Source organism: Astatotilapia calliptera, chromosome 11 (genome assembly GCF_964374335.1).
Source record: "Astatotilapia calliptera chromosome 11, fAstCal68.1, whole genome shotgun sequence".
NCBI classification, from domain to species: Eukaryota; Metazoa; Chordata; class Actinopteri; order Cichliformes; family Cichlidae; genus Astatotilapia; species Astatotilapia calliptera.
Window position 1 is genome coordinate 2,414,617 of NC_137432.1, and position 72,089 is coordinate 2,486,705.

The 72,089-nt window shown below is 43.7% G+C and overlaps 1 protein-coding gene across 3 annotated transcripts; it reads left to right on the forward strand.

Annotated features, from left to right (window-relative positions):
• The first annotated feature begins 26,704 nt into the window (after positions 1-26,704).
• LOC113031927 (uncharacterized) lies at positions 26,705-53,623 on the forward strand. Of its 3 annotated transcripts, none has more exons than XM_080307717.1 (5): positions 26,705-26,906; positions 27,720-27,849; positions 28,561-28,649; positions 40,168-40,446; positions 52,306-53,623. In XM_080307717.1, exons 3-5 carry the CDS (start codon positions 28,562-28,564, stop codon positions 53,514-53,516), a joined length of 1,578 nt encoding a protein of 525 aa, XP_080163843.1. In that variant the 5' UTR covers positions 26,705-26,906; positions 27,720-27,849; position 28,561; the 3' UTR covers positions 53,517-53,623. The 3 variants fall into 3 exon arrangements, with proteins under 3 accessions (XP_080163843.1, XP_080163844.1, XP_026040260.1); XM_080307718.1 differs by lacking the exon at positions 26,705-26,906 and adding an exon at positions 27,159-27,311; XM_026184475.2 differs by lacking the exons at positions 26,705-26,906; positions 27,720-27,849; positions 28,561-28,649 and adding an exon at positions 39,131-39,542.
• The last annotated feature ends 18,466 nt before the right edge of the window (positions 53,624-72,089 follow it).

Sequence of the window (72,089 nt, forward strand, 5' to 3'; positions counted from 1 at the left end):
GCTGTGGCAATGCTTGCACACACATGTGATTATGCGCAGAGGTACACCCTACCAGCCAACCTCAGATCTACACGCAGGCACACATGAATGCACATACATTTGCACACATCCAGAGATAAACTCCCCCTCAGAAACCAAATTCCAAGAAATCGAGCCGTGGCAATGCTTGCACACACATGTTATTATGCGCAGAGGTACACCCTACCAGCCAACCTCAGATCTCCACGCAGGCACACATGAATGCACATACATTTGCACACATCCAGAGATAAACTCCCCAAGAGAAACCAAATTCCAAGAAATCGAGCCGTGGCAATGTTTGCTCACACATGTGATTATGCGCAGAGGTCCACCCTACCAGCCGACCTCAGGTCTCAACGCAGGCACACATGAATGCACATATATTTGCACACATCCAGAGATAAACTCACCCCAAAGAAACCAAATTCCAAGAAATCGAGCCGTGGCAATGTTTGCACACACATGTGATTATGCGCAGAGGTACACCCTGCCAGCCAACCTCAGATCTACACGCAGGCACACATGAATGCACATACATTTGCACACATCCAGAGATAAACTCACCCCAAAGAATCCAAATTACAAAAAATCGAGCCGTGGCAATGCTTGCACACACATGTGATTATGCGCAGAGGTCCACCGTACCAGCCAACCTCAGATCTCAACGCAGGAACACATGAATGCACATACATTTGCACACATCCAGAGATAAACTCCCCAAGAGAAACCAAATTCCAAGAAATCGAGCCGTGGCAATGTTTCCACACACATGTGATTATGCACAGAGGTCCACCCTACCAGCCGACCTCAGGTCTCAAAGCAGGAACACATGAATGCACATATATTTGCACACATCCAGAGATAAACTCACCCCAAAGAAACCAAATTCCAAGAAATCGAGCCGTGGCAATGTTTGCACACACATGTGATTATGCGCAGAGGTACACCCTGCCAGCCAACCTCAGATCTACACGCAGGCACACATGAATGCACATACATTTGCACACATCCAGAGATAAACTCACCCCAAAGAATCCAAATTCCAAAAAATCGAGCCGTGGCAATGCTTGCACACACATGTGATTATGCGCAGAGGTCCACCGTACCAGCCAACCTCAGATCTCAACGCAGGAACACATGAATGCACATACATTTGCACACATCCAGAGATAGACTCCCCTTCAGAAACCAAATTCCAAGAAATCCAGCCGTGGCAATGCTTGCACACACATGTGATTATGCGCAGAGGTCCACCCTACCAGCCAACCTCAGATCTCAACGCAGGAACACATGAATGCACATACATTTGCACACATCCAGAGATAAACTCCCCAAGAGAAACCAAATTCCAAAAAATCGAGCCGTGGCAATGCTTGCACACACATGTGATTATGCGCAGAGGTACACCCTGCCAGCCAACCTCAGATCTACACGCAAGCACACATGAATGCACATACATTTGCACACATCCAGAGATAAACTCCCCAACAGAAACCAAATTGCAAGAAATCCAGCCGTGGCAATGCTTGCACACACATGTGATTATGCGCAGATGTCCACCCTACCAGCCGACCTCAGATCTCAGCGCAGGAACACATGAATGCACATACATTTGCACACATCCAGAGATAAACTCCCCCAGAGAAACCAAATTCCAAAAAAATCGATCCGTGGCAATGCTTGCACACACATGTGATTATGCGCAGAGGTCCACCCGACGAGCCAACCTCAGATCTCCACGCAAGCACACATGAATGCACATACATTTGCACACATCCAGAGATAAACTCCCCTTCAGAAACCAAATTCCAAGAAATCGAGCCGTGGCAATGCTTGCACACACATGTGATTATGCGCAGAGGTCCACCCTACCAGCCAACCTCAGATCTCCACGCAAGCACACATGAATGCACATACATTTGCACACATCCAGAGATAAACTCCCCAACAGAAACCAAATTCCAAGAAATCGAGCCGTGGCAATGCTTGCACACACATGTGATTATGCGCGGAGGTCCACCCTACCAGCCAACCTCAGAGCTCAACGCAAGCACAGATGAATGCACATACATTTGCACACATCCAGAGATAAACTCCCCCTCAGAAACCAAATTTGAAGAAATCCAGCTGTGGCAATGCTTGCACACACATGTGATTATGCGCAGAGGTCCACCCTACCAGCCGACCTCAGGTCTCAACGCAGGCACACATGAATGCACATACATTTGCACACATCCAGAGATAAACTCACCCCAAAGAAACCAAATTCCAAGAAATCGAGCCGTGGCAATGTTTGCACACACATGTGATTATGCGCAGAGGTACACCCTGCCAGCCAACCTCAGATCTACACGCAGGCACACATGAATGCACATACATTTGCACACATCCAGAGATAAATTCACCCCAAAGAATCCAAATTCCAAAAAATCGAGCCGTGGCAATGCTTGCACACACATGTGATTATGCGCAGAGGTCCACCCTACCAGCCAACCTCAGATCTCAACGCAGGAACACATGAATGCACATACATTTGCACACATCCAGAGATAAACTCCCCCTCAGAAACCAAATTCCAAGAAATCGAGCCGTGGCAATGCTTGCACACACATGTTATTATACGCAGAGGTACACCCTACCAGCCAACCTCAGATCTCCACGCAGGCACACATGAATGCACATATATTTGCACACATCCAGAGATAAACTCCCCCTCAGAAACCAAATTTCAAAAAATCCAGCCGTGAGAATGCTTGCACACACATGTTATTATACGCAGAGGTACACCCTACCAGCCAACCTCAGATCTCAGCGCAGGAACACATGAATGCACATACATTTGCACACATCCAGAGATAAACTCCCCAAGAGAAACCAAATTCCAAGAAATCGAGCCGTGGCAATGCTTGCACACACATGTGATTATGCGCAGAGGTCCACCCTACCAGCCAACCTCAGATCTCCACGCAAGCACACATGAATGCACATACATTTGCACACATCCAGAGATAAACTCCCCCTCAGAAACCAAATTTCAAGAAATCGAGCCGTGGCAATGCTTGCACACACATGTGATTATGCGCAGAGGTCCACCCTACCAGCCAACCTCAGATCTCCACGCAGGCACACATGAATGCACATACATTTGCACACATCCAGAGATAAACTCACCCCAAAGAAACCAAATTCCAAGAAATCGAGCTGTGGCAATGCTTGCACACACATGTGATTATGCGCAGAGGTCCACCCTACCAGCCAACCTCAGATCTCCACGCAAGCACAGATGAATGCACATACATTTGCACACATCCAGAGATAAACTCCCCCTCAGAAACCAAATTTCAAGAAATCGAGCCGTGGCAATGCTTGCACACACATGTGATTATGCGCAGAGGTCCACCCTTCCAGCCAACCTCAGATCTCAGCGCAGGAACACATGAATGCACATACATTTGCACACATCCAGAGATAAACTCCCCAACAGAAACCAAATTCCAAGAAATCGAGCTGTGGCAATGCTTGCACACACATGTGATTATGCGCAGAGGTCCACCCTTCCAGCCAACCTCAGATCTCAGCGCAGGAACACATGAATGCACATATATTTGCACACATCCAGAGATAAACTCCCCTTCAGTAAGCAAATTGCAAGAAATCCAGCCGTGGCAATGCTTGCACACACATGTGATTATGCGCAGAGGTACACCCTACCAGCCAACCTCAGATCTACACGCAGGAACACATGAATGCACATATATTTGCACACATTCAGAGATAAACTCCCCCTCAGAAACCAAATTCCAAGAAATCGAGCCGTGGCAATGCTTGCACACACATGTGATTATGCGCAGAGGTCCACCCTACCAGCCAACCTCAGATCTCCACGCAAGCACACATGAATGCACATACATTTGCACACATCCAGAGATAAACTCCCCTTCAGAAACCAAATTGCAAGAAATCCAGCATTGGCAATGCTTGCACACACATGTGATTATGCGCAGAGGTCCACCCTACCAGCCAACCTCAGATCTCCACGCAAGCACACATGAATGCACATACATTTGCACACATCCAGAGATAAACTCCCCTTCAGAAACCAAATTCCAAGAAATCGAGCCGTGGCAATGCTTGCACACACATGTGATTATGCGCAGAGGTACACCCTACCAGCCAACCTCAGATCTACACGCAGGCACACATGAATGCACATACATTTGCACACATCCAGAGATAAACTCCCCAACAGAAACCAAATTCCAAGAAATCGAGCTGTGGCAATGCTTGCACACACATGTGATTATGCGCAGAGGTCCACCCTTCCAGCCAACCTCAGATCTCAGCGCAGGAACACATGAATGCACATATATTTGCACACATCCAGAGATAAACTCCCCTTCAGTAAGCAAATTGCAAGAAATCCAGCCGTGGCAATGCTTGCACACACATGTGATTATGCGCAGAGGTACACCCTACCAGCCAACCTCAGATCTACACGCAGGAACACATGAATGCACATATATTTGCACACATTCAGAGATAAACTCCCCCTCAGAAACCAAATTCCAAGAAATCGAGCCGTGGCAATGCTTGCACACACATGTGATTATGCGCAGAGGTCCACCCTACCAGCCAACCTCAGATCTCCACGCAAGCACACATGAATGCACATACATTTGCACACATCCAGAGATAAACTCCCCCTCAGAAACCAAATTTCAAGAAATCGAGCAGTGGCAATCCTTGCACACACATGTGATTATGCGCAGAGGTCCACCCTACCAGCCAACCTCAGATCTCAGCGCAGCAACACATGAATGCACATACATTTGCACACATCCAGAGATAAACTCACGCCAAAGAAACCAAATTCCAAGAAATCGAGCCGTGGCAATGCTTGCACACACATGTGATTATGCGCAGAGGTACACCCTACCAGCCAACCTCAGATCTACACGCAGGAACACATGAATGCACATATATTTGCACACATCCAGAAATAAACTCCCCTTCAGAAACCAAATTGCAAGAAATTCAGCCGTGGCAATGCTTGCACACACATGTGATTATGCGCAGAGGTCCACCCTACCAGCCAACCTCAGATCTCCACGCAAGCACACATGAATGCACATACATTTGCACACATCCAGAGATAAACTCCCCTTCAGAAACCAAATTACAAGAAATTGAGCCGTGGCAATGCTTGCACACACATGTGATTATGCGCAGAGGTCCACCCTACCAGCCAACCTCAGATCTCAACGCAGGAACACATGAATGCACATACATTTGCACACATACAGAGATAAACTCCCCCAAAGAAACCAAATTCCAAGAAATCGAGCCGTGGCAATGTTTGCACACACATGTGATTATGCGCAGAGGTACACCCTACCAGCCAACCTCAGATCTACACGCAGGCACACATGAATGCACATACATTTGCACACATCCAGAGATAAACTCCCCCTCAGAAACCAAATTCCAAGAAATCGAGCTGTGGCAATGCTTGCACACACATGTGATTATGCGCAGAGGTCCACCCTACCAGCCAACCTCATATCTCCACGCAAGCACAGATGAATGCACATATATTTGCACACATCCAGAGATAAACTCCCCTTCAGAAACCAAATTGCAAGAAATCCAGCCGTGGCAATGCTTGCACACACATGTGATTATGCGCAGAGGTACACCCTACCAGTCAACCTCAGATCTACACGCAGGAACACATGAATGCACATATATTTGCACACATCCAGAAATAAAAAACTCCCCTTCAGAAACCAAATTGCAAGAAATCCAGCCGTGGCAATGCTTGCACACACATGTGATTATGCGCAGAGGTACACCCTACCAGCCAACCTCAGATCTACACGCAGGAACACATGAATGCACATATATTTGCAAACATTCAGAGATAAACTCCCCCTCAGAAACCAAATTCCAAGAAATCGAGCAGTGGCAATCCTTGCACACACATGTGATTATGCGCAGAGGTCCACCCTACCAGCCAACCTCAGATCTCAGCGCAGCAACACATGAATGCACATACATTTGCACACATCCAGAGATAAACTCCCCCTCAGAAACCAAATTTCAAAAAATCCAGCCGTGAGAATGCTTGCACACACATGTTATTATACGCAGAGGTACACCCTACCAGCCAACCTCAGATCTCAGCGCAGGAACACATGAATGCACATACATTTGCACACATCCAGAGATAAACTCCCCAAGAGAAACCAAATTCCAAGAAATCGAGCCGTGGCAATGCTTGCACACACATGTGATTATGCGCAGAGGTCCACCCTACCAGCCAACCTCAGATCTCCACGCAAGCACACATGAATGCACATACATTTGCACACATCCAGATATAAACTCCCCAACAGAAACCAAATTCCAAGAAATCGAGCCGTGGCAATGCTTGCACACACATGTGATTATGCGCAGAGGTCCACCCTACCAGCCAACCTCAGAGCTCAACGCAAGCACACATGAATGCACATACATTTGCACACATCCAGAGATAAACTCCCCAACAGAAACCAAATTCCAAGAAATCGAGCCGTGGCAATGCTTGCACACACATGTGATTATGCGCAGAGGTCCACCCTACCAGCCGATCTCAGATCTCCGCGCAAGCACAGATGAATGCACATACATTTGCACACATCCAGAGATAAACTCCCCCTCAAAAACCAAATTCCAAGAAATCGAGCCGTGGCAATGTTTGCACACACATGTGATTATGCGCAGAGGTACACCCTACCAGCCAACCTCAGATCTACACGCAGGCACACATGAATGCACATACATTTGCACACATCCAGAGATAAACTCCCCAAGAGAAACCAAATTCCAAGAAATCGAGCCGTGGCAATGCTTGCACACACATGTTATTATGCGCAGAGGTACACCCTACCAGCCAACCTCAGATCTCCACGCAGGCACACATGAATGCACATACATTTGCACACATCCAGAGATAAACTCCACAAGAGAAACCAAATTCCAAGAAATCGAGCCGTGGCAATGTTTGCACACACATGTGATTATGCGCAGAGGTCCACCCTACCAGCCAACCTCAGATCTCCACGCAGGCACACATGAATGCACATACATTTGCACACATCCAGAGATAAACTCCCCAAGAGAAACCAAATTCCAAGAAATCGAGCCGTGGCAATGTTTGCTCACACATGTGATTATGCGCAGAGTTCCACCCTACCAGCCGACCTCAGGTCTCAACGCAGGCACACATGAATGCACATATATTTGCACACATCCAGAGATAAACTCACCCCAAAGAAACCAAATTCCAAGAAATCGAGCCGTGGCAATGTTTGCACACACATGTGATTATGCGCAGAGGTACACCCTGCCAGCCAACCTCAGATCTACACGCAGGCACACATGAATGCACATACATTTGCACACATCCAGAGATAAACTCACCCCAAAGAATCCAAATTCCAAAAAATCGAGCCGTGGCAATGCTTGCACACACATGTGATTATGCGCAGAGGTCCACCGTACCAGCCAACCTCAGATCTCAACGCAGGAACACATGAATGCACATACATTTGCACACATCCAGAGATAAACTCCCCCTCAGAAACCAAATTCCAAGAAATCGAGCCGTGGCAATGCTTGCACACACATGTTATTATACGCAGAGGTACACCCTACCAGCCAACCTCAGATCTCCACGCAGGCACACATGAATGCACATATATTTGCACACATCCAGAGATAAACTCCCCCTCAGAAACCAAATTTCAAAAAATCCAGCCGTGAGAATGCTTGCACACACATGTTATTATACGCAGAGGTACACCCTACCAGCCAACCTCAGATCTCAGCGCAGGAACACATGAATGCACATACATTTGCACACATCCAGAGATAAACTCCCCAAGAGAAACCAAATTCCAAGAAATCGAGCCGTGGCAATGCTTGCACACACATGTGATTATGCGCAGAGGTCCACCCTACCAGCCAACCTCAGATCTCCACGCAAGCACACATGAATGCACATACATTTGCACACATCCAGAGATAAACTCCCCCTCAGAAACCAAATTTCAAGAAATCGAGCCGTGGCAATGCTTGCACACACATGTGATTATGCGCAGAGGTCCACCCTACCAGCCAACCTCAGATCTCCACGCAGGCACACATGAATGCACATACATTTGCACACATCCAGAGATAAACTCACCCCAAAGAAACCAAATTCCAAGAAATCGAGCTGTGGCAATGCTTGCACACACATGTGATTATGCGCAGAGGTCCACCCTACCAGCCAACCTCAGATCTCCACGCAAGCACACATGAATGCACATACATTTGCACACATCCAGAGATAAACTCCCCCTCAGAAACCAAATTTCAAGAAATCGAGCCGTGGCAATGCTTGCACACACATGTGATTATGCGCAGAGGTCCACCCTTCCAGCCAACCTCAGATCTCAGCGCAGGAACACATGAATGCACATACATTTGCACACATCCAGAGATAAACTCCCCAACAGAAACCAAATTCCAAGAAATCGAGCTGTGGCAATGCTTGCACACACATGTGATTATGCGCAGAGGTCCACCCTTCCAGCCAACCTCAGATCTCAGCGCAGGAACACATGAATGCACATATATTTGCACACATCCAGAGATAAACTCCCCTTCAGTAAGCAAATTGCAAGAAATCCAGCCGTGGCAATGCTTGCACACACATGTGATTATGCGCAGAGGTACACCCTACCAGCCAACCTCAGATCTACACGCAGGAACACATGAATGCACATATATTTGCACACATTCAGAGATAAACTCCCCCTCAGAAACCAAATTCCAAGAAATCGAGCCGTGGCAATGCTTGCACACACATGTGATTATGCGCAGAGGTCCACCCTACCAGCCAACCTCAGATCTCCACGCAAGCACACATGAATGCACATACATTTGCACACATCCAGAGATAAACTCCCCTTCAGAAACCAAATTGCAAGAAATCCAGCATTGGCAATGCTTGCACACACATGTGATTATGCGCAGAGGTCCACCCTACCAGCCAACCTCAGATCTCCACGCAAGCACACATGAATGCACATACATTTGCACACATCCAGAGATAAACTCCCCTTCAGAAACCAAATTCCAAGAAATCGAGCCGTGGCAATGCTTGCACACACATGTGATTATGCGCAGAGGTACACCCTACCAGCCAACCTCAGATCTACACGCAGGCACACATGAATGCACATACATTTGCACACATCCAGAGATAAACTCCCCAACAGAAACCAAATTCCAAGAAATCGAGCTGTGGCAATGCTTGCACACACATGTGATTATGCGCAGAGGTCCACCCTTCCAGCCAACCTCAGATCTCAGCGCAGGAACACATGAATGCACATATATTTGCACACATCCAGAGATAAACTCCCCTTCAGTAAGCAAATTGCAAGAAATCCAGCCGTGGCAATGCTTGCACACACATGTGATTATGCGCAGAGGTACACCCTACCAGCCAACCTCAGATCTACACGCAGGAACACATGAATGCACATATATTTGCACACATTCAGAGATAAACTCCCCCTCAGAAACCAAATTCCAAGAAATCGAGCCGTGGCAATGCTTGCACACACATGTGATTATGCGCAGAGGTCCACCCTACCAGCCAACCTCAGATCTCCACGCAAGCACACATGAATGCACATACATTTGCACACATCCAGAGATAAACTCCCCCTCAGAAACCAAATTTCAAGAAATCGAGCAGTGGCAATCCTTGCACACACATGTGATTATGCGCAGAGGTCCACCCTACCAGCCAACCTCAGATCTCAGCGCAGCAACACATGAATGCACATACATTTGCACACATCCAGAGATAAACTCACGCCAAAGAAACCAAATTCCAAGAAATCGAGCCGTGGCAATGCTTGCACACACATGTGATTATGCGCAGAGGTACACCCTACCAGCCAACCTCAGATCTACACGCAGGAACACATGAATGCACATATATTTGCACACATCCAGAAATAAACTCCCCTTCAGAAACCAAATTGCAAGAAATTCAGCCGTGGCAATGCTTGCACACACATGTGATTATGCGCAGAGGTCCACCCTACCAGCCAACCTCAGATCTCCACGCAAGCACACATGAATGCACATACATTTGCACACATCCAGAGATAAACTCCCCTTCAGAAAACCAAATTACAAGAAATTGAGCCGTGGCAATGCTTGCACACACATGTGATTATGCGCAGAGGTCCACCCTACCAGCCAACCTCAGATCTCAACGCAGGAACACATGAATGCACATACATTTGCACACATACAGAGATAAACTCCCCCAAAGAAACCAAATTCCAAGAAATCGAGCCGTGGCAATGTTTGCACACACATGTGATTATGCGCAGAGGTACACCCTACCAGCCAACCTCAGATCTACACGCAGGCACACATGAATGCACATACATTTGCACACATCCAGAGATAAACTCCCCCTCAGAAACCAAATTCCAAGAAATCGAGCTGTGGCAATGCTTGCACACACATGTGATTATGCGCAGAGGTCCACCCTACCAGCCAACCTCATATCTCCACGCAAGCACAGATGAATGCACATACATTTGCACACATCCAGAGATAAACTCCCCCTCAGAAACCAAATTCCAAGAAATCGAGCCGTGGCAATGTTTGCACACACATGTGATTATGCGCCGAGGTCCACCCTTCCAGCCAACCTCAGATCTCAGCGCAGGAACACATGAATGCACATATATTTGCACACATCCAGAGATAAACTCCCCTTCAGAAACCAAATTGCAAGAAATCCAGCCGTGGCAATGCTTGCACACACATGTGATTATGCGCAGAGGTACACCCTACCAGTCAACCTCAGATCTACACGCAGGAACACATGAATGCACATATATTTGCACACATCCAGAAATAAAAAACTCCCCTTCAGAAACCAAATTGCAAGAAATCCAGCCGTGGCAATGCTTGCACACACATGTGATTATGCGCAGAGGTACACCCTACCAGCCAACCTCAGATCTACACGCAGGAACACATGAATGCACATATATTTGCAAACATTCAGAGATAAACTCCCCCTCAGAAACCAAATTCCAAGAAATCGAGCAGTGGCAATCCTTGCACACACATGTGATTATGCGCAGAGGTCCACCCTACCAGCCAACCTCAGATCTCAGCGCAGCAACACATGAATGCACATACATTTGCACACATCCAGAGATAAACTTACCCCAAAGAAACCAAATTTCAAGAAATCGAGCCGTGGCAATGCTTGCACACACATGTGATTATGCGCAGAGGTACACCCTACCAGCCAACCTCAGATCTACACGCAGGAACACATGAATGCACATATATTTGCACACATCCAGAGATAAACTCCCCTTCAGAAACCAAATTGCAAGAAATCCAGCCGTGGCAATGCTTGCACACACATGTGATTATGCGCAGAGGTCCACCCTACCAGCCAACCTCAGATCTCCACGCAAGCACACATGAATGCACATACATTTGCACACATTCACAGATAAACTCCCCCTCAGAAACCAAATTCCAAGAAATCGAGCAGTGGCAATGCTTGCACACACATGTGATTATGCGCAGAGGTACACCCTACCAGCCAACCTCAGATCTCCACGCAAGCACAGATGAATGCACATACATTTGCACACATCCAGAGATAAACTCCCCCTCAGAAACCAAATTTCAAGAAATCGAGCCGTGGCAATGCTTGCACACACATGTGATTATGCGCAGAGGTCCACCCTACCAGCCAACCTCAGATCTCAGCGCAGGAACACATGAATGCACATATATTTGCACACATCCAGAGATAAACTCCCCTTCAGAAACCAAATTACAAGAAATTGAGCCGTGGCAATGCTTGCACACACATGTGATTATGCGCAGAGGTCCACCCTACCAGCCAACCTCAGATCTCCACGCAAGCACACATGAATGCACATACATTTGCACACATCCAGAAATAAACTCCCCCTCAGAAACCAAATTTCAAGAAATCGAGCCGTGGCAATGCTTGCACACACATGTGATTATGCGCCGAGGTCCACCCTTCCAGCCAACCTCAGATCTCAGCGCAGGAACACATGAATGCACATATATTTGCACACATCCAGAGATAAACTCCCCTTCAGAAACCAAATTGCAAGAAATCCAGCCGTGGCAATGCTTGCACACACATGTGATTATGCGCAGAGGTACACCCTACCAGCCAACCTCAGATCTACACGCAGGCACACATGAATGCACATACATTTGCACACATCCAGAGATAAACTCACCCCAAAGAAACCAAATTCCAAGAAATCGAGCTGTGGCAATGTTTGCACACACATGTGATTATGCGCAGAGGTACACCCTACCAGCCAACCTCAGATCTACACGCAGGCACACATGAATGCACATACATTTGCACACATCCAGAGATAAACTCCCCCTCAGAAACCAAATCCCAAGAAATCGAGCTGTGGCAATGCTTGCACACACATGTGATTATGCGCAGAGGTCCACCCTACCAGCCAACCTCAGATCTCCACGCAGGAACACATGAATGCACATACATTTGCACACATCCAGAGATAAACTCACCCCAAAGAATCCAAATTCCAAGAAATCGAGCCGTGGCAATGCTTGCACATACATGTGATTATGCGCAGAGGTCCACCCTACCAGCCGACCTCAGAGCTCAACGCAAGAACACATGAATGCACATACATTTGCACACATCCAGAGATAAACTCCCCAACAGAAACCAAATTCCAAGAAATCGAGCTGTGGCAATGCTTGCACACACATGTGATTATGCGCAGAGGTCCACCCTTCCAGCCAACCTCAGATCTCAACGCAGGAACACATGAATGCACATATATTTGCACACATCCAGAGATAAACTCCCCCTCAGAAACCAAATTCCAAGAAATTGAGCCGTGGCAATGCTTGCACACACATGTGATTATGCGCAGAGGTCCACCCTACCAGCCAACCTCAGAACTCCACGCAGGAACACATGAATGCACATACATTTGCACACATCCAGAGATAAACTCACCCCAAAGAATCCAAATTCCAAGAAATCGAGCCGTGGCAATGCTTGCACATACATGTGATTATGCGCAGAGGTCCACCCTACCAGCCGACCTCAGAGCTCAACGCAAGAACACATGAATGCACATACATTTGCACACATCCAGAGATAAACTCACCCCAAAGAAACCAAATTCCAAGAAATCGAGCCGTGGCAATGTTTGCACACACATGTGATTATGCGCAGAGGTACACCCTACCAGCCAACCTCAGATCTACACGCAGGCACACATGAATGCACATACATTTGCACACATCCAGAGATAAACTCCCCAACAGAAACCAAATTCCAAGAAATCGAGCTGTGGCAATGCTTGCACACACATGTGATTATGCGCAGAGGTCCACCCTTCCAGCCAACCTCAGATCTCAGCGCAGGAACACATGAATGCACATATATTTGCACACATCCAGAGATAAACTCCCCTTCAGAAAGCAAATTGCAAGAAATCCAGCCGTGGCAATGCTTGCACACACATGTGATTATGCGCAGAGGTACACCCTACCAGCCAACCTCAGATCTACACGCAGGAACACATGAATGCACATATATTTGCAAACATTCAGAGATAAACTCCCCCTCAGAAACCAAATTCCAAGAAATCGAGCAGTGGCAATCCTTGCACACACATGTGATTATGCGCAGAGGTCCACCCTACCAGCCAACCTCAGATCTCAGCGCAGCAACACATGAATGCACATACATTTGCACACATCCAGAGATAAACTTACCCCAAAGAAACCAAATTTCAAGAAATCGAGCCGTGGCAATGCTTGCACACACATGTGATTATGCGCAGAGGTACACCCTACCAGCCAACCTCAGATCTACACGCAGGAACACATGAATGCACATATATTTGCACACATCCAGAGATAAACTCCCCTTCAGAAACCAAATTGCAAGAAATCCAGCCGTGGCAATGCTTGCACACACATGTGATTATGCGCAGAGGTCCACCCTACCAGCCAACCTCAGATCTCCACGCAAGCACACATGAATGCACATACATTTGCACACATCCACAGATAAACTCCCCCTCAGAAACCAAATTCCAAGAAATCGAGCAGTGGCAATGCTTGCACACACATGTGATTATGCGCAGAGGTACACCCTACCAGCCAACCTCAGATCTCCATGCAAGCACAGATGAATGCACATACATTTGCACACATCCAGAGATAAACTCCCCCTCAGAAACCAAATTTCAAGAAATCGAGCCGTGGCAATGCTTGCACACACATGTGATTATGCGCAGAGGTCCACCCTACCAGCCAACCTCAGATCTCAGCGCAGGAACACATGAATGCACATATATTTGCACACATCCAGAGATAAACTCCCCTTCAGAAACCAAATTACAAGAAATTGAGCCGTGGCAATGCTTGCACACACATGTGATTATGCGCAGAGGTCCACCCTACCAGCCAACCTCAGATCTCCACGCAAGCACAGATGAATGCACATACATTTGCACACATCCAGAAATAAACTCCCCCTCAGAAACCAAATTTCAAGAAATCGAGCCGTGGCAATGCTTGCACACACATGTGATTATGCGCAGAGGTCCACCCTACCAGCCAACCTCAGATCTACACGCAGGCACACATGAATGCACATACATTTGCACACATCCAGAGATAAACTCACCCCAAAGAAACCAAATTCCAAGAAATCGAGCTGTGGCAATGTTTGCACACACATGTGATTATGCGCAGAGGTACACCCTACCAGCCAACCTCAGATCTACACGCAGGCACACATGAATGCACATACATTTGCACACATCCAGAGATAAACTCCCCCTCAGAAACCAAATTCCAAGAAATCGAGCTGTGGCAATGCTTGCACACACATGTGATTATGCGCAGAGGTCCACCCTACCAGCCAACCTCAGATCTCCACGCAAGCACAGATGAATGCACATACATTTGCACACATCCAGAGATAAACTCCCCTTCAGAAAGCAAATTGCAAGAAATCCAGCCGTGGCAATGCTTGCACACACATGTGATTATGCGCAGAGGTACACCCTACCAGCCAACCTCAGATCTACACGCAGGAACACATGAATGCACATATATTTGCAAACATTCAGAGATAAACTCCCCCTCAGAAACCAAATTCCAAGAAATCGAGCAGTGGCAATCCTTGCACACACATGTGATTATGCGCAGAGGTCCACCCTACCAGCCAACCTCAGATCTCAGCGCAGCAACACATGAATGCACATACATTTGCACACATCCAGAGATAAACTTACCCCAAAGAAACCAAATTCCAAGAAATCGAGCCGTGGCAATGCTTGCACACACATGTGATTATGCGCAGAGGTACACCCTACCAGCCAACCTCAGATCTACACGCAGGAACACATGAATGCACATATATTTGCACACATCCAGAAATAAACTCCCCTTCAGAAACCAAATTGCAAGAAATCCAGCCGTGGCAATGCTTGCACACACATGTGATTATGCGCAGAGGTACACCCTACCAGCCAACCTCAGATCTCCACGCAAGCACAGATGAATGCACATACATTTGCACACATCCAGAGATAAACTCCCCCTCAGAAACCAAATTTCAAGAAATCGAGCCGTGGCAATGCTTGCACACACATGTGATTATGCGCAGAGGTCCACCCTACCAGCCAACCTCAGATCTCAGCGCAGGAACACATGAATGCACATATATTTGCACACATCCAGAGATAAACTCCCCTTCAGAAACCAAATTACAAGAAATTGAGCCGTGGCAATGCTTGCACACACATGTGATTATGCGCAGAGGTCCACCCTACCAGCCAACCTCAGATCTCCACGCAAGCACAGATGAATGCACATACATTTGCACACATCCAGAAATAAACTCCCCCTCAGAAACCAAATTTCAAGAAATCGAGCCGTGGCAATGCTTGCACACACATGTGATTATGCGCCGAGGTCCACCCTTCCAGCCAACCTCAGATCTCAGCGCAGGAACACATGAATGCACATATATTTGCACACATCCAGAGATAAACTCCCCTTCAGAAACCAAATTGCAAGAAATCCAGCCGTGGCAATGCTTGCACACACATGTGATTATGCGCAGAGGTACACCCTACCAGCCAACCTCAGATCTACACGCAGGAACACATGAATGCACATATATTTGCACACATCCAGAGATAAACTCAACCTCAGAAACCAAATTCCAAGATATCCAGAAATGGAAATGTTTGCACACACATGTAATTATGCGCAGAGGTCCACCCTACCAGCCAATCTCAGATCTCAACGCAGGAACACATGAATGCACATACATTTGCACACATCCAGAGATAAACTCCCCCTCAGAAACCAAATTCCAAGAAATCGAGCTGTGGCAATGCTTGCACACACATGTGATTATGCGCAGAGGTCCACCCTACCAGCCAACCTCAGATCTCAGCGCAGGAACACATGAATGCACATACATTTGCACACATCCAGAGATAAACTCACCCCAAAGAAACCAAATTCCAAGAAATCGAGCCGTGGCAATGCTTGCACACACATGTGATTATGCGCAGAGGTACACCCTACCAGCCAACCTCAGATCTACACGCAGGAACACATGAATGCACATATATTTGCACACATCCAGAAATAAACTCCCCTTCAGAAACCAAATTGCAAGAAATCCAGCCGTGGCAATGCTTGCACATACATGTGATTATGCGCAGAGGTCCACCCTACCAGCCAACCTCAGAGCTCAACGCAAGAACACATGAATGCACATACATTTGCACACATTCAGAGATAAACTCCCCCTCAGAAACCAAATTCCAAGATATCCAGAAATGGAAATGTTTGCACACACATGTGATTATGCGCAGAGGTCCACCCTACCAGCCAACCTCAGATCTCCACGCAAGCACAGATGAATGCACATACATTTGCACACATCCAGAGATAAACTCCCCAACAAAAACCAAATTCCAAGAAATCCAGCCGTGGCAATGCTTGCACACACATGTGATTATGCGCAGAGGTCCACCCTACCAGCCAACCTCAGATCTACACGCAGGAACACATGAATGCACATATATTTGCACACATCCAGAAATAAACTCCCCTTCAGAAACCAAATTGCAAGAAATCGAGCCGTGGCAATGCTTGCACACACATGTGATTATGCGCAGAGGTACACCCTACCAGCCAACCTCAGATCTCAACGCAGGAACACATGAATGCACATATAGTTGCACACATCCAGAAATAAACTCCCCTTCAGAAACCAAATTCGAAGAAATCCAGCCGTGGCAATGCTTGCACACACATGTGATTATGCGCAGAGGTCCACCCTACCAGTCAACCTCAGATCTCAACGCAGGAACACATGAATGCACATACATTTGCACACATCCAGAGATAAACTCACCCCAAACTAAACCAAATTCCAAGAAATCGAGCCGTGGCAATGTTTGCACACACATGTGATTATGCGCAGAGGTACACCCTACCAGCCAACCTCACATCTCAACGCAGGAACACATGAATGCACATACATTTGCACACATTCAGAGATAAACTCCCCAACAGAAACCAAATTCCAAGATATCCAGAAATGGAAATGTTTGCACACACATGTGATTATGCGCAGAGGTCCACCCTACCAGCCAACCTCAGATCTCAACGCAGGAACACATGAATGCACATACATTTGCACACATCCAGAGATAAACTCACCCCAAAGAAACCAAATTGCAAGAAATCGAGCCGTGGCAATGTTTGCACACACATGTGATTATGCGCAGAGGTCCACCCTACCAGCCAACCTCAGATCTACACGCAGGCACACATGAATGCACATACATTTGCACACATCCAGAGATAAACCCCCCTTCAGAAACCAAATTCCAAGAAATCGAACCGTGGCAATGCTTGCACACACATGTGATTATGCGCAGAGGTCCACCCTACCAGCCAACCTCAGATCTACACGCAGGCACACATGAATGCACATACATTTGCACACATCCAGAGATAAACCCCCCTTCAGAAACCAAATTCCAAGATATCCAGCCGTGGCAATGTTTGCACACACATGTGATTATGCGCAGAGGTACACCCTACCAGCCAACCTCAGATCTCAGCGCAGGAACACATGAATGCACATATATTTGCACACATCCAGAGATAAACTCACCCCAAAGAAACCAAATTCCAAGAAATCGAGCCGTGGCAATGCTTGCACACACATGTGATTATGCGCAGAGGTCCACCCTACCAGCCAACCTCAGATCTCCACGCAAGCACACATGAATGCACATACATTTGCACACATCCAGAGATAAACTCAGCCCAAAGAATCAAAATTCCAAGAAATCGAGCCGTGGCAATGCTTGCACATACATGTGATTATGCGCAGAGGTCCACCCTTCCAGCCAACCTCAGAGCTCAACGCAGGAACACATGAATGCACATACATTTGCACACATTCAGAGATAAACTCCCCAACAGAAACCAAATTCCAAGAAATCCAGCCGTGGCAATGCTTGCACACACATGTGATTATGCGCAGAGGTACACCCTACCAGCCAACCTCAGATCTCCACGCAGGAACACATGAATGCACATATATTTGCACACATCCAGAAATAAACTCCCCTTCAGAAACCAAATTGCAAGAAATCGAGCAGTGGCAATGCTTGCACACACATGTGATTATGCGCAGAGGTACACCCTACCAGTCAACCTCAGATCTCAACGCAGGAACACATGAATGCACATACATTTGCACACATCCAGAAATAAACTCCCCTTCAGAAACCAAATTGCAAGAAATCGAACCGTGGCAATGCTTGCACACACATGTGATTATGCGCAGAGGTACACCCTACCAGTCAACCTCAGATCTCAACGCAGGAACACATGAATGCACATACATTTGCACACATCCAGAGATAAACTCACCCCAAACTAAACCAAATTCCAAGAAATCGAGCCGTGGCAATGTTTGCACACACATGTGATTATGCGCAGAGGTACACCCTACCAGCCAACCTCAGATCTCCACGCAAGCACAGATGAATGCACAAACATTTGCACACATCCAGAAATAAACTCCCCCTCAGAAACCAAATTCCAAGACATCCAGCCGTGGCAATGCTTGCATACACATGTGATTATGCGCAGAGGTCCACCCTACCAGCCAACCTCAGATCTCAACGCAGGAACACATGAATGCACATACATTTGCACACATTCAGAGATAAACTCCCCAACAGAAACCAAATTCCAAGATATCCAGAAATGGAAATGTTTGCACACACATGTGATTATGCGCAGAGGTCCACCCTACCAGCCAACCTCAGATCTCAACGCAGGAACACATGAATGCACATACATTTGCACACATCCAGAGATAAACTCACCCCAAAGGAACCAAATTGCAAGAAATCGAGCCGTGGCAATGTTTGCACACACATGTGATTATGCGCAGAGGTCCACCCTACCAGCCAACCTCAGATCTACACGCAGGCACACATGAATGCACATACATTTGCACACATCCAGAGATAAACCCCCCTTCAGAAACCAAATTCCAAGAAATCGAACCGTGGCAATGCTTGCACACACATGTGATTATGCGCAGAGGTCCACCCTACCAGCCCACCTCAGATCTCCACGCAAGCACAGATGAATGCACATACATTTGCACACATCCAGAGATAAACTCCCCCTCAGAAACCAAATTTCAAGAAATCGAGCTGTGGCAATTCTTGAACATACATGTGATTATGCGCAGAGGTCCACCCTACCAGCCAACCTCAGATCTCCACGCAGGAACACATGAATGCACATACATTTGCACACATCCAGAGATAAACTCCCCTTCAGAAACCAAATTCCAAGAAATCGAGCCGTGGCAATGCTTGCACACACATGTGATTATGCGCAGAGGTACACCCTACCAGCCAACCTCAGATCTCCACGCAGGAACACATGAATGCACATATATTTGCACACATTCAGAGATAAACTCCCCCTCAGAAACCAAATTCCAAGATATCCAGAAATGGAAATGTTTGCACACACATGTAATTATGCGCAGAGGTCCACCCTACCAGCCAATCTAAGATCTCAACGCAGGAACACATGAATGCACATACATTTGCACACATCCAGAGATAAACTCCCCCTCAGAAACCAAATTCCAAGAAATCGAGCAGTGGCAATGCTTGCACACACATGTGATTATGCGCAGAGGTACACCCTACCAGCCAACCTCAGATCTCCACGCAAGCACACATGAATGCACATACATTTGCACACATCCAGAGATAAACTCCCCTTCAGAAACCAAATTTCAAGAAATCGAGCAGTGGCAATGCTTGCACACACATGTGATTATGCGCAGAGGTCCACCCTACCAGCCAACCTCAGATCTCAGCGCAGGAACACATGAATGCACATACATTTGCACACATCCAGAGATAAACTCCCCCTCAGAAACCAAATTCCAAGAAATCGAGCTGTGGCAATGCTTGCACACACATGTGATTATGCGCAGAGGTCCACCCTACCAGCGAACCTTAGATCTCAACGCAGGAACACATGAATGCACATATATTTGCACACATCCAGAGATAAACTCCCCCTCAGAAACCAAATTCCAAGAAATCCAGCCGTGGCAATGCTTGCACATACATGTGATTATGCGCAGAGGTACACCCTACCAGCCAACCTCAGATCTCCACGCAAGCACAGATGAATGCACAAACATTTGCACACATTCAGAGATAAACTCACCCCAAAGAATCCAAATTCCAAGAAATCGAGCTGTGGCAATGCTTGCACATACATGTGATTATGCACAGAGGTCCACCCTACCAGCGAACCTTAGATCTCAACGCAGGAACACATGAATGCACATATATTTGCACACATCCAGAGATAAACTCCCCCTCAGAAACCAAATTGCAAGAAATCCAGCCGTGGCAATGCTTGCACACACATGTGATTATGCGCAGAGGTACACCCTACCAGCCAACCTCAGATCTACACGCAGGAACACATGAATGCACATATATTTGCACACATTCAGAGATAAACTCCCCCTCAGAAACCAAATTCCAAGATATCCAGAAATGGAAATGTTTGCACACACATGTAATTATGCGCAGAGGTCCACCCTACCAGCCAATCTAAGATCTCAACGCAGGAACACATGAATGCACATACATTTGCACACATCCAGAGATAAACTCCCCCTCAGAAACCAAATTCCAAGAAATCGAGCAGTGGCAATGCTTGCACACACATGTGATTATGCGCAGAGGTCCACCCTACCAGCCAACCTCAGATCTCCACGCAAGCACAGATGAATGCACAAACATTTGCACACATCCAGAGATAAACTCCCCCTCAGAAACCAAATTCCAAGAAATCGAGCTGTGGCAATGCTTGCATACACATGTGATTATGCGCAGAGGTCCACCCTACCAGCCAACCTCAGATCTCAACGCAGGAACACATGAATGCACATACATTTGCACACATCCAGAAATAAACTCCCCTTCAGAAACCAAATTGCAAGAAATCGAGCTGTGGCAATGCTTGCACACACATGTGATTATGCACAGAGGTCCACCCTACCAGCCAACCTCAGATCTCAACGCAGGAACACATGAATGCACATACATTTGCACACATCCAGAGATAAACTCACCCCAAAGAAACCAAATTCCAAGAAATCGAGCTGTGGCAATGTTTGCACACACATGTGATTATGCGCAGAGGTACACCCTACCAGCCAACCTCAGATCTACACGCAGGCACACATGAATGCACATACATTTGCACACATCCAGAGATAAACTCCCCCTCAGAAACCAAATTCCAAGAAATCCAGAAAGGGAAATGTTTGCACACACATGTGATTATGCGCAGAGGTCCACCCTACCAGCCAACCTCAGATCTCCACGCAGGCACACATGAATGCACATACATTTGCACACATCCAGAGATAAACTCCCCCAGAGAAACCAAATTCCAAGAAATCCAACCGTGGCAATGCTTGCACACACATGTGATTATGCGCAGAGGTCCACCCTAAGAGCCAACCTCAGATCTACACGTAGGCACACATGAATGCACATACATTTGCACACATCCAGAGATAAACTCCCCCTCAGAAACCAAATTCCAAGAAATCCAGAAAGGGAAATGTTTGCACACACATGTGATTATGCGCAGAGGTCCACCATACCAGCCAACCTCAGATCTCAACGCAGGAACACATGAATGCACATACATTTGCACACATCCAGAGATAAACTCACCCCAAAGGAACCAAATTCCAAGAAATCGAGCCGTGGCAATGTTTGCACACACATGTGATTATGCGCAGAGGTCCACCCTACCAGCCAACCTCAGATCTACACGCAGGCACACATGAATGCACATACATTTGCACACATCCAGAGATAAACTCCCCCAGAGAAACCAAATTCCAAGAAATCCAACCGTGGCAATGCTTGCACACACATGTGATTATGCGCAGAGGTCCACCCTAAGAGCCAACCTCAGATCTACACGCAGGCACACATGAATGCACATACATTTGCACACATCCAGAAATAAACTCCCCCTCAGAAACCAAATTCCAAGAAATCGAGCCGTGGCAATGTTTGCACACACATGTGATTATGCGCAGAGGTCCACCCTACCAGCCAACCTCAGATCTACACGCAGGCACACATGAATGCACATACATTTGCACACATCCAGAGATAAACTCCCCCAGAGAAACCAAATTCCAAGAAATCCAACCGTGGCAATGCTTGCACACACATGTGATTATGCGCAGAGGTACACCCTAAGAGCCAACCTCAGATCTACACGGAGGCACACATGAATGCACATACATTTGCACACATCCAGAGATAAACTCACCCCAAAGAATCCAAATTCCAAGAAATCGAGCCGTGGCAATGCTTGCACATACATGTGATTATGCGTAGAGGTCCACCCTAAGAGCCAACCTCAGATCTACACGGAGGCACACATGAATGCACATACATTTGCACACATCCAGAAATAAACTCCCCCTCAGAAACCAAATTCCATGATATCCAGAAATGGAAATGTTTGCACACACATGTGATTATGCGTAGAGGTCCACCCTAAGAGCCAACCTCAGATCTACACGGAGGCACACATGAATGCACATACATTTGCACACATCCAGAAATAAACTCCCCCTCAGAAACCAAATTCCATGATATCCAGAAATGGAAATGTTTGCACACACATGTGATTATGCGCAGAGGTCCACGCTACCAGCCAACCTCAGATCTAAACGCAGGCACACATGAATGCACATACATTTGCACACATCCAGAGATAAACTCCCCCTCAGAAAACAAATTCCAAGATATCCAGCCGTGGCAGTGCTTGCACACACATGTGATTATGCGCAGAGGTCCACCCTACCAGCAAACCTCAGATCTCAACGCTGTAACACATGAATGCACATACATTTGCACACATCCAAAAATAAACTCCCCCAGAGAAACCAAATTCCAAGATATCCAGAAATGGAAATGTTTGCACACACATGTGATTATGCGCAGAGGTCCACCCTACCATCCAACCTCAGATCTCCACGCAAGCACACATGACTGCACATACATTTGCACACATCCAGATATTGACATACACACATACATGGCCATCGATTATAAATGTGGACCTCCTCTAGGCTCCGAATGCCTGGCCAGCCCTCTTGATGGGCTGGCACCACCCTCAGGCATATAAAGTAAAGAAAAATGCCCGACCGGGCCGCCTGGCCACACTTTATATGGGTGGACCTCCCCCAGGTCTCACTGCCCTCCCCTTCTCAGAGAAACCTTCTACAGAAGAGTTAGGAAAGAAAAAACTTTTGAGTTCTGAATGTCATGGTGAGTCTCCACCTGTTTCAGGTCAGTGCAGCCTGGACTGTCTCGAGACAGACCAGACCAGCTGCACCACAGACACTTCAAGCCTCATCTCAGTACAAAAACTAAAAGAACAACATAAAAAAGGAGAGAACTTAGCTTAGAAAAATGCTGGGTTACAGGAGGCAGCAGCACTGCAGAGGTGAGGACAGGCATCTGTTTGAAATAGACAAAACAGTAAGCATAGTCATACAGACACATACACACACACAGGCTCCGAAAGCCTAGCCAGCCCTCATGATGGGGTGGCACTGTCCCAGGCGTGTAAAAGAAAGCAGAAAAAACCCAGACCAGGCCACCTCGCCACCAGAATCTGTAATCAGTTACTCTGGAAAGGATCCAGATGTTTCAAAATACTTCTCTGGCAAACATTTCCATTCTGCAAACATAAATGCTGCAGTTAACGGACTAAAAGTCATTGCTTTTCACCCCTATTTATGGATTTAAGAATCAAAGGACCAAGTTGGTGGTAAGATTCTAAATATATGTGACGTCATCATCCCGTAAGCCAATTAGGTTAGCTATTAATTGACTATGTGCACGTTCAAATTGGAGTAATCCTTAAGGACAAAAATAGTGAGTTTTTAGCTAACAATCTCATTATTATAACAAAGTATTACACACATAAATGCCGATATGCTAAATCCCCCCCTTCATGGTCTGCTCTTAAAAACGACCTCTCCCTGTTCCGTAAATCTCTTAAGCTAATAAATAAGCCCCAAGCAATCAAATTGCATAGATTTTTAGAAGAGTTTGATTTTTCTTAGCCCCTTATTTAAGTTATGTGTCTTGTTTATGGAACCTCAATTTTAGAGATTTTATGATCCCCCTTGTCTTCTTTATTTCTGTTCCTTGTTTTTCATTCTTTTTTTTATTGTTATTTATTTTTGTATTGGTTATTCATCTTTTTATATTATTATTATGTAGATGTGTGAATATGGATGTGTATGTATGCATGTGTATATGCATATATATGTATATATGTGTGTGTGTGTATGTATGTTTATTTTCAGTTATTGTCGATTTCATCGTGGTGTACAGGAGATGTGATTCTGTTCTGATTGATTTAATATGTGGCTTGTCTCTTTGAGATTGTCATTGTTATTGTTCTAAATAAAAGTTCATTTAAAAAATAACAAAAAAAGAATGTGTGCACGTAAGCATATGCTACTTCCGGTGCGGAAACTCCTGTGGGGAGCTGTGTTTCCGGTGTCCTATTCGCGCCTGGTTTACGGTCCAAAACAAGTTAAGCAAATGAATGAATCAAGCGGCGATTTACATTTCTATAGATGTCTCGGGCATTTACCCAATATATCTGTAAATGATGTTCATCGACTTGTCGATATTTTTCCCCGCGCCTCAGAGCAAAAGAGAAAAGGGATTCAAATGTTAGATTTCTCAGTTGTCCCTCGTTTATCGCCGGTGTTATGTTCTAAAAATAACCAGCGAGAGGTGAAATCAAGTAGCCAATTTTAGTTTTTGACGTTGCAAAACGTTTGGTGGACATCGTGGACATACAGTACTGCACTTCAGAGTCACACTGCTAGCATCGATGCAGCGATTCTGTACTGTACAGGAGAGATGTCACGGAGGAGATCGTCTGCAGCGATCAGGACGCAGGACACAATGTGACGTAAAAATAAGCAAACTTGCACTAAAAAATCTGAAACAGCGAGGTGAAAGGTGAACCGCGTTATAGCGAGGGACCGCTGTAATTTTGAAGGTAAGTCACAACATACCCTTCGTACATACTAATGTATAGAAACCGTTACCAATCATTTTTGTGTGGTTTTCAGGGTTTGTTGACATGCTGTGTAGGTGTGTACTTGACTAGCTGATCTCGACATAACGGGAAACATCTGGTTTGACTGTTCTTCACCTGTAGTTTGAATGCTGAACATTTGCCTGTTTAGATCATGAGACCAGTCACTATACAGAGATGTGCTTCTGAGTGTGGACGATGTGTCTTCTGCTGCAGTGATGCAGTTCTGCTTGTGTTGAGTGATGTAAACAACTGATCGATCTAAACGCTTTAAACGTCAAAATTGATCATTAGATTTTTTATGACACAGCAGCGGTGAGTGTTCCCACCTTCTGCTCTTTGTAACTTAACGCCATCTTTCTGTTTTCGAGTTCTGGACATGATTTTGGAGGATATCTTCGCAGTAGCGATTGACCGCAAAGTAAAGCTACCGGAAATGCACAACCCCACATCTGGTCTCAAAACAGGAAGTTAGCATTGTCTCGTGCACATAGTCAATTAATCCTGCATTTTTTTTGTCAAAGACATTTCTCACCATGAAATTACCCGATTCAAAACATGAACAGATTCACGGAGTAATCAGAAAAGTTTAGCATGAATCTGGACATTAGATTTAAGATTTAAGTTTTAAGATTATCAGATATCACTTGTTAGAAGCTCCTTACCGTTTGAAGAAATCTCTTCTCAATCTGCTGTCCTCTTCTGCTTTCAAACTGATTTCAGGTTGATCCAGGTATACATTTGAAACAGGTTCTCCTCTGTCACGTGACAGTCGGAACGAATCTGCGTAACCATGGTTACAGGGGACCCTTTGGAGCTCCGCTGCTCAGCAGCAAAATATTTCAGATCAATATGTAAATACTCCAACTCTAAAACCAAGTAAAATAAATATGCTGCATATGTGTATAGTGCACCGCGAACGCGTTCAATTTCTGGAAGAGGCTGTAAAACGGAGTTAAAAGGTGACCGATGGCAGCCATACTGAGGTGAGTTGTTGAGGATATGTCGAGCTGTCGATAAGCACGGCTGTTTCTGTGCTCTTATATACTGTTTTGCTGGCGTTAGTGAAGCTGCTTTCAACAATGTAACTCTGAAGGCAACTCTGATGATTAATGAATAAACTCTCGATGTGACGACGTGAGCATGTAATTGTAACCCTGTGTTCATTTAGTCGTTTGATACCGTTTAATATCCAGCACATCTATTGGGTGTTTTCTTATAACATGCCCTGGAATCATTTTAAGTTTTACAATGCCGGTGATTTACGACTCTTTCGCGACAGTCAACTGTGGCGTAAACTCTGGCGGGTCTCAGAGCTAGCTTATGTGAGCCAGCAGTGACATCTATACATGCAGTAGCCTTAAAATACTGATTATTTATTCTGCTGCGAGGTAAGAATTTGTTTTATACGTTTATTGTCACATTGTGCGCCATGTTATTGTTTCGGTGAAAAGAATTTCTACAATGGCGGACTTAGACAAAATAGTGTTACTGTTAATTTGACTCTCTGCAGTGTTTAAATGCTTACATATACACAGTTTACTTGTGTCAGCTAGTGGGAGGGCAGAGAGCGCAGCCTTTACATTGTTTTATTGTAGAGTGACAGGAACTGCCTATGAGCTTCTAATCAAGCAGAAGTATTGACAGAAAATCTATCAAAGGAAATACATTGATGAAAATGAAAGAAGAGAAATATTTATATGATGTTCCATCTTCCTGAGAGCTGATTGGCTGTGATGACTCCTTCAAGTACTACATGCTACTTTGTCCTGCTAGTTAAGCCTGCTGTCTGTTCTCAGGCCTCCTCCTGTTTCACTGCCATATATCCATCACCAGAGGGCTCCACTGACCTGCCTGCTGACATCAGAGCACACCCCTGTGTCATGTGACCTGGCAGGAGTAGCAAAGCTGGACTCAGACCTGGCCCAGGCAAGTTCAAAGGCAGCTGTGGTAGAGAGAGTATATGGGCTCAAATTGTGCTCATAAATATTTTGTACTTGTAAATCAGGATTTGTGTGTTAGGTGAGCACTCGGCTGTCGGGGAAACTTGTTTTGTAAAGGTCGTTTAGCTAACCCGTGCAGGTGAATGAATTTCCCCTGACTAAAGAAATCAAGAGAAACGCACCAGGCTGCTCAGTAACTAACCACGGTTACTGTACTTTTATTATGAGTATTATACTGTAAGAGCAACAGGCTGGACTCTGCTTCTGCTCCTGTGCAGAGCTGATTATTAAATATGTGCAAACAGAAGCGTGTTTTCTGTCGCTTTCCACATGTGGAACGACATTAACGCCAACTTTTAAAAAGCTGGCACTTCAGTAACCCCTCATTAGTCAATAGCTACGGATTAAATAGCAAAGCCCGATACTTATGTACTGAAACCAACTACTTCCGTTTGGCAGCTTAAGTTAAAATGTTAATTTTTTCCTCTGATTATTTTTTAGCACTGACTCTGTGTATTTTTTGTTTGTTGCAAATATTCAGGTTAAAAAACTGTCCGAATTATTTTTAATGAGTTATGTTCACAAAGTCACATGTGCAGTACTCTGTATAGCTTGCATCCTTTAGGACAAATAATTTGAAGCATTAATATTTCTTGTTCAATACTGAGCTGATAACACCTCTGTATGTTGTGACCAGGATGCAGCAGCAGACTGAACCTCGACTGAAACCTGCTCCATCATCTCATCTTTGCAGATGTCCATTTATAAAGCATCAACAACTCAAAGGTAAACATGATGTTAGAAAATGTGTTAGTAAGGCCTTTTGTCAGTGATATTCAGTTAACAAACAGTCAGGTGAATAATCAACACTGAGACACTTGTGTAGGTTAACGTGCTGCACGGGTGAAAAGCTCAGAGCTAATCACACCGAACTGCAGTATTCGTTTATTTTTATAGGTTACATCGTCAATATGCAAATATAATCACATTTCCTGTTACGCAGATTCTGATGCTGTCTGTGTGTGTGTGTGTGTGTGTGTGTCACAAAGTATGTGTGTTGCAAGTCAATTTCTAAGAATAATATAATGCAAGTCAACTTCTGCGGATATGTATTTCTGTGCTGGTCTCTTGCGGTAAAGGCCAGTGTCACAGGGTCAGCTTCCTGTTTCTACAGAAAACTGTGTCTGGTGAAATATGTATAACATAACTTTTGAAGCATAAGCAAATAAAACAATAAAAACTCCCTAACATCCCTCCCTGTTGTTACCGTATTTCACCACTTCAATCATACTTTATTATCAGCTAACAATCACTTGCACATAACATTTTCAATTGTAGCATCATTCAGTATATGCGAATGTGTGTGTTCCTATACTAAATCTTCTTCGTCCGGTTCATCTTCTTGTGGCAGTCCAACATAGGTGATCACTGTGGCCTGTACCATTTTGCCAATCATTGATCTGATACAGGGTAGAATGCAAGTTGAGAACATGCAAAGCAATAAAAGAAGAACTCCTATCAAGACAAGTCCTTTGATCACGAGGGTCTTTCAGCTGCCGCTCAGCAGCCAGGTCAGCCAGTCCTCTGTGTTCATGACATAGTCTTGTTGCTGTGCATTACTCAGTTGTCGTAACTTCTCCAGGGCGGTGGTCATGGTCAAGGAATGCACGCTATCTGGAATATAGGTGCAGCAAGTGGTGTTGAATAAGACACAGAGGCCCCCTCTCTCAGCGAGAATCATGTCCAGGGCAACTCTGTGTTGCATGACCACTATTCTGATCGCGTCGATTTCCTCATTCTGAGCCTTGTTTATCCATGTTGAGCTGTTCAGGAAAAGTCCAAATCGGTAGTCAAGAGTCTCGATTCTTAGCATGTTTTTTCCATTCCCGATCCATGGGAAAAGTGAGTGCAGGACTTTCTGTCCGGTGGTCCACAACTTGAACTCCGCTGGTACATCACTGCCCCAGATTGGATCATGAGGTTGCACGTCATCAGTGCTCCTCTTGCGTCTTGGTTGGTCCTGATGGAATATTCTGAATGTGTGGTCTGACACTAAAATTGGGGCGCAGAGTCCGGTGCTGTTGGGTGGGATGGTGAAGTATGTCTTTGAGCCACATGCCCAAGCTGTACCCTGCACCCAATATGTGCCATTCAGGAAGCTTATCCGTGCCTTTCTGTCCTGCGGCATCCGGAAAGTCTGGGAGCAGTTTTGATTCATCCCCAGCTTTCTGTCAGTGCGCCCCAGGGCAGCTGTGGCTACAATGTAGCTTGCCATCGCCAGTGTGTGAATGTGTGTGTGAATGGGTGAATGACTGAATGTAGTGTGAAGCGCTTTGGGGTCCTTAGGGACTAGAAAAGCGCTATACAAATGCAGGCCATTTACCATTCTGTTGCCGTATGCGAAGGTGAAACACATTGGATGTTGTATTCCTGGTTCCCTCCTGACGTTGAAAGATTTTCCCTTGTCATTGGTCGCATTCAGGTGTACCCAGTATCGGTCATCACAGCTGTAGTTCCAGTCTGAGACCTCTGGTGCACAAGATACTACCTCATTAGGTTTATAGTTGATCAGTGTTCCATTACACCGTGGCAGGTCGGGTTTTGAGACTTGTGTCTTTAACTCAACCTTGAAGAAGAAGATGTCTTCGGGGGAACATGTTCCGCTGGTGGCTTTGTAGAATATACATAGGGCTTCGGAAAGGCTGGGTGATTTTCCATACAGGGTGGCTTGCATTGCTGTTGTTGGGAGGTGAGAACAGACGTAGCAGCCAGTGTGGTTGTCTTCTGTATGTACTCGGTTGTAGACGTACCGGTACCAGGCATTGTTCAGTCAGGGGTGGTTGTGCTCTTTGTCCATATCCTTTAGGTGTAAGTTGTCATATGACCATTTCTTCTGCAGGTGGTGCTGTGGGTCCTCGTCTGTCCAGGTGAGTATCAGTAGGCTCACTAGGAGCGCAATGCCAGTCATTATGAGGACAAGGTTCTTCATGATGACCAGGCACACCCGGGCTCCAGGTGAGTAGACCACTGGCGAGAAGACAAAAGGGCGGGATATACCCAAACAGCCCTTTCCTCCACCAGGGAACACCTAGGAGTCGGGGGAACCGGCGTCTATGCTTGTGTTGTCACTCACTTTTTTGCAGTGGCTTTGGTGGATCCAAGATGGTCTTTCTGCTATTTTGCAGGCAGTCGGTGTGCTGAGTAAGACCTGATATGGGCCTTCCCACCTTGGTGAACTCCAATTCTTTCTCTGGAGCACTTTGATCAGGATCCAATCACCTGGTTGCAACCTGCAAGAAACTGGAGAGAATCTCTTTATTCTCAAATAATTTAATCATCCACTCTGCTAGGGTGGTTTCTCTTATAGACTTATTAATAGGCTCACTAGTGAGAGGCAGTGGGAAAAAGGTCTCCCGTGAAGTGCTTAGGGAGGATATCTGACATTCCCCCCTTTCCGACACACGTGTTAATCCGTGTGTCGCTAATGCTGCCGTCTTGTGTAGGGATTGTGGCAATACTGGTTTGCCATTACAGGTCAGTAAGTCATTGTGTAGTTCTACTCCACACTTTAGCCATTTCTTACGCTCTGCAATAGGTGCGGCTTTCTGTTCATCTTTAAGTACATCAAGTGGTATTAGATGTGAGGTTTCAGACATCAAAGTCTGTACAGGTTGCTGTGCTGCCTTCTTTGCTGCTCGGTCTGCAAAGTTATTGCCTTCAGTAATTTCTGAATTATCTTTTTTGGTGTGCAACGCATATTGACTGTCAGTGTGAATATTTATATATTTCTATTTCTCGACCTTTGCGCAGCATGCACGTATGATAGCCGCTAGTTCTGCACTCTGTGCTGAAAAAGAGGAAGCTAAAGGTTTCGCTTCTAAAACAGTGTCTACAAAAGTAGGCTGCAGTGTACTAAAAATGTCTGGTCGGGGTTTCATTTTTTCAGTTAGCTTCTGCATACAGCTGTGTTCGGCACCATCTACTTCCACAGGAAGGAGAGTGCTTGTCACAGTCAGGCAAAGCTAAAACTGTGCTTGTTTGCAGGGCAAGTTTTAAGTCAATAAATGCTTTGTCTGCCTCTGGTGTCCATTCTATTTCATCTTTCAGAGCTAAGTGTTTGCCATAGATCAGGTTTTGCAAAGGTTGGGCCAGCAGTGCATATTCAGGTATCCAACATCTGCAAAAGTTGCAGAGACCTAAATAACTCATCATTTGTTGTTTGGTGACAGGTTTTAGGAGCGTTCTGTACAGCTACTTTTCTGCTGTCTAACAGCTGTCTGCCTTGTCCTGTCAGTCTGTGGCCAAGGTACGTTACTTCTCGGCTCCACAATTGCAATTTATGCTGTGAGACTTTATGGCCTTGCTCTGCTAGATGTTGCAAAACTGTGTGTGTTTGCTTTGCAATCCGTTTGTGTGTAGCCTGTAATCAAGATATCATCAACGTATAGCAGGAATTTACCTGGGGCAAGAAGCGTGCAAAATGACATGGATTTTCTCAGAGCTTCTGCATAAAGAGTGGGGCTATTCTGGAATCCCTGAGGCAACCTTGTACAGGTATACTTCTGGTTGTCAAAAGACTCCCTAACACCTTTAAAACAAATAAAAAATAAACAGCTGTCGGCAGAACTGTAGGACTGAACAACTTCAGATCCTGAGTGTGTGAGGACAGAGAAGGATCAGCTCTATTTCAGATTTGAGATAAACTTTATATTTCAGTTTGTGATGATTCTGTTTGTGATTACAGGAGCCGTCCTCAGATTCAGACCTCAGCACCACCCAGTGACAGCAGACAGATCATCCTATATCTTCACTCTTTGTAGTAACTCCAAAATTAACTGAAGAAAACAGTACAAAGGTTAAAGTACCACATGTGCTGTCACTGAAAGCTGCAGCTGTTTTATTGATAAATTTAAAGACAAAAAGTCAAAAGGATTAATCACCCCTGTAACTGTGTCACTGTACATCAGCATTAACAGGACCTCAGTTTGGTGTTTCAGAAAGCTGCTGATCTCAGACCTGCTACATGAAGAGCACATGATGTTTTCTCTGACACAATTAAATAAAACCTGATTAAAGTCAAAGGTTGTTACTTGTATTTGAACTAAAAACTTGTGATCTGGAATTCTTTCACTGTTTTTGACAATAGTGTTATTTATCATAAAGTAATTCAGAGTCATTCATACCAGAGTAACCAGAGAGCACAACATATATTTAACTTTCTACAGGACTTAAAGCTATGATATTATGTAAAAGTCCAGACCCTCTGAGGATTATCTGAGTACTTCTAACACTTGAGGGAAGATGAACAACTTTAATAATAGACCAACGCGTTTCAGCTTGTGGCCTTCATCAGGGCCACAAGCCCACAAAGCAAAGGTCTCCATCAGTGTTCATGAAATGCTGGGTTTATCCTTCTTGTGAGGGAGCTGCTGGTGAAGATCACGAGCCCTGCTTGATCCCGGCGATGAGTTTCAGTCTTCCTGGTGTTTCTGAAATGATGCCTCTCACTGTGGGTCAACAGAACTTCTGGCACAGGACAGCTGTAATGAAAGAAATTGAAGAAGTTTTGAAAAAAAATCTTGGAAATGCCCTATATGTGAGAAGCAGATTTTGTAGATAACTAACAAGATAACTAAAAGTATAATTTTCACCATACATTTACTAACCTTGTCATCTCCTGCACTGTCTGTTTTGGGGCGTGTCCTTCCCAGCGCTCATGAGACTGCTTTGCTGCACTGTGGTATGAGGTGCTAACCTGTTGACAGTGTTCATTTTAAAATGTATTCCACCAAAGATTATAGAAGTAATGTATTCTGAATACTTTACAACTACATGAATGTCCTATTGCTGTGTGATTTATTACTGTTACTGAAGGTTACTCTCCACACCAACACCAACTAGATGTTTAAATCTTAATATAAATGAGTAACAGTAGGTGCACATCAGGTAAGGCTGCACTTTTTGCAGCGATCTCGTATAGAAAACTATTCGCGCGTATATAAAACAGGTCCGCGGCTCCGAACTGTAGTAAAGGGGCCTCTGGCTGATACGTCGGGATCTTTTTTTTTTCCTGGATCACCTGTTGAGAAAGAAAAAAGAAAACAAGCAGAAGAAGACTAGAGCAATAAAATAAACAACATCATGATGATCTATGGGAATATAACAGTAAATACTAAATGTTAAACATTATTGTGCAGCACGTAAGATCGACAGCGCACAGTGTGCTTTAAGGTAGGAGCCAAAAAGGAGCAGAGCAGCGGCGTTAAGGACGTCCTCGCCGTACCTGGGTCCATCAGGTCCTCCAGACGCGTGAGCAGTTTGGTGAGTTTCACCATTTGCTCCAGGAGCTGCGCCTGGATGACGGCCGATTCCAGCAATACCACCGTCTTTCACTCGCCCAGTTTGAGGACCTGCTGTCCCGCATTGGTCCCAGCATCGCCCGCCTAAACACCAACTACAGGCGCTCAATCCCACCTGCAGAGCGCCTGTCCATCTGCCTGAGGTTAGTGTTTAATACGGTAGTCCTTTATTGATACCTGTGCTAACATGGATGTGCTATGCTATCAACGAATGCTGTCTGTGTTTACTGAAAGCAAACTGTGGTACAGAGACGACTGTTTATAATATTTCTAGTGATACTCAGAAGCTCTCATCAAGTCCCGATTTAATTCGATTTATGCTGTTATCAGTGTTTGAATGATAGCATGGCTGTGGTGTCCTATCAGTGTATGCTCTCGCTGTTTGCTGATATCAGACTGTGGTATGAGGACCACTGTGGGTTAACCTTTGTAGTGATACTCACTCCTTTTTATTTAGACCTGGTTTAATTCTGGGATAGTTGAATCTTTGTATATAATCCCAGCAGACTGTTTTAGATTATATCTAATATATATCATGCAATTATCCTGATAATTACAAAAGGTTTTATGTAAGATTTATGTTTTGTAATTTAAATCTGACATCACAAAAGTATTTTGGAATTTGAATAATGTATTTTGTAACTGCAGCATTTTGTCCAGGTTCCTTGCCACCGGGGACTCCTTCAGGACCATCACATTCAGTTTTCGAGTTGGTGTGTCCACGGTGAGCCAGATCACCCCCCAGGTAGCGACGTCCATCTGGGACTGTCTAGTGGACGACTTCATGGCTGTGCCTTCAACTGCAGACTGGCGGTGCATTGCAGAGGGATTCCAGGAGCGCTGGAACTTCCCTCTCTCCCTCACAGTAGAGGTTGCATCTGCGCTCCATGGAGCTCTGTCCTGAAATTGCGGAGAAGTGCGTGAAGGCAATGTGTGTTCTCCACAATTTTCTGCCGAGAGAGGTGCCGAGAGAGGGGCACCTGCTGTGAGGGGTGTGGCACCTGCTGTGAGGGGTGTGGCACCTGCTGTGAGGGGTGTGGCACCTGCTGTGGTGGAGCCGTTGCAAGGCCTGGGTCGTGTAGCAGCAAACAACTCCTCCAGAGAGGCTGTCCTGGTGAGGGAGAAGTTCATGGCTCACTTCTCGGCGCAGGGAGCCGTGTCTTGGCAACCAAAGGAGTAGCCTGTTTGAAGTCTGAGTGACTTCCCCACAACGGCTCTTTTAAGAGCCACCCACAAACCTCTAAAGAGTGTTCCTGTCTTTTTAAAATTTTCTTAATAAATGCAGCTCTACTCCAAAAGAAACTAACCTCTTTTTACTCTCTAAATAACTTGTCTTCACTATGTTCCTATGACCAGTGTGATGCAACCGTTTGGGCAACCTTATTAATAGTCATTATTTTCCTGTATGAATCGCTGTTACAGTAAAAAATGTCACTTGCATATATCATATAGGAGATATGGGTAGCTACTGGTACACAAGTCGGGGCCTGATCACCCCCGGCTGGGTCGCCTGGGCGAGGGTGTAGGATGTTGTGAGACCCGAAACACCTGATGACCCCAGGATACATCACTGAAGATGCGTACCAGTGCATCCAGGAGATGTCTTTATAGTTAAACGTTATGTAGCACGATGTCTCCTTCCAACACAACTGCACAGTCTCACACAGACGTATCGGCATCGTCATCTTGCAGGATGGTGAGGATAACAACTGATGCACCGTTCAACACTGGTTCCAAAAACAATGTCAGTGTCCTGAAGAAAAGTAAAATATGAAGTATTGAGAGCCAAGAAAAACTAAGGACAAAATGCATTTCTAAAGATTTTAACTTTAACCTCTATACCATGATGGTCATTTGACTCATGGAGGTTTTAAAAGAAAAAGCTTACTTTCCTTTAATTAATGGCACAGTATCTTTCACCCACCAACCTTGTGATGAGTTTTGTACAAAAATATTTTCTTCTGGAACAACGCCCAGCTGCTCCTCAGCAGAAAAAAGCAGTGAGAGTTATGACAACTGCAATCCTCACCATAAAATTATCCAATCACACATCTGCTTACCTGCATAAAATTATCTGACAACTGCAATTTAACATTTACAGTTTGATGATTTAAAGTCTCACACACAAGCCGTTGGAAAGGGGAGGAGAGTCCTGCTGCTTCCAAGTAGACCACATTTCATTCATAATGTTGTAAATCCAAGCCTATTATGTATTCATGATTTGAATCCTGGGTTGTGCGAAATAAACCCTAGACAAAGTGAACTAAGGTGTAGGTTTATTAGGTTATGTTGTGGTGATCCCTGAGGCATAGGTGTTCATACTGGAGTGTAAAATTAAAACCAATGGAAGATGGACAAGAAAGTTCAAAGCCATCATGTCTTCAGTTTAGAAAAAATAGAAAAGAAGAGGAGGAGAAACGAGCAAAAGATGCAGGTAAGCAGATGTGTGATTGGATAAAGGCAGGTCATCCTGAAACAATCAGAATCAGAATACTTTATTGATCCTGAAGGAAATGATGTGGGTTACAGTTGCTCCAAGAAGAAATGGTAAAAATAGCAACAGTAACAGACTAAACTCCAAACATTATGTTACAGATTTTAATATTAATTAGTCATTGTCAGTTGTTGAGTTGTTCTGTTCTCATTGTATGATGAATCATGATGGATGTTTGGTGGCTGTTTGCATACTATGTGCACTCTCTCTCTCTTCATATGTGTGTGTGTGTCTCTCTGGTGAAATTCAGTATGGTTCCGACAACAGTTTTATGTTACAGTTTTTTACAGACGCTAGGACACATGTCTCAATACTTAGGTCACGTTGGCAAAACTCCTCACACAGTGAGCACAACAGAAGTCTATGTGGGCTAAACTGAGGACCAGTTATCATTGTTTTGGCACAAAATGCATTCAATGACTACATCTCTCAAATTTCATGAATTATCTTCTCACTCAGACACAACAACTGCCAAAAATCTTTGTATGTACAGGACATTTTGCATGTGCTTACATACTGTTTTCAAAACTGTTAAACTTATGGTCAAAACAATAACACAATGCAAAACTGAATAAGACAGCAAAATTCAACATCAATATTTTATTGAAACATATTTTAAATCTAAAAATGCAGTTTAACCAGCCACAGCTGATTCTCATTGTAGATGAACATCTACACAGGTGTTACTCCTTCAATTGTTCAACTCCTTCAATTCTGGCAGCCAGAAGATTCTTTCCTAGGTGTATTGCCCTAGATGACATAAGATGTGATGTGGATGAGAACCTGTGGCCAAATGGAGAAGACCGAGTAGAATAGCATTACTATTGTATGTGTATCAGTGGATGGTGTGTATACAAATTCTTGTATTTTGGGATTACTTAGTGCAAAAACATAAAAATACATAAACAAATATTAACGAATTCTGCATGATGTCTGATTCATTCCAGTAACATATATTGAAATTATAAACAGAGATGTGTCCTTGTTTTACACAAGAAAACACTGTGTAACATGTTGTTAGTGTTTTTTAGGTCATTGTTTTGTGGGTGACAAAGTGTGTTTGTCGGCTGTCAACCTTTGCTAGTGTTCTGGAAGAATGAGTTTATTTGAGACCTGAATGAAGTGTTTTGGTAGTTGTAGTGCATTTTGAATGTGAAATGAACTGCTTTGCCAAGCTGACGGTCAGTTAGGAGGATTGTGTGAAGAGTTTTGCAAAAGTGACCTAAGTATTGAGACATGTGTCCTAGCGGCTGTAAAAAACTGTAATATGTTTTGTGTGTGTGTGTTTGTGTTTGTGTGTTTGTGTTTGTGTGTGTTTGTGTTTGTGTGTGTGTGTGTGTGTTTGTGTGTGTGTGTGTGTGTGTGTGTGTGTGGGTGGGTGGGTGGGGGGGGGCAGAGGGAGTGTTCGCCCAGGGCTAGGACCGCCACTGCCCATGTTTGCCTACTGGTGGTGGTCAGAGGGCCCGGTGGCGCCAGTGTCCGGCAGCCTCGCCTCTGTCAGTGCGCCCCAGGGCAGCTGTGGCTACAATGTAGCTGCCATCACCAGTGTGTGAATGTTTGAATGACTGAATGTAGTGTGAAGCGCTTTGGGGTCCTTAGGGACTAGAAAAGCGCTATACAAATGCAGGCCATTCACCTGTTCATCAAGTTCATCCAGGAGGTCTTCCATCTCCTCACCAAGAGCTCCCTTCTTAGACCGGTACAGTTTCAGCAGGCCAGGCACAAATTTGTCCCCAGGACGTCTTTGCTTGTGATCCGATGAAGTTTTTCCAGATATCTAAACAAGACGTTCACCAAAATATTGTCATTTATTCAGCACAAAAAATTCCTGGGTAGCTGTCTTGGACAGTCTGCGCCATGTTATATGCCTGATTGTGTTATCAACAGCAAAACCTACTTCAAAAATCTCTCATGAATACACATTTTGCACAGGAATAGAAACACCCTCCACAAAACCCATCTCTACACACGACTGTCAGCTTGTTGCCACACTCTGTGCTGCTCTTTGTGCCCTGAGTGAAGCTAACTCAAACCTGTTTGTGTCTGTGTGGATTTATTTCACATTTCCATAACAGGACATGCTTTAATCATCATCATATCTCATTAAATTTGGCACAAAGAGCTGTGCGTTTGCATTTTCAAATCTAGACATTATGTTTTGAACTTTTTACAAATGATTTCCACCAATGAAGACTCTGAGCACGCCACAAACACATTTAATGAACAGCATGTGTAATTCCTCATTTATTCTAGACCTACATCAAGCAATAAAATATTATAAAGCCGTGTGTTAGTATTCATTCACGTCAGACTTTTTGGTGTTGAGTATATGAATGATCAGTACTAGAATGGATATGATTCATTATGGATAAAAACCTGAATGAGGCCTTTTCTTTTCATTTTCTCTCCTTTATTATTTATAACACGTTGTTTATGTGTTTATGGCTCTGTTTGGTACATTTAAATAGGTTTTTAGAAAGAAAGAAGGACGTTTATTCCAGGCGGAACAAAGTATTTGCACATCCTCCTCCTGCCGGAACTTCAGAGCGGGACACGAAGCGGAAGTAAACATTTTTAAAAGCCGGCAGTTTGGTTGTTCCAGCGTGAACTTTTGAAGGCTCGCTTTGTGCTGTGTGTGAGCCGAGGCAGTAACGATGCCTCCAGTTCAGTATCTGAGAGAGTTTATCAACGAGCGACTAACTGCTGCTGCTGAACAAATATTCTTGGAGTTTGAAAAAACGACCGTCCAGTACGAGGAAGAGATCGACCGTCAGCGCAGACTGCTGGATATCACCTGGAAACCCCAAATCAAGCTGCACAGGACAGGTGAGTGTCCCTCTGAGGGAGGATCCTGATCACAGCTCTGCGGGACGTTTCTGATTGTGAGGACTTTTTGGAGATGTGCGCTAACAAAGAGCAAACAGAGGACAGGACTGCGCTGCGCTCCATGCAAACAGCAGCTGGTGGATTTGAGCTTTTCTCTGACCTGGATCCATCACTCAATCCTGTGAATTGTTTGAAAATCTTTTTGTTTGGCGGTGAAACGTGTGTTTGATGGTGCGTTCAGGTGCACCTCATAAACTCAGTAATCTAGCCTGAAAAGGTTTTTCCTTGATTTCCTTTCTTCTTCTGCAGAGCTATAAAGAGTTCAGTGTTAATGTCATAACAATAAGGCTTTTTTTATTTCTCCATCAGTGACGTCAAAGTGGTCGCCCGGGCCCGTTGTGGTGATTGTCACAGTTCATAAAAGCTAAAGTCATACACAGCACGTGCACGGTTCCTGTGGTCACATTTCCACACGTCTTGTCTTTATCTGAATAAATGCAGATCTGAGATCAGTGACTTACAGCTGATTGGACGGCTTTACTCTCACACACATGGGCGACGCAGTCATGCTGTAAAGTCCTGTTAATGTTTCTGTGGTTGTGACGTCTTTCTTCTGTCTCTCCAGACGTCCCACAGCAGCAGGTCTGTGAGGAGGAGGAGGTTCTCCCTGAGCAGCAGCTCTGGAACCAGGAAAGAAGCTTCAATGTGGACCAGGAGGAACCAGAAGCTCCACAGATTAAAGAGGAACAGGAGGAACTGTGCAGCAGTCAGGAGGGAGAGCAGCTGGGACTGAAGGAGGAGCCTGAAGTTCGTAATGATCCTGTGCAGTACGAGGAAGAGATCGACCGTCAGCGCAGACTGCTAGATATCACCTGGAAACCAGAAATAAAGCTGCACAGGACAGGTGAGTGTCACTCTGAGGGAGGATCCTGATCACAGCTCTGTGGTACGTTTACTTTGAGGCTGCGGGGATGTTTCTGGAGGACAGAAGGTGAATGTGTCTCTGTTTAAACAAGCATTCAGCTCTAAACTCACCCGAGGACACTGCACTGAGGCAGGGTTGGGGTTTTCCTCTCACACTTCCAATTCAATTTTATTTATATAGCACCAAATCACAACAACAGACTCCTCAAGGCGCTTTATATTATACAGTAGATGCAGAGAAAAACCCAACAATCATATGACCCCCTATGAGCAGCACTTTGGTGACAGTGGGAAGGAAAAACTCCCTTTTAACAGGAAGAAACCTCCAGCAGAACCAGGCTCAGGGAGGGGCGGGGCCATCTGCTGTGATTGGTTGGAGTGAGAGAAGGAAGACAGGATAAAGACATGCTGTGGAAGAGAGACAGAGATTAATAACAGATATGATTCAATGCAGAGAGGTCTGTTAACACATAGTGAGTGAGAAAGGTGACTGGAAAGGAAAAACTCAATGCATCATGGGAATCCCCGGCAGCCTACGTCTATTGCAGCATAACTAAGGGAGGATTCAGGGTCACCTGGTCCAGCCCTAACTATACAGTGGGGCAAAAAAGTATTTAGTCAGCCACCGATTGTGCAAGTTCCCCCACCTAAAATGATGACAGAGGTCAGTAATTTGCACCAGAGGTACACTTCAACTGTGAGAGACAGAATGTGAAAAAAAAGATCCATGAATCCACATGGTAGGATTTGTAAAGAATTTATTCGTAAATCAGGGTGGAAAATAAGTATTTGGTCAATAACAAAAATACAACTCAATACTTTGTAACATAACCTTTGTTGGCAATAACAGAGGTCAAACGTTTACTATAGGTCTTTACCAGGTTTGCACACACAGTAGCTGGTATTTTGGCCCATTCCTCCATGCAGATCTTCTCGAGAGCAGTGATGTTTTGGGGCTGTCGCCGAGCAACACGGACTTTCAACTCCCGCCACAGATTTTCTATGGGGTTGAGGTCTGGAGACTGGCTAGGCCACTCCAGGACTTTCAAATGCTTCTTACGGAGCCACTCCTTTGTTGCCCGGGCGGTGTGTTTTGGATCATTGTCATGTTGGAAGACCCAGCCTCGTTTCATCTTCAAAGTTCTCACTGATGGAAGGAGGTTTTGGCTCAAAATCTCACGATACATGGCCCCATTCATTCTGTCCTTAACACGGATCAGTCGTCCTGTCCCCTTGGCAGAAAAACAGCCCCATAGCATGATGTTTCCACCCCCATGCTTCACAGTAGGTATGGTGTTCTTGGGATGCAACTCAGTATTCTTCTTCCTCCAAACACGACGAGTTGAGTTTATACCAAAAAGTTCTACTTTGGTTTCATCTGACCACATGACATTCTCCCAATCCTCTGCTGTATCATCCATGTGCTCTCTGGCAAACTTCAGACGGGCCTGGACATGCACTGGCTTCAGCAGCGGAACACGTCTGGCACTGCGGGATTTGATTCCCTGCCGTTGTAGTGTGTTACTGATGGTGACCTTTGTTACTTTGGTCCCAGCTCTCTGCAGGTCATTCACCAGGTCCCCCCGTGTGGTTCTGGGATCTTTGCTCACCGTTCTCATGATCATTTTGACCCCACGGGATGAGATCTTACGTGGAGCCCCAGATCGAGGGAGATTATCAGTGGTCTTGTATGTCTTCCATTTTCTGATGATTGCTCCCACAGTTGATTTTTTCACACCAAGCTGCTTGCCTATTGTAGATTCACTCTTCCCAGTCTGGTGCAGGTCTACAATACTTTTCCTGGTGTCCTTCGAAAGCTCTTTGGTCTTGGCCATGGCGGAGTTTGGAGTCTGACTGTTTGAGGCTGTGGACAGGTGTCTTTTATACAGATGATGAGTTCAAACAGGTGCCATTCATACAGGTAACGAGTGGGGGACAGAAAAGCTTCTTACAGAAGACGTTACAGGTCTGTGAGAGCCAGAGATTTTCCTTGTTTGAGGTGACCAAATACTTATTTTCCACCCTAATTTACGAATAAATTCTTTACAAATCCTACCATGTGGATTCATGGATTTTTTTTTTTCACATTCTGTCTCTCACAGTTGAAGTGTACCTCTGGTGCAAATTACTGACCTCTGTCATCATGTTAGGTGGGGGAACTTGCACAATCGGTGGCTGACTAAATACTTTTTTGCCCCACTGTATGCTTTAGCAAAAAGGAAAGTTTGAAGCCTAATCTTGAAAGTAGAGATAGTGTCTGTCTCCTGAATCCAAACTGGAAGCTGGTTCCACAGAAGAGGGGCCTGAAAACTGAAGGCTCTGCCTCCCATTCTACTTTTAAATACTCTAGGAACAACAAGTAGGCCTGCAGAGCGAGAGCGAAGTGCTCTAATAGGGTGATATGGTACTACAAGGTCATTAAGATAAGATGGGGCCTAATTATTTAAGACCTTGTATGTGAGGAGCAGGATTTTGATTCCTGGATTTAACAGGAAGCCAAAACAGGAGAAATCTGCTCTCTCTTTCTAGTCCCTGTCAGGACTCTTGCTGCAGCATTTTGGATCAGCTGAAGGCTTTTCAGGGAGTTTTTAGGACTTCCTGATAATAATGAATTACAGTCGTCCAGCCTGGAAGTAATAAATGCATGAACTAGTTTTTCAGTGTCACTCTGAGACAGGATATTTCTAACTTTAGAGATGTTGCACAAATGGAAGAACGCAGTCTTACATATTTGTTTAATATGTGCATTGAAGGACATGTCCTGGTCAAAAATGACTCCTCACAGCGTTACTGGAGGCCAAGGTAATGCCATCCAGAGTAAGAATCTGCTTAGATACCATATTTCTAAGCTTTTCAGGGCCGAGTACAATAACCTCAGTTTGATCTGAATTAAGAAGCAGAAAGTTAGCGGCCATCCAGGTCTTTATGTCTTTAAGACATTCCTGCAGTTTTTTTTTTTTTTTTTTTTTTTTTTTTCATTATTGAACTTTTAATTGCAAAGCAGGAAAACAGCAGTCACCAGCATATACATACACAGGACAAAGATGCATCTACATGTATAGCAGGACGTGGGAGGCAGAAAGAAAAAGCCAACAGCAATAGTAATAAACAATGAAAAAGGTTAACAATCGTCCCTTTGTTGCCAGGCTAAATCCCGTAAGCCCGATTTCAACCTCTGAGCAGAAGGAGTGTCCAGGTGGGCCAAAAAAGGGTCCCATATGCGATAGAAAAGGAAAGGTTTGTCCTTAAGTGCCGTAGAGAAGGCTTCCATTGGCATAATACATATCACAGACTGTAGCCACTGGTTGACAGATGGAGCCTTATCAGAAATCCACAGTACCATAATGCACTTTCGAGCGTAGTGCAGCAGTATGTGAAGGAGATCTTTGCTGCGAAAGCCGGCAGGTAGCTCATCATTTAGTCCTAACAAGCAAGTCCTTGGACCCAGATGCAGTCGGCAATTAAATATAGTACATAGCTTGTCTATGAGTGATCTCCAAAACTGTAGAATAACAGGGCAGCTCCACAGACAATGAAAAAAGGAACCAACAGCAGACTGACATTTGTTACAAAGATTAGGCAAAGCTGGAAACATCATGTGTCTCTTCTCAGGTGTAATATAAAGCCTATTTATAAGTTTAAACTGCCTTTCCCAAATAGAATTAGATGCCAAGGCTTTAAAAGGACGACAACGCAACTCATCCCAAGTTTCAGCATCTATAGCGCCTACGTCTGATTCCCATTGGCCCTTGATTTTGTTAGAGTCATCCATTCTAAGATCAGACAGAATGTTATAAATCTTTTTAGTGATACATTTTAGTTGGGTAGTTTTTACCATGAGTGATTCTATAGGAGAAAGACCAAACCCTCCATTAAAATCCTTCAATTTAGAAGTAATATAGTGCTTTACCTGAAAGTACTTCAAAAAATCCTTATTGGTCAGACCAAACTTGCTTTTCAGTTGATTAAAAGTAAGAAGAGAGTTCTCATGAACAAGATCACCCACTGTATTAATCCCTTTTTGAGACCAGTCCGCAAAACCAGCCCGAAGACCAGGTAAGAAGTCAGGGTTTTCATGAATAGGAGTAAGAAGGGAGAAACAATTAAAATATCCTTCCAGGCGCCTGACTTTGCGCCAAACAACGAGCATATTCTTTAGCACCATATTATCTTGTGTTAGAACTGTGGCTTTACCTGAGGAAATATATAGCAGGTTCCGCAACGGATACCCTTTAAAGAAGTGGACTCAGCGCTGAGGTAAATGGAATCCGGATCGTCCATAAACCAGTCTGTAAGAAATTTAAACTGTGCAGCCAAGAGGTATTGTGGGAAGGAGGGAGCGGCAAGACCACCTTTCTGAACCGGCAAACACAGAAAACTGTATCTCAGCCTAGGTCTTTTCTTACGCCATATAAAAGAAATAATTGAACCATTTAATTTTGACAAAACCTTTTTGACAGAGCAAGCGGTAACATCTGGAATAAATACAAGAGGCGAGGGAGGATATTCATCTTGACCAGATGAATACGACCTAAGAGAGACAGAGGGAGGCTGCACCACCTACCCAAATCGCGATTGATGGTCTGAATTAAAGGGGTGTAGTTCAGACTATACATTTCTTTTAGATTCGGTGAAATCTTTACCCCTAAATAAGTGAAACCGGAGGGAGACCAACGAAAAGGCTGAGAAATGTTTGGATCAACCTCATTTAGAACAGAGAGGGGCATAGCCTCACTTTTAGAAAAATTGATCTTGTAGCCTGAGAAGGAGCCGTATTGGGAAATTAACGCAACTAATCTAGGAATTTGAGTGAGCAGGATATTCTAGAAAAATTAAGACGTCATCTGCATAAAGTGAAATCTTATGTTGAGAATTGTTCAAACAGAGTCCTTCAATAGCAGCATCCTTCCTAATGGCTGTGGCAAGGGGTTCCATAGCCAGGGCGAATAACAAAGGGCTCAGCGGACAGCCCTGTCGACTGCCATGTTCAATACTGAAATTGTCCGACCTATAACCATTGGTAATCACTGCCGAAAGAGGGGAAGTATAAAGGATCTGAATCCATTTAACGAAGTTGTCATCTAAACGAAATTCTTGAAGTGTGAAAAGAAGAAACGGCCATTCCAGACGGTCAAAGGCCTTTTCAGCATCAAGTGAGATGACTAGAGCCTCAGGGTTAAACAAAGATGAGTGCTGAATAATGTTAAGTAGGTGCCTCACGCTATGTGTGGAATACCGCCCCCGTATAAAACCAGTTTGATCATTCTTAACGATCGAAGGTAGTATTGGCTCAAGACGTACAGCCAGGACCTTAGCAAGTATCTTCAAATCAAGATTTAAAACAGATATAGGCCTATAGGAGGCACATTCTTCTGGAGGTTTCCCCTTCTTCAGAATTAGTGAAATATTAGCCTCCATTAAGGAGGGGGGGAGAGTGCCTGCCTCAAAAGAGGACAGAAGCATCTTATGCAGTGGGGAAGTCAGACTAAACTTACTAAATTTCTTAAAAAATTCCCCTGTGAACCCGTCTGGACCCGGGGCTTTGTTATTTGGAAGCATCTGAATAACTTTCAAAATTTCACTTTGCGTTATAGGCTTACATAAATCATCCCTTTGGATTTCAGTAACTTTAGGTAAATTTAGTCCTAAGAAGAAGTGATGCATACCTTGTTCCAATGTTGATTTAAACTGGGAGGTATATAACCGCTTATAAAAAGTTTTAAAAGTATCATTAATAATTACATTGTCATATTTAGGTAAACCAGATGAGTCTCTAACACATGGGATATTACAACCAGCACCCTTATTATGAAGAAGATTAGCCAGATAGCGGTTAGGTTTATTAGCAAACTCATATAACCTCTGCTTCATGAAGAAAAGAGATTTCTCAGCCTTTCTTGTTAATAGTGCCTCCAAAGCTGTTTTAACCACCTGAATTTCATTCCTTAATTGCTCTGATGGTGATTCATTATGTTTAGCTTGCAGTTCGTGCAAATCCAGTTCCAATTTCTGTTGTTCCATCTGATTTTTCCGCTTCAGGCCTGCTGAATATGATATAATCAGTCCATGAGTGTAAGCCTTCAGGGTGTCCCAAAGCAGGCCTGGAGAAACTTCAGGGGTTGCATTGACCTTTAAAAAATGTTCAAGCTGATCATTTAAAAATATTTCGAATTTTGGGTCGTGAATCAAAAAATTGTTAAATCTCCAGGTATGAGACCGAGGGACAGGATTTAGATCACTTAGCTGAACAAAGACCGGCGCATGATCTGATATAATAATATCGCCTATTGTACATCCCAAAATGTTTCCCAGTGATCGTTTGGGGGTGAAAACGATCGATTCTACTACTTGTTCTATGAACACCCGGAAAAAAAAGTAAATTCTTTATCGTTAGGATGAAGAGTCCGCCAGGTATCAACCAGATCAAGTTCGTTACAAGTATCTAAAAGTGCTTTGGTCCTTGTAGACATTTGAATTTGTTTAGGAGGGGATCTGTCCTTAGTTGTAGAAAAATATCAGTTAAAATCACCGGCTATCACAGAATTATCACAAACCCAATCAGAAAAGGAAGAGAAAGTATGAGCAATAAAGTCGTTAGACTGTACTGGTGGAAAGTAAATATTCAGAAATGACACCGCCTGACCACCTAGGGTGCCCTTTAAGGAAACACATCTACCAGACTTATCACAAATTGTTTGGTCAACTGTCAGCAGTAGGTGTTTATGTATTAAAATGGCTGCACCGCGACTCTTACTCGTAAAGGAGGAACTAAAAACTTGACCGACCCAATCACGTTTCAGTTTTAGATGCTCCTGAGGAGACAGGTGAGTTTCTTGCAACAAGGCAACATGGACATTCTCCCTCTTAAGAAAACTCAATATTTTTTTCCGTTTAATAGGGTTATGTATACCTCCTACATTCCAGGAACAAACATTTAACACTGAATTATCACTTATCATACAATATTTGAAATAAGCATGGAACCTCGCTCAGGTGACCAAAGCATAGCTGATATGTAGGGCTCCCAAACACTGCTCTACAACACCAGTGGCAAGTAAAATACACATAGAAAAACAAACGTACTGCTTTGCTAACAATTAACAAAAAACTATTTACAAGAAACAGAACCGTCAAGAAACCAGTGAGTATGGAGGTCAGACAAAGGTCTCCAACGCCCAGCAGGGGGCGCAAGCAAACTTTCCAACTTGGACATAGAAAGATGCTGGACCAGAGTCTTTTCTTAATCAGTAACGTGAAACAGCTGCCCGCCCGCAGCTAAAACAAGGATTCGGATTATAAATGGCTAAATAAAATAGTCTATATGTATGGGGTTATTATCTCCGCGCAGACCCGAAAAGAAAAAAAGAAACCAAACAGAAAAAAAATAACAATAATAAAAAATAAATAAATAAATAAAAAAGTAAAAAGAAAGGAGGAGACGAGGGATTGGCGAATGCCTCACGTATGGGACAGGAGCACAGATCAACAGTCCGCTGGAGCCACTGAGGATGAGCGCGGTCCCGCCCCTTGAGGCACGTTATCCAGGTAAGCTGAGACTGCTTCTGGAGTTCTAAAAGATTTCTCCTGGCCATCGATCTTGATCCTAAGGACAGCCGGGTACATCATGGCGAAGGGGACACCCATCTCCCTGAGGCGTTGTTTGACGTGGTAGAATCCCTGGCGTTTCTTCAGAACAGCGGCGGAGAAGTCCTCGAATATCATAATAGGAATGCTGTTATGAAATAAGGACTGCTTCCTCGTAGCCATTTGCATGATCCGTGCTTTATCCTGGAAGTTGTGGAGCTTTATGATGACCGCGCGGGGCCGCTGGGCACTGGAAGGGAGGCGTGCAAGCACCCGGTGGCAGCGATCGATTTTAACAGCGCCGCCCTTGAAACTCACAGCCACCAACTCCGGTAACCACGTTTTGAAAAAAGACACAGGGTTGGTACCTTCACTGCCTTCGGGTAGCCCAATAACACGTATGTTACACCGTCGGCTCCTGTTCTCCAAGTCATCAATCTTATCCAAAGCGGCCTCCAGCTTAAGCTCCACTTCAGAAATCTTGGCGCCATATCCCACTGTAACATCTTCCTGCGTTGATATACGCACCTCTGCCTCCTTCATTTTAACATCCAATGCAGAGATGTTAGCTGCGCATGTTTCCAGTCTTTTCAGAACCGGATCAATCTTCTTCTCAAAGGAGGCCTCCACAGCCTTCTGCAGCTGCGCCGATACCATCTCCACCAATTTGTCGACGTCCATTTGGCCGAGAAGTGGGGACGACTGGGCCTCCGCCATAACCGCTACAGCATGATCGCTGAGCGGAGGGTGATTTTCTCCGGATTTGCCCGGTTTCGACCTGAGGTTGAGCATAAAAGTGGTATCGTGCCATCTCTACTTTTCACTAGAGATGGCACGATACCACTTTTTTATGTCCGATACTGATATCATAAATTTGGATATCTGCCGATACCGATATGAATCCGATATAGTGTTTTTTAATCAACAAAACAGTTTTTTTTAAATATCTTGCTGCATTTTGTATAAGTTCATACTCAAGTTTAAAACAACAACTACACTAAAGCTATTCTGTTATACCTGTATGCAAAAAAAAAATATTTCATAGTTCCGAAATACTGATCAATCTAATAAACTTAAACCTACACCATCCTCCCTATTCTGGTATTTTAAAGAGTACTTAGCGTAAATATTAAGCAACCTAACTAATAGGGTTCCAACTCCCAGCAACAAAAATAAATAAATAAAAAATTATTTATTTATAAATAAAAAATCACGCTCCTCATGATGTTTAATCGATGTAATCAACCTTAATTTGATGCAGTGTGAAAAACAATGCACAGAAATCAATTATTTTTCAAGAAATATTAAATAGATTCAACATCTTTCTTCAACAGAATTGCAGACTGCACAGATGGTGCCTTCCCAAAGGAAAAAGTACTATAGCTTACTAGGGTATATTAGACTTAACAGTTACTATATACAGTAATGGACTTCTATACATTTTACATCAGATTAAAACTTTGGTGTAAGATTCAGATAATTATTTATTAAAAGCTCGACATTTTAAATGAGAATAAGAAAGAAAAGTATGTCTTTGTGCCCCCTTTTCCCTGTTAATGCCCTATCGGCCCCCCTGGCTAAACTTTGCTAGATCCGCCCCTGCACAGTTACAGCCGTCAGCTGCGTAGAAAAGGATCCTGGTGTAGAAAGTAATATTAAATACATTCTAACAACAGCTGATCAAGCTTAAACGTGCTGCTGTTGTTCAGCCGCTGGTTTCCTCTTTCTGGTGCAAAGTGGGCCAAAAACAAACAAGAGAGATGGACTCGCGACAGAAAAGCCGATCAGCTGATCATTAAGCAGTTTCATGATTGAAGTAGCAGCAAGAAGAGGCAGTCGCTCCATATATCGGTTGTTAAGCTTAACGCTGGAATGCTTTACAAACATTCAGAGATGGACTTACACACTTGCTTTACTTCTCTCTGTGATAACTTTGTTGGAGATGAAATGTCGGTTTGGTGGCGAAGCTCCAAATGCTATCCAGACCACCGACAGGTCCCGCATGCCACAGCCGCTCTATCACGTGATGCATACTGCTCCGACGTGCTAACGTTCTGAGGTGAGTTACGGCGCGTTGCAAGTTTTGTGAGGTGCTTTCGAGATATTTAATGGATCGGATTACATTTTTTATTTTTCTCCGATATCCGATCCAGTAATTTAGGTCAGTATCGGACCGATACAGATACGTAATATCGGATTGGTCCATCTCTACTTTTCACACAGCTGAATAAACGTCAAGCTGAAAACTGATTAAACAGAAGTGTGAGATGGTCGAGAATTTACTCCAGTGTCGTGTTATATTTTAGATAGCAAGAAGCAGATGGCTGAGTTTATTAAACTCCACCAGGACAAACTGCAAAGGTCATTAAACGTTTAATAAACTATCATCTTGTCTTCATTTTTAGTTAGCACATACCTTAAACACTTAAAGCTGTAAGCTAATGATAGTTATATAAGAGCAGACGCTGCTGGTGCAATACGTTTTACGTCCAATGGATGATGATCTGATTAGTCGACTAATCGCAAAATTAATCGTTGACTAATCGACTATCAGAATAATTGTTTGTGCCAGTCGAAGGTGACACCTGGGTGAAAATCAAATCTCAGGACATACCACAATTCACGGATCACATTAACTCGGTGGACCGACACATCAAATTCACCAGCGAGGATATGAAAAGTGGCAGGTTAGCCTTCTTTGAGTGTGAGATTTCCATCAGTAATGGGGGACATCTAAAAGCTGATGTGTACCAGAAACCTACGCATACAGATCAGTATCTAAGGTTTGACTCTCATCATCCACTGGAACACAAACTGAGTGTCATTAGGATGCTACACCACAGAGCGAACACCATCCCCACTGACCCAGCAGCCAGGGAAGCAGAAAAACAGCACATCAGGAATAGGGATGGGTACCGGTATCTGGTGCCATTGTGGCCATATGCTTTTTTTTTTTTTTTTTTTTTTTTTCTTTTCCTGAATTGTCATACACTTTGGATTCTAGCCAATTATTTAACTTTAGCAAGGATAGTAGGCGGGTCCAGGTACGTACGTTCTTTTAGAGCAGAGCTACAGATTAAAAATGCTCAAGGCGAAGCGGTCAAAGTCTGGCTGTACTTCACAGCAAAATATGCAAACTCAGCCGCAACAAGTGCTTTAAGCTGATACTGTGATACTGTCAAAGGAGGTAACACCTCAAATCTGATGAAACACCTGGCGACGCATAGCGTTTTTTTTTTTTGTTTTTTTTTGTTTTTTTTTAAAGCCGAGAAATGCACCGTATTTGATAGCTTACTGCGAAACCTCACGCAGTGCACATCTACTGCGGGTGTGGTGCCTGTTGTCGGACCCAGAGTTAGCAACATCCCTCAAGAACCCAAAGAGGAGAGTCCTGGCCCCTAGCCCTGCCAGTGTAGCAGAAATGATGAGGATGATGATGCAGCAGCAGCCGTTCTTCTCTGCGTGAGTAGCTTAATGTTGTTCGTGTGTAATTTACGTTGAGTAGGCTAACCACGTTATTACATTAATGCATGTAAGGTGAACTAGCAAACACCGTCGTAGTTACATGCAGCTGTGTTCTTGTTTGATGGCAGATACTCCCTTCACCCTGGCCAAAAAGGCTAAAATGACCAAAGAAAAAGTGGAAAACAGTTAAACATGAGAGGTTTTGGACAAGGTTTATGGTTTTGTTTTGTTTTTTTTCCACTGTTTAAGCACTGCTTCCATCCAAGAGTGATACCATATATGCCCTATAGCTGCAGAAAAGGCTAACATTGTTATCTTTTTACAAAAAAACAGCTGAACATGAGAGGTTTTTGGACCAATTTTGTGTTCTCCATTCTTTAAGCACCGGTTTGAGCACCGTTTAAGCACCGGCACAGTTTCAAAAGTACCGATTTGGCACCGGTATCGGATAAAACCTAAATGATACCCATCCCTAATCAAGAAGGCCCTGAGTAAATGTGGTTATCCCAGCTGGACTTTTGTCAAAGCTGGAGAAGAGCAAAAGAGAAAGATAAGATAAGATAACCTTTATTAGTCCCACACGTGGGAAATTTGTTACCCTCAGTGATCCCGTATGTGTCAGTAGTATGGGAACAATTGAGACCCATTTTCTCTAAACTCTGTGGCTTTCAAACCACAAAACAGGTGAACTCGGGTGTCAGTCCACATACATGAGTGATGCAGTCATGCTGTAAAGTCCTGTTAATGTTTCTGTGGTTGCATCAGTAACTTTTTTCTTCTGTCCCTGTAGACGTCCCACAGCAGCATATCTATGAGGAACAGGAGGTTCTCCCTGAGCAGCAGCTCTGTGACCAGGAGAGGAGCTCCAGTGTGGAGCAGAAGGACCCAGAACCTCCACAAATTAAAGAGGAACAGGAGGAACTGTGCAGCAGTCAGGAAGGAGAGCAGCTGGGACTGAAGGAGGAGCCTGATACCTTTATGGTGACTGCTGCTGAGGAAGGAGAGCACAGTGAACCAGGAGGAGATGGGGAGCAGCTCCTCTGTGATGACTCTCCTCAAAGTGAAAGCACAGATGAAGAATCCAGCAAGTGTGAAGAGTCAGGGCTAAGCGAAACTGTGACCTCAGTGTCAAAGAAGAGACAGAAGCGAGACAGAAGTCACAATGATGTGGAGAGCCGGACTGTGTCTGATGTTTGCCAAAAATCCATCAAGAATCAGGCCCAAAGAAAGAAACCCCACATTGATGTGAAACCGTATCCTTGTGATACATGTGGGAAAAGTTTCAGAGCTAGAAGTACATGGAAACATCACCTTGCAATTCACACTGGTGAGAGGCCATATCCCTGTGATACATGTGGGAAAAGTTTCAGTCGAAGCGGTACTCTGTATATTCACATGAGAACCCACACAGGTGAGAGGCCATATCCCTGTGATACGTGTGGGAAAAGTTTCAGTCGAAGCAGTAATTTGTATGATCACATGAGAATCCACACAGGTGAGAAGCCATATCCCTGTGATACATGTGGGAAATGTTTTACTCAAAGCAGTCGTTTGTATATTCACAGGAGAACCCACACAGGTGAGAGGCCATATCCCTGTGATACGTGTGGGAAAAGTTTCAGTCGAAGCAGTAATTTGTATAATCACAGGAGAACCCACACAGGTGAGAGGCCATATCCCTGTGATACATGTGGGAAAAGTTTCAGTCGAAGCAGTAATTTGTATATTCACAGGAGAACCCACACAGGTGAGAGGCCATATCCCTGTGATATATGTGGGAAAAGTTTCAGTCGAAGCAGTACTTTGTATATTCACATGAGAACCCACACAGGTGAGAGGCCATATCCCTGTGATATATGTGGGAAAAGTTTCAGTCGAAGCAGCCATTTGTATATTCACAGGAGAACCCACACAGGTGAGAGGCCATATCCCTGTGAAACATGTGGGAAAAGTTTCAGTCGAAAAAGTATATTGATGCATCACAAGAAAACTCACAGGTGAAAAGCCAGAGGCTCGTAAAATGTTTCAGTGTGAGTAGGAATTTGATAGACTGCATGAGAACTCTCACAGGTTGTTGTTTTCCAGAAATAAATGTCTTTTATGCTGTATTCCTGTTTGTGGTCAGTGTTTTATGTGAGACTTTGAAGTTGAAGCTGAGAATCCCTCTGGCCCTTTCTGCCTGCTTCAGTCTGTAATGGTCTGTTTAGAGCAGTTTTTTTTTTTGTTTTTTTTTTCTCATGCATTCATTTATTTTTTTGATTTTTATCCACTTGTTTTGGGGTTTCTTTTCAGCCTTTAGAGGTGATCCTAAAAATCTGTAACCTTATGTACCATATATTTTGAAGTATAAGACACACTTAAAATCTTTTAATTTTCTTAAAAATCGACAGTGCGCTTTATAATCCAGTGCACCTTATGTATGAATTCTGTTTGTGCTTACTGACCTCAAACGGATTTTATGTGGTATACGGTGCTCAAAAATCTGTCAAAAAATGTTTTAGTACGACTTTGGTAAGCTACGAAGCCGCACCGCTTGATGGATATTCGGATCATTATGGCTACCGTAGTCAGGAGCCTCGCGGAGTAATCTGGGTCCTAAACTCCGCTTCAGGTCCCAAAGTCAAACGAACACTGCGCATCACTGAGAGTTACAAAATGTCTAAATTCTTTCATCTTTAATAAAATGATCAGTGTGGCTTCTCTACCAGGTGTAACAATTAAATTAGACTTCTGGCTTAGACGGTGTAGCTGTAAGCCACATGTTTCGGAGCTCTGCTGCATTTTTTTTTTTTTTTTTTTTTTTCAAATTCTGAAATTTCCTACTTCACACTTTTCTAAACTCTTATCCTGTTATACCCGAAGGAAGAGACAAGGTACAGTGGGGCAAAAAAGTATTTAGTCAGCCACCGATTGTGCAAGTTCCCCCACCTAAAATGATGACAGAGGTCAGTAATTTGCACCAGAGGTACACTTCAACTGTGAGAGACAGAATGTGAAAAAAAAAATCCATGAATTCACATGGTAGGATTTGTAAAGAATTTATTCGTAAATTAGGGTGGAAAATAAGTATTTGGTCACCTCAAACATGGAAAATCTCTGGCTCTCACAGACCTGTAACGTCTTCTGTAAGAAGCTTTTCTGTCCCCCACTCGTTACCTGTATGAATGGCACCTGTTTGAACTCATCATCTGTATAAAAGACACCTGTCCACAGCCTCAAACAGTCAGACTCCAAACTCCGCCATGGCCAAGACCAAAGAGCTTTCGAAGGACACCAGGAAAAGTATTGTAGACCTGCACCAGACTGGGAAGAGTGAATCTACAATAGGAAAGCAGCTTGGTGTGAAAAAATCAACTGTGGGAGCAATCATCAGAAAATGGAAGACATACAAGACCACTGATAATCTCCCTCCATCTGGGGCTCCACGCAAGATCTCATCCCGTGGGGTCAAAATGATCATGAGAACGGTGAGCAAAGATCCCAGAACCACACGGGGGGACCTGGTGAATGACCTGCAGAGAGCTGGGACCAAAGTAACAAAGGTCACCATCAGTAACACACTACAACGGCAGGGAATCAAATCCCGCAGTGCCAGACGTGTTCCGCTGCTGAAGCCAGTGCATGTCCAGGCCCGTCTGAAGTTTGCCAGAGAGCACATGGATGATACAGCAGAGGATTGGGAGAATGTCATGTGGTCAGATGAAACCAAAGTAGAACTTTTTGGTATAAACTCAACTCGTCGTGTTTGGAGGAAGAAGAATACTGAGTTGCATCCCAAGAACACCATACCTACTGTGAAGCATGGGGGTGGAAACATCATGCTATGGGGCTGTTTTTCTGCCAAGGGGACAGGACGACTGATCCGTGTTAAGGACAGAATGAATGGGGCCATGTATCGTGAGATTTTGAGCCAAAACCTCCTTCCATCAGTGAGAACTTTGAAGATGAAACGAGGCTGGGTCTTCCAACATGACAATGATCCAAAACACACCGCCCGGGCAACAAAGGAGTGGCTCCGTAAGAAGCATTTGAAAGTCCTGGAGTGGCCTAGCCAGTCTCCAGACCTCAACCCCATAGAAAATCTGTGGCGGGAGTTGGAAGTCCGTGTTGCTCGGCGACAGCCCCAAAACATCACTGCTCTCGAGAAGATCTGCATGGAGGAATGGGCCAAAATACCAGCTACTGTGTGTGCAAACCTGGTAAAGACCTATAGTAAACGTTTGACCTCTGTTATTGCCAACAAAGGTTATGTTACAAAGTATTGAGTTGTATTTTTGTTATTGGCCAAATACTTATTTTCCACCCTGATTTACCAATAAATTCTTTACAAATCCTACCATGTGGATTCATGGATTTTTTTTCACATTCTGTCTCTCACAGTTGAAGTGTACCTCTGGTGCAAATTACTGACCTCTGTCATCATTTTAGGTGGGGGAACTTGCACAATCGGTGGCTGACTAAATACTTTTTTGCCCCACTGTAAATGTCTCACAAGGAAATGGACATGACAAAGTTTGCAGCTAGTGTGCTACATGATGGCGTTGAGGACGAGGAAGAAACTAACAAGGCTGTTACATCAGCACACTGCCAGTTGAAAATAAAAGTTGAAAATTCTGAAAGCTCTCGACACACTTAAGTCAGAGTTTTCCGGCAGACTGGACCGTGTGCTTTCCGCTGTGCGAGAAGACATACAGGGATGCGTTGAGAGAGTGACACAAGTGGAGAATCGCAGTTAAAAAGCTGGAAAAGGAGGCAGAGACGCTCCGTTCAAAGGTCAATGACCTAGAGAACAAGTCGCAGATCCAACTTGAGATTGATCAACCTACCTGAAGGAGCAGAACGAAGAGATGCATGCGCTTTCATGGAGAGCTGGCTCTCCAAAACACTCTAAGGAGCCCACTGGATGTTGAAAGATGTCACAGTCTTCCCTCAAATAATTCCTAGGTGCCTCAGCCTGTCATTATGAAGTTTTTAAACTTCAGAGACTAAGGCTACTTTCACACTGCAGGAAAAATCGCATCAAGTCCGACTTTTCTGACCCTATGCAACCCATATCCAATCATGCTATGACAGTGTGAACAGTACAAATCCGATATTTTCAAATCCGATCTGGGTCACTTTCGTATGTGGTGCTGAATCCGATACATATCTGATGTTTTAGAAAGCGACTGCTGTTTGAATAGTCATGTCGCATTAAATCCGTCTTTTACGTCACTGACACAAGACAGACGCCAATTATCAGCTCCAGAGAAGCGCCCAATAAGACATTGCGAACGCTTCCTGGCCATCCCATGTAGATGTTAGTGAAACTGTCTGGAAGACAACGTTGGAGAACCATGAACATTTTATTTGTACTGTATAATCTGCAGATTCTGACAGAAATCTGCAGCTATCCTTTGAAGCACCGCTCCTCTAAAACAGCAATAAGGATAATTATTTGGCCGTATGTAAATACCAAAATAACTATAACTTAAAGCAAAATTGGGAAACGTAAAGTCCGAAACAAGTCTTTATATTAACGGCCAACAATCCTGTTTGGTCTGGGTCTAAACAGAGCGTGTTGTGTGTGACATCTTCTTTTGCGCATGCGGGCCGCTTTGAGGGTTCACACTAGAGCGCGTTTGCTCTTTCTTTTTCTTCTCTCCTTTTTTAAAAAATTCACTATTATTACTATTTTACCTTCCCAAGAATGGCCATCTTCATATTTTCAGCTTTAATCTACTGCAGTCAACTTACTATCTACAATTATGTCCCAATCTATGACTATTAAGATAACATCCTGGAACTGTAGGGTTTAAATAAAGTGAGTAAGGTGAAACAGGTATTGACTATGTGCACGAGACAATGCTAACTTCCTGGTTTGAGACCGGATGTGGGGTTGTACATTTCCGGCAGCTTTACTTTGCGGTCAATCGCTACTGCGAAGATATCCTCCAAAATCATGTCCAGAACTCGAAAACAGAAAGATGGCGTTAAGTTACAAAGAGCAGAAGGTGGGAACACTCACCGCTGCTGTGTCATAACAAATCTAATGATCAATTTTGACGTTTAAAGCGTTTAGATCGATCAGTTGTTTACATCACTCAACACAAGCAGAACTGCATCACTGCAGCAGAAGAGACATCGTCCACACTCAGAAGCACATCTCTGTATAGTGACTGGTCTCATGATCTAAACAGGCAAATGTTCAGCATTCAAACTACAGGTGAAGAACAGTCAAACCAGATGTTTCCCCGTTATGTCGAGATTAGCTCGTCAAGTACACACCTACACAGCATGTCAACAAACCGTGAAAACCACACAAAAATGAATGATTGCTGGTAACGGTTTCTATACATTAGTATTTACGAAGGGTATGTTGTGACTTACCTTCAAAATTACAGCGGTCCCTCGCTATAACGCGGTTCACCTTTCACCTCGCTGTTTCACAGATTTTTTTAGTGCAAGTTTGCGGCGTAGCCCTCGCAGCTCCTGCTGGTTGATTAATAGGCTGGTGTGAAAAATTGCTGCCAGGTTTCTTGAAATGAGAGCTGCTCCATCCAAAGTGGGATGGATGCCGCTTGTGCTAACAAGACCAGGTTTCCCCCATAATGTTTCACAATTATCTATAAAGCCCAAATCGTTTTTAGGACATGTCCATTCTGGTCCGATGGGGTAGAAGCTTTTTAATAAAGTTCATTTTTAAAATGCATTGCAATGCATGCTCAGAATAGAGTTGATACACTCCTTGTTAGAAGGATATGAGCACTAACCCCACAGTGTGAAGGGTAAACTAAGAGGCATAGAGTTGAGTGTTGAAGGTAAATTGCTCCACACTTATAGAACACTGCTTCAGATAGATAGAGGCTGCCTTGGCTTTGTGTGGGGTACAACATGGTGTTCCAGTCAAAAATAATTGAAACTTGTGATTTGTCAGTTAAATTGGAAATAACATGTCTGGTAACAACTGTAAGGTAGGAAGGAGTTTTCTCACACAGGAGAAGATCCCTGACTTGAGGTCAAAGACCGTTGCCATGCAGAAGGACCACGAGGAGAACAAATCAGGGAGCACCGAGTCTAAAACCGGGAATCTGCACATCAATAGCCAATTACAAATGTTTCCTGTTTTCATGTGTCTGATATATATTTTGAATTATGAACTGTACTTCACTTCTCTGTGAGCAGACGACCTGACATAGAGAAGACCAACAGCTGTGCAAGCCGAATCTGCAACTGCCGCATGATAAAACGGCGTGAACTGCTAGATTGTCTCCCGAACTTCTTTCAGTAAAAAAGACCACCTGTCTGACATTGTTTCAGTTACACACTGATTCAGTATTAATTTTAGTTACCTCCAACTGACATAACTCGTGTAATTACTGCAGACATGAATTATAATTTCAATGAATTTATGTTTAACCCTAGCCAGCAGTTTTAAATTGTCCTTCCCCCCCCCCCCCCCCCTTTTTTTTTCTTTTTTTTTACAGCTTATAGTGTTCTGTGTCCTTATTGGCTGCAGACCACTGTCAATCAATTTCCTCCATGCCGTGTCCCCTGTACAGCTCAGAATGCGTTCAGCCTGTCAAATTTACATAAATCTTCGATCGCTAGCAGTGTGACCCTGAAGTGCTGTACTTTATGTTTGTAAGTTTTCTCGCCAAGATACACAACAGTGTCAACTAAACATCATCACCTACAGGTGCCTTTGGTTTCATTCTATAATACTGGACTTATTTTTCTACAAAGGTTTGAACTTTGAGTGTTTAAAATAGAGAGAAAAGTGTGAAAATGTTCATGCCTGTCTGAGAAAAGTGTATAAAGCATGCAGTGAGGGGTTTTACAGTCTCAAAACATCTATAATAATTGTAAAAAAATAAAATTGGCTACTTTGCAGATTTTACCTATCGTGGGTTATTTTTAGAACATAACTCCCGCAATAAACAAGGGCCACTGTACTGCAACTATAATTATAATTATACCATATCAGCTTTATTTATAAAGCACTTTAACATAAAACCAGGGTTCACAAAGTGCTGTACATATACAAAAAGCATAAGTAAAATAAAATAAATAAATGAATAAATAAGATAAAACATGTTAAAACAAACTGAGTTAACCCCTTAAAGAGGGCAAAAGGCTTCAGCAAATAAAAATGTGTTAAGAAGAGTTTTAAACTGAATGAAGTGTCTCAGCTTGGTGCTTATTCCATGCCCCGGTTTGACGAGCCCCTGGATTTCCAAACTGGAAATAACCAGGACTACTGGCAGATTCTCTTTTCTCCAGACTCTCCAGAGTCTTATTGACTAATTAGGCAGTTCTTGGGATTGGCTCGTTGCTATTTTTGGTTCATGACCGGTTTTGCGGACCTGCCCAGCCCCCTGACTGATTTCACCCAAAAAAGTGCCTAGACCTGGTCCAGTGGATGGCGTTTGTACAGGAGTATGTTTACTTTTTAAACAAAATGCAACAATGAGTTCTGAGCAAATCACAGTTTACAACTACAAACCTCTGGGGAGAGCTCCTAGACCACATACACTGGTGAGTGTGATCTGTGGCAACCTGAGACCTTCTGGAATGGAGCAATGCAAGTGTGACTCTGCCCAATGTGTTCTACTATGCATGGCTAAAAATAAAATAGTACTGGCCATAACACGGAGGCTCATGAGATTAATTACGTCACTTTGGGGAGTGTGTTTTGGGGGAAGGTGGTGTTCGACTAGACACATATGCTGCTCGACAGTAGCAACCACACGGCCTTCTTTCTGCATACACACCAACAATAATTCTGTCCCTTTGTCATGTATGGCTATCTGAGCTCTCAGACTGAAGACTGCTCTCATATTCATGGACAGAGTCACTCACACATACACAGACTGTCCAGGCCCTAAAAATAGCTGGTGTTAGCTGTCTGATGATATGTATGGAGATAAATACCTGCAAATGAGTCTCATGTGTGTTACCAAATATGTGCACAGACACACGCAGTACGTCCCAAAGACATAAACTCTCTTATCCTCCATAAATAGGTCACAAACTGGCACCTCATTTCTCTTCACTCCTCAGTGTCCTTCTCTGCTGTCCCAGATAGAGCAGCCACAATCACTTTCTTCCATCCAGCAAATAGTCCAACTCACCTCGACCAGACAGAGAGGACATCTATGCTGCTGCACAAACATCTCTCACATCTCTATGTAGCTAATATTAAAGACAAACAAAAGCGAGAAAAATGATTTGCAAAAATGTAATTATCCTTTCTCTTTCTCACAGAAGCATTCAACTTGACAACTATGTTCATCTAGCCACTCTATGTTTCATTTTATTTGTGTATTTTTCACTGCACTTCATGGCATTTACTATTTCATACTTTATTTATGTTTTTCAGTTTGCAGAGGACATGGAGCTCTTTTTAAAAGCATGTGCTGACGAGCAGGGACTACGGGTCATGTGACGTTTGACACTTAATGGACAGATGAAGGCACTGGCTGCTTGTTTGTGTTTTTATGTGTTGTTGGGTTGGTTTTTTTTCAGTGTACAGAATTCCAGTTAAACTTGTTATAAAATGTTGTTTACTTGTTTCCATGTCCATACTTATAGTAAAAAAATTAAGTGTAAATGTAACAGAATTGTTTATACTTGTAACTTCAAAATAAAAAGCTTACAGTTGCTATTAACATTAATGTATTACCCTGTAATCCATAATATTTTTATACATTTTACGCATTAACCCTCTGGGCTCTATCCTGGCCTTATGTGGCCACTTCACTTCCTTTTTCTTTCTTTTTTTGACCATTTTTGCTGTGTTAATGCAAATGGAATGAAAGGGTCTAGATTGTTTTCAGCTTTTGGCCACTTGAAACCCATTATTATGACATTTTTAAATTCCTTGTTGTTGACAGTGCTAAATCATGCAATTTAGGTAAAATTGCTTTTATTCTAAACTCAGCACATAAAAATTATGGTTGTTGTTGTTGTTGTTTTGTTTTTTTTTGTTTTTTTTAACCAAATTACATCATTTACCCATTTTTGGCTGAACAACAAATTTCATGTAATATTTTTAGTTTCAAACAGGGGTGTTTGATGGCTTACTACACCGCAGTGGACCAAAAGAATGACATAGGTTTGATCTTAAGGGTCCAATTGTCATGGTCCCCGTGCCTGCTCGGCTGGCCCTGTGTGGCTACATGTTATGTTTTGTCTTTTCTCTCTCCTCTCTCTCTGCTCGCTGCCTGGGCGGAGCTCATTGTGAGCTCCCGGCCTCCACCACCTGTAGGCAATCACCTGTGGCTCCTCACCTTGTTTGCTCCCGCTACTTAAGGCAGTGACTGAGAGCACCTCGCCGCTGGACTATTGAATAACGCTCGTCAGTGCTACTTTAGCCTCAGCCAGTTTTGAGCTCTGTCCGTGAAAGTTCCGTGCTAACCCTTGTTCTCTGTATGCAGATTTCTCGTGTTTGGTTTGGAGACTCTGGACGCTTTTCCCGACCCCGCTCTGCACCCCTGGGAACCCTGGCCCCCTTCTCCTTCACCTGTATATAGTGCACCTGGAGTGTGTAAATAAACCTGTTTTTTCTGAGATTTCAGTCTGCGCCGAGTCCTCCCTGCTCCTCCGTGACACCAATAGTTTGTGCATGGCATTGCAGCACAAATATGTGTTTGCAAGATAGACTGGGGGAAAAAATGACGCATTAAATATTACACAGGCTGCATTGAATTTCTGTTGAGTTTGAGTTTCCCAGTCAAACTTAGCTTTGAAGCACCTGCTAAAAACCGTTTTACTCTTGTAGAGTTCACAACAAGACACCATAGCCAAAATATTAACTCTCAAAAACAAATTCAAAGCTGCAGCACATACAGCAACAAACACTGTTAGTAAATGTGTCCTGGAGTTTATGCAGGTGCAGAAAGTGCTGCTGGTGTAAATAAGCCTAACAGCTTCTAGATCACTTATTTTTCTGGAAAGATGGCAAGAAGGGCATCACTGCTCATTTCTACAATCTCCCAGATCTTGGAATACAAGCCTCTGTCCCATGAAAATCACTTCACAGTAGTAGGAGTCCACTAAAACCTACAAATGAAGAGTGATCCTGGAAGAAATGGGGCGCACACTATAGTGACCTCAACAAGTGCAAGACAGCCTTGTCCCCGATGCTCAGATGAAAAGATAAATAAATAAACCTTTTTATCTGAAAGGTTACTGGTAATATATATAACCTAACTGGCATTTAAAGAGTAAAAAAAAGAATGTAGATAAAATTTTGGTTTTGATGAAAAGGACTGGAGCTAATTTAAAGAGTCAAGTCGGTAAAAGTAGAAAAATGTTTTAATAAATATACATTTTATAACATTTTGTGAACATACACAAAAGTGGCCATTTTTGGCAACAAACAAGCTGAGAGAGAGTTTTATATTTTTTGCTCTCCTTGAACAAAAATAATAGAGCACAATAATCAATGTTGATGTTAATCAATTAGATGTCCCAGACTCTACTATGAATAATATAGCGGTCCCTCGTTTATCGTGGGAGTTACGTTCTAAAAATAACCCGCGGCAGGTGAAATCTGCAAAGTAGCCAACTTTATTTTTTACAATTATTATAGATGTTTTAAAACTGTAAAACTCCCTCACTACATGCTTTACTTTCCTCAGACAGGCACGAACATTTTCACACTTTTCTCTTTTGTTTAAACAGTTCAAACCTTCGTAGAAACATAAGTCCAGTATTATAGAATGCAAAACGTTTCGTCGGCATTGTTGTGTTTGTTGGGGAGAAAACTTACAATCTTCAAGACAAGCTGAACGCATTCTGAGCTGTACAGCAGCGGTCCCCAACCTTTTTTGCTCCACGGACCAGTTTAATGTCAGACAATATTTTCATGGACCGGCCTTTAAGATGTCGCGGATAAATACAACAAAATAAAATGATACGACCAAGACAAAAAATGTGGTATTTTGTAAATATAATAATAAACATGAATTCACTGTGTAATTGTGTAATTTTATTAGCAGCATCCTCCTGAAATGCGCCAACAACATTGAGAGTAACATCCTCCTCTCTGCTTCTTAATGCTCTCTGGTCGCTACGGTAACGCGTAAATAGTTCTTTCAAAATAGGACACACGACTACAACACGGCAAAAGACCCAGGGAAACCGAATTAACGATAAAACCTCAGAAAACCATACATTTCACACCCGAGCCTCAGCTCTCACGGCCCGGGTGTTGGGGACCGCTGCTGTACAGGAGACATGCCACTAGATTGATTGACAATGGTCTACAGCAATCAGAACGCACAACACAATGTGCTGTAAATTAAAAAATAAAAAATCAGCGTAACAGCGAGTCCGCGAAAGGTAAACCGCGTTATAGTGAGGGACCACCGTACAATAATTTCCAGTAGCACTGCTGATATGGTGAGTTTTGAGGTTGTCTTCAAACAAGTGCATTGTACAAAAAAAAGGTGCTTGAAGGATTGAAAATGTAAAAAGTAATGACTATTTTATATTTATGAAAAAAACTTGATGAGATGATGAGATGATGAGATGATGAGATAGCCTTTATGTGTCAGTTGCAGGTCTTTTACCCACAACCGAGATGACAGACCTTGCCGACCGTACATACAATACAAACATCACATTGGGGAGACAGGTCAGGCCAGGTAGCGAGAAAAAAAACATCGAAATGTGTAACACAGAAGGATAATACAGGAATGCACAGATATCAACACACCATAGCACAATAAACACAGACAGCAACATGGGAAAGAGTCCCAGTGTGTACATCTGATCTGGGACCGCTGCAATCTTCGACTGCGCCTCCAGCCAACCCGATGTCCACATCAGAGGGGAGGTAAGCGTTGGAGGTGGCGTTGGAGGTGGCGTTGGATCCGGCGTAGGGAGGGTGATGCGTCAGTGAGTGCTTATCAGTATCAGTATATGTCTGTGTGTGTGTGTCCATAGTTCAGCTGAGACAGTGTCCTTCGCCCTGCCAGGCTAAGTAAACAGTCTTCCAGCCAACCCAGCCAACCTTGTAGGGAATGGGAAGAACAGACTAAACACAGTCGTTATCAGGGAGCTTTTGTTCGGCTCCAGCCTCGAGCCCACAGCTGGCTCCGAAGGGGTAGCTGGATTATGATGGTGATTTTTCTTTTGCGACAACTCGTGAGAATTTCAAAGCTGTTCTTTAACACTCCGACACTGGTCTCTCAATCTCCCGTTGGAGAACCGCGAGCTTCCCCATGATGGTATTAACCTTCATTTCCGTGGTCTTGTCATTCTTTTGCTCAAAGAGCAGATTCTGAGACCTCACGACCGCAGTCAGCTTTTTCCAAGATGTAATCCAACTTCCGCTCAGAGATGTTGTTCTGAGTGGACTTTTCCTTGATGTAATCCAATATACGCTCAGAGGTGTTGTTCTGAGTATTCACGGCAGCTGTAAGCGTCTCCAAGCTCTTAACCATGCTGCTCTCAATGAGCCCGTTCTGAGAAGTCGCGTCTCGTCCCATCATTTCAATCCCAGCGGGCAGCTTTGTGGGGGTTTGAACAGCCGGTTCCGCTTCCTTAATTCTCCGATAAGCCAGAGCCAAGCCAGCTCCGATCAGCAAGAACCCTGTTACCATGGTTCCGAATAGGTAGATATCTTCAGCACACTTAATGCAGTTTGTAAAGTCAGTGAAAGCTTTTGTTTGCTCACCAGTCTATTTCAGTTTGTCATTTGGAGTCAGTTCCCCTCCTGTGTATCATTGCTAATAGTGGAGCCCCTCGCTCAGCCTAGTTGGGTATCCACTTACCCAGCCATACTCTGGAAGTCATGCCAGAAATCACTGCAATCCTTTTTACAGAGACCTGATCACGTGTCCGACAGTCAGTCAGACAGTCAGCCTGGTAGCTGGCTTTCTCAAAGCACATTGTAATTTGGAGAGGCTCCCTTTGTGAAATTTCTCAGCAGGTATTTCAATGGTACTTTTGTGGCAGTCTCACAGGCAGCTTAGAAGGAGAACAAGTGATTAACTCATTAACTCATTAACACAAATGCATGAACAATTGGTGCAATATATTGCACCAATTGTTCATGGATTTGTGTCATCGCGTTCAGGTTATTGTAATTCCCTGTTTACCAGCTTGGATAAATCATCTCTTTCTTGCCTCCAAGCTATACAAAATGCAGTGGCCAGGCTACTAACATGTTCTAGCAAGCGAGCTCACATTACTCCCATCTTATATTCTTTACATTGGCTCCCAATAGATTTTAGAATTTGTTTTAAAATTCTTGTTTTAACAAGTAGAGCACTAAATGGCCCCAGATTATTTATCCAAGCTTCTTATAAAATACACTGCTGCTCGTTGTCTCCGCTCGTTGTTACACAACTGAAGACTAAAGGGGCGGAGCCTTTCAGTCTGTTGCACCAAGGCTGTGGAACAGTTTACCTCCACAGCTACGTTTGGTTGACTCTGTGGAATCCTTTAAAAAGTGTCATGGTCCTGGGTCGTGTGACCCAGTGTGTTATGCTTAACCTATTTTGATGTTTATTGTTTGCTTAGGTTCTTTAAGGTAGTCCAGTCCTTTTGTAATTATGTTACCCTTGCATTACGTCTCCCTTGCCCTTCGTGTGTTTACGTCTGTGTGTCTTGTACTGTCAAGTTCATGCTGTCAGTCATGTCACCTCCCCCTGTACTACGTCTCCCCGGTTCATGTCTCATGTTTCCTGTTTTACTTTGAAGGCCTGCATTCACTGTCTGTGTATTCAGTTTCACTCCTCCTGTCCTGTCGTTAAGTTCATGTGTGTCAGCTGCGTTCCCATGTGTGGCCACTTCCCCTGATCATCCCTCATGTGTATTTAGTCTCTGTGTTTCTTACAGTCTGTGTCGCGTCGTCTGTGTTCCCACCCTCCGTGTTTCCATGCCTGGTCTGTTGTCTTCCAAGCCATAGCCTCACCATAGTTTGTTCCCAGTTTAGGTTTTTGTTTAGCCACGCCATCCCTGCTGTATTTGCACACCTTGTTTTCAGCCATATTAAAGGCTCGCCTTCTGTTAAAGTTCACTCCCGTCTGTTCACTTGTGTACGCACCTGGGTCCATTACACGCATTCTCCACTCGGTCCGTCACAGCGGACCGTGACAAAAAGCAGTTAAAAACGTTTTTGTTTCAACAGGCCTTCTGTGAATCAACACTTTTGAATTGTTTTGAATTTGCATTATTTACATTGTCTATTTTATTACTTAATGTTTTCTTTATTTTAACCCTTGTGTACAGCGCTTTGTGACTGCCTGTCTACAAAAAGCGCTCAATAAATAACCTCACTTACAATATCACCACCAAAGGAGGAGTGTCATTCATTTCCCTCACATCATATTTACTGATATCACGCAATGCTGAAGAATCTGGGGTCACTTGCCTGACATATAGCAGCTGCATGTTTTTTGTTTTTTTACAAAGGAACAATTGCTGTCACATATTCTGTTTAATAATCTGCTGGAGCCACCTGCACCGTTTCATTCAATCAATATATTTATTTATAAGCACATTTAAAAGCAACACAGGTTGATCAAAGTGTTGTACACAGTAAACAGTAAAAACCTCAGTCACAATTAAAAGCTAGTGAGTAAAGATGGGTTTTCAGATGGGTTTTAAAGATGTTGAGTGTTGAAGAGACACTAATTTGAAGAGGCAGACTGTTCCAAAGTGCAGCAATCACAAAGGCCCGGTCTCCTCTGGGTTTTAGGAACAACCAGAAGTAACTTATCAGCTGACCTAAGAGTGCTAATTGGAGTATTTTTAGTTAACAGGTTAAGAGGTAAGACAGAGCTAATCCATTTAGAGACTTAAAAACAAGGAATAAAATCTTTAAATCAATTCTATAACATACAGGAAGACAATGCAAACGAGCCAAGACTGGAGAAAGATGGTCGTGTTTACAAGTGCCTGTCAAGAGTCGGGCTGCAGCATCCTGAACACGCTGAAGTCGAGAGAGCAGAGCCTGGCTGATCAGTAATGCTTTGAAACCAGACTGAAATGTGTCATTCATTTCCAGAAAAGCCTGGAGCTGAAGGAAGATCATTTCTTTGAGGATTTGGGGCAGGAAGGGGAGTTCAGAGATTGGTCTAAAATTTGAGAGAGCTGTTGCATGAAGATTTGTTTTGTTGAGAAATGGGTGCACTGTAGCATGCTTAAGATCAGCTGGGATGGTTCGCATTAGAAGGGAGGTTTAATAAATTAGGTCCAATAGTGTCAAAGACTTCTTTGGAAAGGCGAGAGGGGAGAGTGTCGAGGTGACACATAGAGGGCTTAAGATGGGAGACTACTTCACCCAGAGCGCACAGAGACATGTGGTGTTTGAGAATGCCCCTTGATGCAAGCACGGCTTCTGTGGCGAGTGAGCTTTATTTTAACAGTGACAGTACAAACAGCAGTGAGGATGGCATGCAGAACCTAAGAATACCTAAACTGGAAAAACTAAGAAAAATAAACCAGAAACCTTTAAACAGACGCAGGGAGACTCGGGGAAACAACACCGATGAACCAGCAACAAGCATGAGATGACACACACTATAAATACACAAACTGGAACATGAGGGAACGAGGAACAGGTGGCATGACAGCTGGAGCCAATTGGGGACGACGAGACATAGAAGCAAAGCACTAACGTCGTGATGCTGAGATGAAACCTCGCGATGAACTGAAGCTTTCCATCCAACTGGTCGACTCAAGGTTCGAAGCATTGTGATGATTCATTTGCTCTACTGCGCCATCAAGTGAACGATTCAAGTGAAAAAGGCTCTTTAATTATAATGATGTGATGTGTAAACCTCTAAACTGAATAAATAAATTGTTTTCATGGTTATTTATCCCGAATATTGTCTCAGTATGTCTGATACAAAAGAGAAAGTGGAAACTATCAGGACAGAGTTTTGGTATGATTGTGTAACTGTGTAATCATCAGTGTTGGGTAAGTTACTTTAAATTAGTAACTTAGTTACATTACTAGTTACTTCTATCAAAAGTAACTCAGTTACTTCGAGTTACTTGTTACTTTCAGAGTAACTAGTTACTAGGGAAAGTAACTTTGGTTTAACTCAGAATTCTCTTGTTAATGTGTTGCTTCCATAACTTTGCCAGTCTTCTAGCTTGTTTACTTGCCACAGTGCACTGTGCCACCTACCAATAGAAAGGAAAAGATAATGTGCACATTTCCACGAGAGAAATCCCACGCCTGGACCGTCATTGACTGCTGCCATGATTCTAGCCTACGTCACAGAGTCATGTGCGCCTTTTACATCCAACACAAAAACTGCAGTCGTGGTGCTTTGATTGTACTCAGAACTCAGAAATTCTGCCTTCTGAATAGGAAGATGTAGGTAACAGCAGACTGCAGCTGAGCTGCATACAGTGCTGGACTGGGACAAAACAATCGGCCCGGGGAATTTGACTAGAGACCGACCCACCATTATAGCAAAAATCATAAAGCCTTTGAATGAAAATAAACACTGTTGTGACAGTGATGTTCACTGTTTTGATGGTATATATGCATCAATCTATCAATCGTTTGTTGTAAGACTCAGATAATTATTTTTTAAAAGCGAGACATTTGAAATGAGAATAAGAAAGAAAAGTATTTCTTTGTGCCCCCCTCTCCCTGTTAATGCCCTACCTGGCCCCTGGCAACACTTTGCTAGACCCGCCCCTGCACAGTTACCAGCTGTCAGCTACCTAAAAAAGGATCCTGGTGTTATTTGTCTCTCAGAAACAGTTCATAACTTCAACTCATTCATGTCACCTAAAAGGTAAACCTGTTTCTCCATCACCTGCTCAGCTCTGATGATTCAGTAAGGACATCTCCTGTTTCATCTTCATGTTTCCCTCTCACCAGATAACCAAACCATATCATGACCAGCAGCTTTCCAGCTGTGGCTCCAGCAAACATCAGCTGATACTAGAAATTAATATTAAATACATTCTAACAACAGCTGATCAAGCTTAAACGTGCTGCTGTTGTTTAGCGCGACATCTGCTGGTTTCCTGTTTCTGGCGCAAAGTGGGCGATAAATAAACAAGAGAGCCGATCAGCTGATCATTGATCAGTTTCATGATTGAAGTAGAAACGGGAGAGGGAGGGGGAGAGAATGAGAGAAGAAGAGGCAGCTGTGCAGCGTAAACACAGAGTAACTCCAGCTTTGTGTCTTTTTCATTGTAGCTGAATTACGGGACAAACTGTTCCTTTTCACCTCAATAAGAAACGCGTAATATTTTCTCTGAATACCAGACGGGACGGTTGGCAACTCTAATAACTTATGAACAAAATAAAGTTCAACATCATTAACTTCATAGCACCACCCAGCTGTATAGAAACTCCATCATGCTAGCTAGCACGCAGTACGGAAAAAGTCAGCATAACGAAAATAAACTCCACCTAAACTTGGTTCATATCTGACCCAGAGAGACTGCAGGTCATAACTTCTTACCTGAAGTTCAGTTCACACTTGGACCGGCGGCTGCCTCGGGTCTCTCCTCCTCCTGCATCCCCTTTCCCTCCTCCACCTGCTGGCTTCCACCACTTGCTAATGTTACTGAATCTGTGGAAGCTCCGCGATGCCACCACACGAAGTAACGAATAACGACCCTATCTAAATCCCAGTAACGAGTAACGCGTTCCTGGTTTTGGCATAATAACTAGTTACCGTGCTCGTTACCACAATAATAACGTAGTTACTGTAACACGTTACTTAATAACGCGTTAGTCCCAACACTGGTAATCATGCTTATGTACATCTGGATAATGACACAAACTAGTGTGTGGTTCTTCACTTTTTAATAAACTAAAAGACAGAAATCAGATTATAGGATCTGTAGTGTTGTTTATTTATATTATGGTGCTTATCATTCGTGACATTTATGACTGTGTGCATACTTTATTAGAAGAGATGAAATTTTAAAAAAATCTCTTTCTTACTGGTTCCATCGAAGAAGAAATGCTCAAGTAACTCTGTAGCACGTATGTAGTCCAATTCCACAACACAATGTGATGGGGAAATCAGCTTTGTTTTGCTGTCCATTTTATTTTGAATCTGGCGCGAACCGGCGAGCCAGTTCCTGAATCAGTCACATGGTACGGACTGCCCGCGAGGCCTCGACCGTCACGTAATCAAAGCAAGCCTCGATACGTGCTTCACAAAAACTCCCCCGAGATAACATTGTCATCCTGTTAGGTAAATACCATATACATTGTTGTAAATGGAGGAATAGAAAACCATCCTTTACTTGGTTCATCAATGACTTTAAACATTATTTCATGTCACTTAAAAAACTGAAGTCAAGCAGATTTACCGCAATCTATGATGACATTTCCCATTTGCTACTGTTTTGATTATTACCTATATTGTGTATCAACCTGTGCTCCTTTTAATTTCTTCCCCATTAATACTGTGGATCTTTTGTCTAGCCCCCTCCCCCCCATATCCTTGCTGTTAGTTTTGTTGTATTGACTATGTTCTTTTTTTTTTATCCTCCACGAGAGTTCATTTGCACTATAATGTATTATTTTGTTTGTGACTGTATTGTTCCAATTGTTAATAAAAAAAAAAAAAAAAAAAAAACTCCCCCGAGATTACCCGACACGGGCAACGAAGCTTCGACACACAGGACACTTCACTAAACATTTGCTCAAACACCTTGAAGAGGACACAGGCAAGAAAGGTGAGTAATCATATCTTACAAACACTTATTTGCATCACCGGGCGACCGTGGCTCAAGGGTTTGGGAAGCGTATCTGTAACCGGAAGGTCGCCGGTTCGATCCCTGGGCTCCCTGTCCTGGTCGTTGTGTCCTTGGGCAAGACACTTCACCTACCGCCTACTGGTGTTGGCCAGAGGGGCCGATGGCGCGATATGGCAGCCTCTGTTCTGTCAGTCTGCCCCAGGGCAGCTGTGGCTACAACTGTAGCTGCCTCCACCAGTGTGTGAATGTGAGAGTGAATGAATAGTGGCATTGTAAAGCGCTATATAAATCCAATCCATCATTATTACTTTGATCTCTAGATTTTCACACCCGCATTTGTTGGTGGTAAATCTTACTTCCTCTCAATCATCATTCCTTTCTCCTCACAGACTACCACCACATTCCTTGATGAGGAGCAACTGTGCAGGATCTGAAACAAGGCTACCGACTGATTTTTAAAATTCCCAATAAATATTCAATAAATAATTAAACTTCTTGTGTGCAAATGTTTTACTATGCAAATCCATGCTTAACGTGCAATGCTAAATAAAGTGCTTATTAAGGTGCTTTTAATAAAGTGAAAGGTGTGCTCTAAAGTGCTATACAGACAATATAAACAATATAAATAAATGTAGTAAGGGAGTCCTCTTCCTTACAAGTCTCCATGAGGTAAAAATTTGGTTATCACAATTTTTTCTTACAGACCAGTTAGCTGATGCCCTAGGTCCTCTTGCTAGCCATCTCTCGCTCACTGTAAGCAAGAGATGGCGTGGTTTTCTGAACACCTAAGTGTCAAACATCTATAGGAGAGATGTTTGGTCTTGGGAAGGGGGGTGTTATGGCCCTGGCCATAATTAGTTTTGGTGGCTGTTTCTTTGTCTGTGTCTTTAA

Coding starts and splice junctions, on each gene's coding strand:
- LOC113031927 (XM_026184475.2), top strand. CDS start 39,371: ATGCCTCCAGTTCAGTATCTGAGAGAGTTTATCAACGAGCGACTAACT. Junction 39,543..40,167: donor AATCAAGCTGCACAGGACAG/GTGAGTGTCCCT, acceptor CTGTCTCTCCAG/ACGTCCCACAGCAGCAGGTC. Junction 40,447..52,305: donor AATAAAGCTGCACAGGACAG/GTGAGTGTCACT, acceptor CTGTCCCTGTAG/ACGTCCCACAGCAGCATATC.